This window comes from Pinus tabuliformis, chromosome 9 (genome assembly GCF_031772625.1).
Source record: "Pinus tabuliformis cultivar Carrire ecotype Pingquan chromosome 9, CPIR1, whole genome shotgun sequence".
Taxonomy (NCBI): domain Eukaryota; kingdom Viridiplantae; phylum Streptophyta; class Pinopsida; order Pinales; family Pinaceae; genus Pinus; species Pinus tabuliformis.
In genome coordinates this window covers 195818655-195890743 of record NC_142307.1, presented here as the reverse complement: position 1 = coordinate 195890743, position 72089 = coordinate 195818655, and the positions used below count along the sequence as shown (strand labels likewise).

The following is a 72089-nucleotide window of genomic DNA, read 5'->3' as shown; positions in this document are numbered from 1 at the left end:
CATCCCAGTCTTCTCCCGCAGGCAATGGGAGATCTGGGTCTCCAGTAAAATCGGTGCCCGCATAGGGCCAATCCTCTATAACGATCATCTGGTGACGAAGCCATATGAAGAACTCGGGCCTCCAGGCCATCTGCTGGCCCCCTCCTCCTCTGGGCATGAGTGCTGCCCATCGAGTCATCCTCGGTTCCCGTGGCACTGGATCTGCCACTATACCTCCCTGAATCCGGAAAATCGGCAGTCGCTCCAAGAAGAAGGATACCACAATGGATCCATACCCGAACTGTTTGTTGCCCCCACGCTTACACTTCGTAAGTTGTCTCTTGATGTTAAGGGTCACAGCTGTGGCCCAGTCAAACAGAGTAGGGTTGAGACACTCGGTTGCCAGCAGTAAATGATTCTTGCTGGCCTCATGGGGCGCCTGTACCCCCACCGTCCGTGTAATAGTGAATAGTATCACCCGTAGCACTAGGTCTGGAACTGTGATGATATCTACCTTGGCACTGTTCTGTCCAAACTGTGCCCCCGGACAAACCCGGTCCATCACCTCCCCCATCTTTTCTCCGGAAGGCCTACTTCCAGTCAAAATGGGTCGTGCACCTCTCCGCGATAACCCAGTGATAAAATAGACATCGGAAACATCCAGCTCCAATGTCTGATCTCGCAAGTGGAATACCTGATCCTCTATGTCCCAAGCATCCACGATAAATCGTAGTAGCTCCGGTTGTGCACGCAAATAGGAGGTGAGGAAAAACTTCTTTAAGCCGCAATCCCTCAAGGCATCCATGCAGGCTTCATCCTCTAGTGCCAGAGCATCTATAGCATCATGCTCTCTTTCTCTCCATTCTACAACCATTTTGACGAATCCCTGCAACCATAAAGTCGAAAATACCATCATTAGATCACTGGTGAAACCATAATTCAAAGAAATTTGCGAAATTAACGGTAAAATCCACGGGAAAATTAGGTCGCGCGGGTGGCGCGACTGTTTTCAAAACATTCGCGCCAATGGCGCGCCCCCTTTTGGAAAATAATCCCATTAGCGCGGTCCCGAGTGGGAAACCCGCGCCAATGGCGCAACCCTAAATTTTGCAAATCCCCTTGCAGGGGATCTGTCTGTGGATGGAAAACTGAAAAAACGAAACGAAAATGAAGCTAAGGACAAGACCTCTTACCTGCTCCAGACGGCGGCTCGATTGCTTTCCTGGATTGATCACAATCGACGGTTGAAGTTCGCACCCAAAACCCTCCAATGGTAAACTCACAAGGTGAAAAGTAAAAAGTGAATTTGTTTTTTACCATTTCGCTATTTTATAGCATTTTTTGACCTAAAATGCATTAAAAATATTATTTTTTGGGTATTTTTGAATATATTTATATCAAAATGGGTTTTACGCTGTTTTTGGTATGATGACAGGTGTTGGCGCAACTCAAGCGACGAAACGAGCTCCTTTTTTCTACTTTTTCAAGCTCGGTAAAACACGTGAAAAGGTTACTTTGAGGTCCGCTTCAGCTCTTTTATGACCGTTTAAAGATGAAAAGATTGCCGAGTTACTCCTCTTGACTCGTTAAACGTTAATAAGAGGCGGTCGTTTTAAGTTCTTTTTGTTGACCGTTAAAACATAAAAAAGATTACCGGGTTTTGTCGTTTCAGACTCGTTAATGGTTACGGAACGACGTGGTTTTGATCGCTTTTTTACTTTTTCAGGTCGAAATCACTATTTATGAAAAGTACTCCTCGATCGTAATGGTCGGGCGGTTCTTTCGAGCATTGTTTTATACTTTTTTGGGCTCGAGAGACACAACTTTACGAAAAAGGACACCCTTGGAGTTTCCTTTTCTGCTGTCTTTTCAAACTCTCTAAACATGAAAAGACGTCGAGTTCTTCCTTTGTCAGACTCGTTAAAACCTGATGACATCGGATTCTGTCGAAATGACGCACCACAAGCATATGCTATCCCCATCAAGCTTGTTAAAAATAATTGGGGTACTCGACAGAAATGGCGGGGGAAAATGGAACCATAATTATTGTCGTGTCGGCAGTATGTCGCTCTTGAACATGGCACTTGTCTGCTTTTGTGTCTGGGTGGGGATATCTCATCTCATTTTTCACTTACCTCCGTGGATTTGGATAATCCTGTTTGACCTCTCATCTGCTCATTGCCTCATCACCATGACCTCTGATCCATTGATGTCAAATACTACCAATTCCACTATCGTGCCGCCGATATGTTCAAGAGAAGTTGACCTCTACAGAAAAACAACCTCCCTCTGATAGCTCACATAATCCTGATTCACAACATCATCTTTTTGTCTCGTGTCGATGATGTGGGAAACATCATGGCCCACCTTCGATCAAGGTCACTTCCTGTCGACTTCAGCCCATTATCCAAGAAGCTTATCTAGAGACTCCCTTCCGGTGCCTTGGAGCCTGCATGCCTCAATGGCAGGTTCTTCGTGTTCGACGTGAGGTTTTCATGATTGGCCTCCGATCGAATGATTCTACGGGTGTTCGACGCCAGATCACTAATTCGCACGCCGTACATTGTACCGATAGTACCTTGAGGGCCATTGTCATTATTGGTGGTACCTCTCGTGTCTGTTAACAGTTTTCATTATTGACTGGTAATCAGACGATGTTCATGCATGTTCGACTTCAGCTCATATATTCGCATGCTTGAACTTGTACTTTTGTTCGGGTCGAGATGGAGCGCAAGACCCTGGATTTTGTCTGTTGTAATCCAGGCATGATTCTTGTTACATGACTCATTCACTGGATGGCTGCGACCATACCTGAGTCTATTCATTGATCCTAACCAGATGGCTGCGACCATACCACATATATCATGTACTTGAGCTATCAATTGTATCTCTCGATGCAGATTCTCGGCGGCAGCTACATGTGTTCTTGTAAAGCATTTCACCCCTCTCTCTCTCGGGCCTCATGCTTTAGGGGGCATCTGTTACACAGTAATTTGTCACCATTGGTCACCGTCCCTGTTACCCCTTTCCCGTACTTTGGAGGACTCATTCCGGGACCTGTGAGCAGTGACATAACTTAAAAACACTTGCATTATGTTCCCCTAAGTATGGACTTCATGTGCCCTGAAGACACCTCCTGCAAAATATCCCTAAAAAGTGCCCTTTTTCCATTAGCGCGGGTCCACAGTGTACTACCCGCGCCAATGAGGGAGATCCTCAAAAGAAGGCACGCCCATTGGCGCTCTGTCTTAGAGTAACACCCGCGCCAACCGAGTTTGGAAAATATTTTTAACAAACGCGCGCCGGATGTTTTTTCCCTTCAAGTCATGAAGTCTTTTGAGGATAAGGCTAATCTTCTAGATGTCGAGATTCATCATCTATCCCTTACATCTATCCACAGCGGCTTTTTGGAGATAATGCCAATCCATAATGGGTGTCTTGATGCATTGTATCTTCCTCCCCTTCTCCATCTATAAAAGTATGTCCTCATGCATTTGACAAGCTAGTTTTTGAGTAGTGGTGATAGTGCTAGTAGTGATAACGCTTGTCTTGAGTGATAGTAAGAGTCTTGGAGCATAGGGAGGTTATGTTGTCAGAAGTCTGAGCTGTGTATTCATAATCAAAGAGAGAGAAAGGTCTATTGCAAGACATATGTAGCTGCTCGCCCAGCCAGAGGAGAGATTCAACGTCAGAACTTTGGTTGTATTTTTCTCTGTTGATTATTCATTAATAAACGACTATCGTTATGGTTCCGATCTTATTGTTCATTATGATAATGTTTGATCTATGTCTTTTCTGACCGATATATAGTTGTATTTAGTGGATTTTATGCTTGTATTCGCTTCGTTCTTTGCATGTGCAGGTATCCATTCGCGGAGATCGTGAGGATCGCGACCTGCCGGAGCAAGGGAACGAGAGTATCAACTCGTCTACGACACTAGCGTTGGACTCTAGGTTGGTTCTCATAATCCACTTTCAATTTGCAACTAGGAACTTGCATGGTAGCGTTAATTGATTGTTGCTAGACCCATTTTGGGCTAGTGGGATCGCCTCTGTCCGCAGAGGGGATTTACCTCTCCAACACTATGTATTTGGAAAACAAATCATTCAATAGTTTTTTATTTTGACAAAATGTTAAAATATCATTTTAATGATAAAATTAGAATTTTTTATTGTTTAAAATATTTGAATATATAAATGAATTTAGAATTTTAATTAGTTAAATTATGTAATTTCAATTGGCATAAATGTTCATAATATGTTTTATCAAATTTTAAATCAAATCTGAAATTAAAAAATAAATAAAATGTTTAAAGAATATTAACAAATTTCCTAGTTCTAAACTGCCATATCAATAACCTTCACATTCCATGCAGAATATTTATGTAGATAATTGCTAGCCTCTTTTATTTGTGACCTATTCCTTGTTGGGCAGGATTTTAGGCAATTTTTTTGAGGTATTGTGTAATTATTTTTTTGAAATAATAAAATAATTTAGTGATTTTTTTTAAATATATTTTTGAATATATAAGTGAATTTAAAGTAAAGAAATTCTTTTAAAACAGTTAGATTATAGGCATTTTATATCTATTGATTTTAATAAATATGAGCAAATTTTAATTAAAAAATATGAAAACAAAACTCTAAAATTAAAACAATCAAATTACATATGCTCATTGGAGAAGACTCTTATTTTTACATTTATTTTTCATTTATATGAATGATTAGTGAATTGTATCACTTATTATTATTATTTCAAAATGTAAAACAACCCGATTGAATAGGCTCATCCTCATACACCTCATATCTTTACATTTAATTTTCATTTATATGGACCACTAGTATAGTGTAAATTTTGATCACTAATTATTATTATTATTTTCTTTGTGGTCATGTCATATCTTTAGGCTTAAGATAAATCTATACTGATTTTAACACAATGTTAATAAAATATCAAAATCTAATTACCAATAAAATTATAAACTTTATTAATTAAATATTTTTTTAACATATAAATGAATTTCACATTTTTAATTAATTAAATTTTCTAATATTAATTAACCATTCATATTTATAATATGTTTTAATCAAATTTTAAATCAAACTTAAATTTCCAAAATAAATAACATGTTTAAAGTTGCCTTGTGTAACTGAAAATCAAATTTCACGAATAATTCTGACATAATCAATAATATGGTACAATTTTCAAATTTATTCCACTCGCACTGCGGAATTTGTGAACCATATTTCACATGGCACGTGAAACACGTTTGTTTACTTATAAGTTGTTCCAACTGAATAATACAATTCTAGATAAAGAGAATCAATGCTTTGAATTTAATTTCTTCAACGACTGTGAGTTCGTATTTTTCTATGTGAATGCAGTAGGATTCAGTTTGAACCGAAGATTATATCTAATTCGTTCGTTTGTGTTTTAAATAAGTAAGCAAGCATTATTCTAAATTACTAGTCTAGTTTTGTCTAACCCTGGATTTATCATGCCACGATCCATCGAGGTGAAAAACTTCTTTTTGGAGTGTAGAATTTGAGGAAAGGTTTAGTTAGCAATGTCATATTTTTATACTATCATTATTATGTATATGTTTGAGATAAACTTCGTACTTTGAAATTTACATTATGTTTCCTTTTAATTTAGTCTATATTTCTTTATTTGAACGGTTTGTTTGTCTTTGTTTAGATGTTTTGAGTGGTTTGTGTGTGTCTGTATTTGGATGCTCTGAGTGGTTTGTGTGTTTGGATTTGGATGGTAATGTTTGTCATTGTTACAATTTTTGTGTTATATTTATATATGTGTATATAATTGTCTATTAGTAATTAGTTGGTGATGATGAAGGAAGACAATCTTGTCAATAGCATGCAGGAGGATTGATATTGCACATCCATTTCATTTAATTTTAGGTATCTTAGTTTTTGACAACTAATTAATTCTTAATAGTGTCCCTTCAGGTATTACTAAACATATCTTGAAGAGTAATTTTAATGTTAAATTTGTTGAGTTACCTTAATCTCTTGAGATGATAAATATTGTTAATAATTTTAACTATGAAAAACGATGAAATAAAGTTTTTGAATGCAAAGTGACAATGTAATAGTGTTGAATGACAAAAGATGTGAATAATAAGAATGTACTAAATTAAAAATAGTCTTCATTGTGATCAATCTAAACTATTTTCTTCTACTATTCTTATTTTCATCCCTGTTATTTTTTCCATATTTTCATATCTATTATATGAAAGCCGTAATTGAAATCGTAAACCATTCAAATCTTTAACTCGAGCTATTATAGTAAACATCTTACCTTTTCTCTCTTGCTCTCCAATATTAATAGGTTGAATTACTATAACACAAAAATCAATGCACATTGTCAATAATTTATTTGTGCTTACACTAAAATAAATCACACTATTAATCTAGTCACTTTAAAATTAATGTACCATCATACATCCAGTTACATCAAATCATAAATCAACATCTACACTGAAATCAATGCATCTAGTGCAAGGAATCAAATATGACTAGAAAAAAATGTCTACACTGAAATCAATGCATCTAGTGCAAGTAATCAATTAGGATTAGAAATCAACATCTATAACGAAATCAATGCATCTAGTGTAGGTAATCAAATATAATAAGGAATCAACATCTACACTGAAATCAATACATCTAGTGGAAATAATCAAATATAATTAGAAAACAACATCTACACTCAAGTCAATGCATCTAGTGCAAGCAATAAAATAGAATTAGAAAACATCTACATTGAAATCAATGCATCTAGTGCAAGTAATCAAATAGCATTAGAAATCAACATCTACACTAAAACCAATGCATCTAGTGCAAGCAATCAAATATCGTTAAAAATCAACATCAACACTGAAATTAATGCATCTAGTGCAAGCAATGAAACAGTATTAGAAATCACAATGTATGTTAAAATCAATGTACTTGTGTAAGAAATGTTTTTCCCTCTCTCCCCCTCCATCTATATTTATATCTCCCTCCATCTCACCTTCTTTGTCTCTTTATCTCATCCCAAATATGCACGCACTCTCTACATCTCTCCCTTGTCACTACCTCTCTCTCTCTCTCTCTCTCTCTCTCTCTCTCTCTCTCTCTCTCTCTCTCTTCTCTCTCTCTATGTCTTTCTTCTTCCCTCCCTCTCTCCCCTTCGAACTCCATCTCTTTGTCCCTCCCTCTCTCCTTATCTCTCTCCATCCCTCTCTCCTCCTCTATCTCGTCCTTCCTCTCTATCCCTTTATCTCCCCTAATCTCTCTCTATTAGGTCCCTATAATACTAGTGTATGCCCCCATTATTATCGTCATTGTAGCCCTTATTGTTAATGTTGTGCCCATGTTGTCCCCATATTGTTATGAGTGTGCCCAATAGAATTCTGCTATTGTTATTTTTGTTCCCTTACATTATTGTTGTTATGTCAGCTTTGATTATATTGCGACCCCTTAGACTCCTTTATATAGAAAAGGAGCTTTTGTCATTTTCATCATCCAAGAATTATTAATTTGTGTAATGTAAATGAGGAATCCCCCTCGAAGAGGTTGATTTTGAAGTCGTTGATCTATATTTTCTTCTATTTTGTGAGCTAGTTGAATAACATTTGGTATCAGAGCTTTGGATTATAGGGCTTCACTGCTTCAAACCGGTCATCGTGGAATTTTTGCTATAACTTTTTTCTACAAAGCTCCAGACTAAAAAAAATAACCCATTTGAGAAGAAATCTTGACAAACTTCATGTCTAAATTTAAAATTGTTTATCATTATATTTTCAGATATATGAACCGAGGAAATTAGGGTTTTGGTAGGTTCCTAAATTCCATCTCAAACAGGTGACCTTGGAAAAATATTCGTAACATTTTCTGTGAGCACTAGATTCCAATTTCATAAAAAGAGACAGAAAGAGGATTACAGACTGTAGTGTGTTGGATATCGTGTTCAGGGTCGAAGGGTGTTGGGCATCGAATCCCCCGCGCAATGGTTTTGGGGCTTAAAGCGCGAGTTTTGGCTCAAATTGTATTGTAAAGACTCCACAAAGTGCGGGGAGCATGAAATGAAAAGATGGGTCAAAGGATTATCCACCCTAAAATAATGTAATTTAATGTAAAGTGAGTCGACCTATCCATGGTCCGTGGACCATGGGAGTGTATAAATATAGCGAGGCTCTACAATGTAAAGGAGTAAGTAGTTCAATGAGAAGTTGTAATGGATGATTGAATAATTCAAAGTCTGTAAGTCCGAGTCTTGGTAGGTGTTGAAAATGCAACAAGATGATGGAGCTTAGTGAAAAGAGGTCGCCTTCACTAAGTGAGCCCGCAGGCTATTTTTAGTGCAAAGTCTATTTTTAGACATATGGATCATGGTCTATGAGTTGCAGGATGCTATTTATGGATGATTGGTCATGTTAGTAAAAATAGATGGACCTCTATTTTTAGACATATGGGCAGAGTCTATTTTTAGACTGCCAGTCAAAAAATAGAACAATCGAATATTATTAGCTCTTAATAATATTTGGACTATAAACGTTATCTTATCCTCTTGCAGAACTTCAGTTCGAGCTACGGATGTGGCACATGCAATTGCCAGAAGGAAATATGCTTTTCATATGGGTTAGTTGAGCTATTGCATGATGGACTTCAGTTACAACTCAAGTGATTGAGTTTGGTGGAGTTGATGGAGTTGTGTTCAGTTTGACTTAGTTGAACTAGTTGTATTTAGTCTAACTGACAAATACACTAGTGATGAGTGATGTGAATTAATTATTAATTAATTCCCTTATTATTAACTCATAAATAAACTAAAGAATACATCAGTTAACTCAGTGCATGGACAGTTCAATGGAGACAAGTGTTAGAGGTGGGTGAAAGGGTGAGACTACTATCAGTTGTGACTATAGTTGTGCATGAGATTTTCACAATCAATGATGGAGATTGCCAATGAGGATTGCGCAGTACAAACCAGGGGAATTTGAACTTGGATCTGATTCATTCTCAACTTGGATTTCGCAGTAGAGGTAGGCAAACAGCGGAGGAGATTTGGACCCGTGACTTGTTCAGATCTGAGCTAGTTTTGTGTGTAGCAGGTGGAGATAGTATTGAGTACTTGTGAGGAGTATTGCACTATGTATTGTTACATGTTCTCTATCATTATAAATTTTTTTTATTTTTTTTTTGCATGTGGTTCACGAGCACCCTGGTCAGTGAGTGATCGCTACGTCCACGAAAAATCTGGGCGATAGCTAGGCTAAATCGCCCCTCGGCCTACTGCAAGACCTGACCCCAAGGGCTTCGGGTGGACTCGACCCTGTGACCTCTCGATGACGAGGCACGGTTTTTGACCAACTGAGCTAACCCTTGGGGCTTTCTCTATCATTATAATATATAGATAGTTGGGGGTTTTCAGCTGTATGCTTTCCCCATTACATACTGTGTTGATATGTGTGATTGATGTTTCAATGTGCGCATGCGATTATTTTTGATTCCGCAAATTGATGATCAATAGTAGAGGAGGTTATGTATTATGCATGCATTCTGAAAATAGTGTATAATCAGGATAATATCTGTGAATAAGTGTTATATTATTCAAAATTTCATTGACTAGTTACGGGCCAATATCATTGACTCTGTCAATGATATTTGGCCATCCATCCAAGTAATTTCTGAGCAAAGTGACTTAGTGAAAGAGGCTACAGAATCCATATAGAGAGTTAAAGCAGAACTGGGAGACGTGCCAAAGGAAGCCACTAGAATAATTCATTTCTTCAACTCCAAAAACAAATATGAATTGCAGGAGCTGGAGATACCTGACAGGACTGGCACAATACTAGACGTAAAAAGGTCCTCACCAAGAGGAATTTGATGATGAACCTTGAATATAAATGCCAAACCATGCAGCTGGCTATAGATAGGTTCATGGTTAAGTTTAATGTTTTGAGGCAGAAAGGTCTACCAAATCCCTTGGTGATAAATGAAAAATTGATGCCACACGAAGACTACAATAGAAGAAATTAGAGAAGTAGCCAGGGATCAGGTAAACACTTCCTCTATGAAGGGGATGCCTACTGGCAAGGTCCTATATCAGACCTTTAAGAACTTGTTTTACCTCCAGCATGAGGTAAAACACCTTTTTGTAAATAAACCCACTTTTGCCAAATAGACTGAAGTAGATGAAATATACAAGAAAATGGTAAATATCCAATTACCATATGTAGAAACATGGGAGAAATTGAATGACTTACTGTAAAGATACATAGTCAAAATGTAAAAATGTACATTAAGGGTGAAAATGACATAGTAAAAGGAAAATGACAAGTCAGCTAAGTAAAAGAGTATTAGTTGAAAGGTCAAAGTACAAAGAAGAGTCAGCGTGAAGACAAACAACAAGGCAGAGAATAAAAATCAAAATATCAGATCATAAAGAACAACACACCCTAATAAACAAGGACAGCATACAGCTGTTGAACATCTGCCTCTATCTTCTTGCATGAAGCTAATTCTTTCTCCTAGATTATTTCCCAAGACAATTTGGGATATTTTGTAAACTATTTTTGTATAAATACTTCATAATTCGAAGTATTGAATGTGGATTGCTATACATTTGTAGAGTTTTATTGATCATAAACCTGAGGGTTATTGTACCAATTTTTCAATTCAATAGACTGGACTAAGTAACAAAGAGATTGCATTGCAGGATTCATGTGTTGATCTATTACAATTAAGTATTTTCTTTGTCAAATTTGTTATCTTCTTATGTATTTCACAAACTTACATGTTATCTAAAGTGAATGAATTAACTGGAAATTTATCTTAGAATTTGTTTAAGTACACATTGTTTTGAACAGTTGATCATTTCTATGTTTTCTTCTGATATCCAGATTTGAGAATCCTTAATTGCTCTCCCATCCCGGTTGACCTCTTTCACTTCTTTCATAATCTTACCTAAGGAACCCTTAATTTCTCTTTGGATCCGATTGAAACCAACTTCACCATCCAGGCTTAAGATCTAAAATAGCTTAGCTACCTTGCCCTGTAGACACTATTTTTAGAACTTGATTCAGTCCTGTTTGCTTGACATTTGACCGCATAGCCCAATGGTAAAAAAAATCCCTCTATCCATTTAAGTAAGTGATCCCACCAAATCCAAACCAAAACCCAAGTACAATCATAACTAGCCTAAAACCAATTAACTAAACAAAGTTAAATCATAAAGAAAGAGTCCTCTCTGAGAATTAGGAAGGCTAGATCCTAATATCCAAAGTTGGTTTGTGGTTACCTCTAATCATTTCTTTCTTAACAATTCTAGAGAAATATTGGAGTGATAACAAGACATATATCATATTGTTGTTGTATTATGTGTTTTCAGTGTTTTTCCATGTAAGCATTGAGGGAGGGTGTTGGAAGTAATGCTTCCATGTCATGTGTAGTTGTCATTAGGAGTTACAAGGAGTCAATCTAGAAGTTGTTGTTTCGAATGTATGAGTTGTAGTGATGATCTATATGTGTTGAAGTCAGTAAATTATGTCCTATATATTTCTATATGTAGTGATAAATAAAAGTATCAAGTGTGATTTGTTGTGTGCAATCAATCGCTCTCTGATCTCTCTATTTTCTAATATTAGAGAGAAAAATATGTATTACTCAAACCCTAAGTTGTAGAGTGCTTTTAAACGGACTTCATAAAAATAAGATAACATTACTCATTCTAAATGGAATGAATTTTCAATCATTCATTTTTTATTTTATTTTAAATTAATTTAATGTAACAATAATCTTTTTATATAGCTTAATTTGTTTTTTAAATGCACAAGAATATATATATATATATGGGGGAATTTTATTTTGGTTACTTTTGTTGATTAGAGACATGACATAATTAGTGATTAGATATATGGCATAATTGAAATAATAAGTTTATAAATAGTTAGTATAATCTATTCAATAGGTGTATTATGAAGTCAACTTTACATTTAGAGTTATAAAATTAATAATGATTATATAATAAATAATTATGTTATTTAATTCTATGTGTATATTTGTGTAGTATGGGATTTTTTAATGGGTGGTTTTCAAACTTATAAATAATTTGTATAAATTATTCAAGGAGTAATATGAAGTCCATTTTAAAGTTAGAGTTATAAAATTAATTATAAATATATAAAAAATAACTAAATAATTAAATTATATGTATAGATTTATGTGTTTTTATATATATAGATTTATATAATATGTTTTTTTTATGGTTAATCTTTACAAAAGGTTAAAGAAGAATGGAATCCTTATCAAATATCCAATTGATTTATCATATTGATTTTGTGAATATGTAATCGTAAATAATTTAATTAAAGTTAAAAAAATCCAAGCAATAAAATTTAGGATGATAAATTTTTAATTGTTTCAATTCAATAAAATGCAATGCTATATGCTATAATATAGTAAAAATATTATACACCATGCAATTATTTTTTACTAGCATATCTAAACCACATAAAAATTACATCAACTCAGTGTATTTGATATACAATCTTTTGATCGGATGACATAGCTCAATCAAACAATCTTATATCAAATAAGTTGAAATCAATAGAAATTCTACATGGTGTAAAAATATATTTTTCACTTATAGTATATAATATGATGTAGATAATTGGTGGCATATTCTAATGATCATTTAAACATTCCAAAAACATTACATCTTTCAATCTAAATGAAATTAATTTAATTATTTTCTATTTTATTTTAATTTATTTATTTTAAATTCTAATTATACAAATAATTCTAATTATTTTTTTCCTTACTTTAATTTATTTATTTTAAATTATTATTATACAAATAATTCTAATTTTAAAGTTCAATTATTTTTATATTTAATAAATACTATTTATAAATATTATAAAGTTTTTAAAATAATTTAATTGATAATGATTATAAAAATATAAATAAAATATTATATTTAAAAAAAAAAAAAATTGAGTTGAAATCCCTTAAATTTATTTGTAAATAGTATATTGAAAATCACCTAGTTTACCTAAAAAATTATACTGACCATAGTTGAAATAGATTTAGATTAAGCGAGTACAAAATTAATCTAATTATCAATTCCTTTAGTTACAAAATAAATAATTAAGTAAATAAAATAAAATAAAATTATAAATATTACTTATACAATATTTCAGAGCGCAATAAATTACATAATTGCGTTCCTCATCATCTCAAGTGCACTATACTTAATGTCCTTTGTCCTTTGGTATAGTGGTGTTGTTATTCGTTAAATCATGGAGCTCGTGCACAACATTCTTCAAGTCACTATTGTCTTTATGCAAGCCATGTTAGAAGATTGTGGTGTGTTTCATCAATAATTCCAACAATAACTCCAAGCAAAACGCCAAGCACACTTCATTGCACCTGAAAATGGATGTCACGAGGCTTCATTGCACCTGAAAATGGATTTCACGAGGGTTGAGGATGGGCTACCCCTATTTCCAACCCTATAGCAATATAAATGTTATTTGACATGCGAGCGGAATAGCATCACCCTCTGAGTGAGGGGCGAGCGTGGAGAGGGCACTCCATGGCTATACCCCTCGCATGTCAGATAGCATTTATATTGCTATAGGGTTGGAAATAGGAGTCGCCGTTGAGGATGCCTACCTAACTCGATTAAACACCATGAATTTGATATTATAAAGGCCACTTAAGGCTTAAACGTGGTTGGTATAAAGACACAAGGGCTTGGTTAAACTATTGGGAGATGACCAGAATGTTGCATTGTAAGACATTAATAACATTAAAAATATTGTTACTTCTAAGTTGAAAGGAAAAATATGGTGTGAGAAAGATTTAACAGCTAAAAAAAAATTAAGATATTATAAGGAGGTCATCAACCCCACTATAGAAGATCAAAAGTATTTCTTTGTTTCATCTATCTCAAAGAAGAAAATTAATATAGCCAAGATTAGAACGAACTCTCATGAGGTCCATAGTGAAACGGGTCGTTGGGTAGTTCCTAAAACACCATGGATGGAAAGGTTCTGCCACCTTTGTGAGACATCAAGGATGAAAATCACTTCCTCTTATAGTGCCCGCTTACAACCACATTAGATCTTAGTTTCAAAATCTTTGTTGCAATAGTGACCTTCCTAGCCTTTTACAGTGAGCTCGGGAGGCTTCTCTCCAAGCTTTTTCAAAATAGGAATAAAATCTTAAATCAAACTAAATAATTCGTTTCTTAAAGTTTGTTCTGAATGAACGTTAACTATCATCATCATTATCATATTAATCGATTACATTTGAATTAGTTAATAATTTGGTTCAATAAATATATCCTAAAACTAATTATATTTAAAACTCTAAAAATTAACAATAAAATTTAGATATTATTTTATTTTGTTTAACCTATATAATATTTATTTGTTTTTAAAAATAAAAATTCCATTAAAAAAATTGTTTTATATATTTAATTTTTATATAAGTTAAAACCTTACACTTTGAAAATGAAAAATTACTTTTCTAAAACATTATTCTATACTATAAATAATAAAGGAAGATAATGGATGGGCATATTAATTTGGTATAATGACACTCTAAAGTGTAGTATGTCACTTTCTTTTTTAACCATAACTTATTTTGGTTTTAAGATGTAAATACTTTTAAATTAAGTTGTTTTTGGTGTGATTTTTTTAACTTTACATGGATTCAACACTATTTCTAGGGCACTTCGATTATTCAGGGGTTACCCATCAAGCTTGTTATTTCAATAAATTCTTGCTCGACTTTAGAGAAATTAGACTGAAAAACCCCACAGAAAAAACTTCCAAAAAACTTCAATAAAAAAGAAAAGTCAAATTACTTCTAAGTGTGATTTACGCCGAAAATAGAAGCCTCAATTCAACCATAAAAGTCAAATTCAAAGTATTTATTAGATTTAAATATTCTCAAATTTAAAAAACAAATTAATTAAAATATTCAATATAAAACACTTGAAAAAATTATTTAAATAGAATTAACATTTTATTTTAAAATCACAATTTTTTATAATACTAAAGTTTCTTTCCCATTAAAAAAAAAAAAAAAAAAAAAAAAAAAAAAACATATCTTATAATATTCTTTTATATAAATACTCCCTTATCTCAGATACTATCCTTATATAGAGCTAATACAACAATTATATATCTATAGTTTTAATTAACAAAACAGTTAGTTGCTACTTTTACTTATTAATAGGTGTTAAAAAACGCTAAAAGAAGTGTAGGAGGAAGGAGTATATATTTTTTAACTAAAAAAATTCATTTTAGAATGCAGGAGTTTCAAGGACAATAGACAAAATTATGCAAATATTCTGGCAGTTGTTGGGATAATTTATTTAACGAGGTGTTTGTCAAGAAGCTAGGAGCATTGCCCAAACAGTATCGAGGTAAAAAAATTCAAAATATTTATGATGGAAATAGATTCAGCACCATCAAAAACTTTCAAGACAATTAAAATTATAAATTTTGACAACATTTGTTTACATTTACAAAAATCCCTACTAATTTTTTTTTTATTTTTTTTATTTTTATTACGCGGTAAGGCGTTCCCTCTGAAATCAACTACCCTGGCTGCCACCTTGCATCATTCTGCACCTTCCGATTTCATGTTAGACGATTGAAAAGCATTTGGTGGTTGGATCACAACTTGAACGGTCAGTTATAAGTAGGTTATAAGTAGTTGGATCTGTTCTGGAAATACCGAAACTACCTGTACTTCTGATGCATAGGATACGAGATCTACTACATCTATTCCCTGCACCTCTGTCTATGCCGATGGATAAACTGTGGAAAACGAAGTAAAGCAACTGTTTGGTTCTGGTATCCATTTATACGGGAACTGAGGTTATCGTTTTTGGCGTTATGGTTCTGGTATCCATTTATACGAGAAGTGCCGTTATCGTTTTTGGTGTTAGTTGTTTATTTTCTCCTGCGCGGGACGAGGAATACTGGTGTGGTTCAAAGAGGGTTCTCCGTCAAATTCCAATTTTTTGATTGACTGGTCTGGTTCACAGCGGGTTCTCCATCAAATTCCAAATTTTTGATTGACAGGTTTGCTGCAGTCATTCTGCATTTAGTTGAATAGTGATAAGTTTGTGAAAGAGTTTGAAACTTGGTACAGTGTCACTCGATTGAGAGTGGAATCGACATTAATCCCCAAAATTCATTGTGCTTAGTTTAATTCAATTGTGCGCAAGAGCTGCTCGGATTTTCTCGTGGTAAGTTTGTAACCCATATCTTGAATAGTATCACGCAATGCGTAATTTAGATACGAATTTTCTCAATTTCTTCTAAAAATGCATGCATGATTTAAATTTTAGTAAATTCATGTTATTTATGCTAAAATAAGAAAATAAGTGTTTGTGTTTGTGTTTTTAACCACTTTCGGCCATCCTAAAGCTTCTTCTATGGCTGTCTCAGAGCCCAAATTTCGGCCCCCTTCCTCGGTTTTGCGAAAATAGCTGAGTGGTCTAGGGCTCACTCAAAGAGACTTCGAAATTCTCTCTAATCTGCGGATTCTCCACAGTTGAAAAAGAAGTAAAAAGGTTATAATTGTAGAGTCTCTACTTTACACTTGGTTATCCATCATTTTCCACAGTTTTCCCTCACTCATCTCTCCCTTTTGTTCCATTTTGCTGCATAAACTCACCCAGATCATTACATATGATGGCATTAAGCATGATTTAGGGATTTTGCTAATGTGTGACTGTTTTGTTTAGATTTTGACATACTTACAGGCATTCCGCAGCCATCTGCTGATTCTGCAGCCATCTGATGATCCCGCAGCCTTTTTGTTAAACTAAAGGTTCCACGTGTCATTTTGCCAAATGAGCCACATGGGCACTTAGGAATCAAGGTGCTCGAGGTTCCTGTGCTATCCGTTCAGCCATCCACGTCATCTGTACCTCCGGTCAACGAGGGTCAAGTTACGGTCAATAAAGGTAGCTTAACGGTGATACGTAAGCTGCTAGGTCACGTCAGTCTAAAAGGTGACTTGTCCGTCTTATGCAGGCCGTGGGGGACATAATCCAACTCTGGATTCAATGCCCATATCGACCAGAACCTCCAGCTCATCCACGCAGCATTATGACGTGTTTTGTTCCTTAATTACGCATGACAGTTAGTTAGTTTTCCAGTTTTAGCTGTACGCATTAGGTCGTCTTTCAGATGCCTATAAAACTAAGCGTTTGCATACGCTGAAGGTTACTTTTTAGTTTCTGCACTTTATGAACTTGTTGTTAGTTTAGAGCATTTGAAAACTCTGTTTTTATAGTGCTGTTCTAGCACTCTGAACTGTATGTTTCTGCACATGGAGTAATAGAAACAATGTTGTTTTGAAGTTTCCAATTCCTTGAGTCTCTTTTGGATGATATGAATGGAGGGCCCCTGTTCATGTTAGCCTTGTAAAGTATTTTATATGCAGCATTTCCTTATTTCTTTTCAGCATTTCTTTTAGTTGAAATATGTACAGCGTAATTTCCTTTCTTGTTAGTTCATTTCCAGCCTTTCTTTTGAGCTGATCAGCATTGTTCTTTTGCAGGTTTTTAAGCCCGGGATTGATTTTGTGTTTGTGTATTTGCTTAAATATCTAGTGGTAGTTTTAGTTGACAGATTCAAGTTGCTGCCTTTATTTTATTTTCATAGCTGATTTTTTTAGCTTTATTTCTCAAAGTGGTTTGCTAACATATGAATGATCTCTTTTATCATAAATTGTCTATCTCTTAGAGATCAAAATACTAATAACTTGCAGCTGGCTTTGGGTGCTTTATAGACTAATCTTTAACTACTCTCTAATCGTGTCTTACACAGTACTATGTGTTAGAGGCAGAGAGTTAGAGAGAGCTGAATATCATAATTAAAAATATAAATATAAAAATAAAAATAAAAATAAAAATATTTAAAATAAAAAATTCAAGCCGACTCTTTGTTCTCTCTTATTCTTCCTCCTCATTAGTATTTATTAAAGTCTTTTGCTCTTCTTGTATCATCATTCTTCAACCCTGATGATGGATCCCACTTGGGATTTGAAACGTTGGTATAAAGATGTTAAAACTGTGGATTCTCCGATCACTAATTCAAAATCATAACTAGTCTTTAAAGTAGGTTTTCTCATTTTTTTATCATTTCTTAGACTTATCTTTAGCTACTTCCTAATCGTGTCTTACACAGTACTATGTGTTAGAGGCAGAGAGTTAGGAAGAGATAAACTTTATTATTGGTCTTTTAAGTGATTTTCTTATCTTTTATTTGCAACAGCATGAATGGTGTCTAATACCATTAGAAAGTGGTTCTTTGCTTTCAAGTTATTTCAAGTTGTTGATTTCATTCAAGCTTTTCCTTTTCAGCAAGTAGTTAGAAACCACTTACACACACTCTCACTCATCTAGAATTCACTATACACACACCATCACTCATCTGTTTATAAATCACCACTCCATTTTAGGAAGATAAACCAACCACAAACAACACCCCCAAACGACAAAAACTCTAAGAGGTTGCTTAAGTACATATAGTACACCTTCACTTCATCAGCTTACGAGCCCCGGGTTGACAATTAATGACATCAATTTAGGAACACTAAATTGACTAAACATTTTGGCGCCGTTGCCGGGGAAGTGAAATTAAGTAGCCATATTCTTAAAAAAAAAAACATAAAAAGATTTCAAGAAAAGAAGTTGATAACCTATCAAAGTATGCTCTCCTCTTGCACTGCAAGGTGATCTGGAGGATCAGAAAAGAGAAAGTTATTGATTTGGTAGTTTCTTGAGTATGCTCTCTTCTTGCACCTAGAGTGAACTGGAAGATCAGAAAAAGAACTATTAACTTGAATTGAAGAAAAAATAAAAAATGACATGCATAGAGCTAGAGATTCTAGAGGACGGTTTTTAGCTAGAGCTCGAAGTTCAATTTTTACAAGTCCATCTACTTCAAGGGATAGACAAGAGACACCCCCCTTATCTCCAACCGAAACTCCTAGTCCTAGAATTCCTGGAATTCAAGAGCCAAGAGTTGACTCTCCTACACCTTCTATTGAGTTTGAACCAGGAAGAGACTCTTCTCTTTCTCCTACAGGAAGACCAATTGTAATTGAGGAATTGGAATCATCTGAAGAAGAAGGAGAAATCTCTTCTCATTCACCTTTTGTAGAGGAACCAGAAGATTTTGAAATCCCTAGGAGAATCATCATGGCAGAGGAAGAAGGAGGAGGTAGAGGTAGAGGTAGAGGAGGAGGAGGAAACAACAATAACAATAATGGAGGTAGAGGTCCCATTGGAGGAGGAAATAGAAATGGGGATAATTCATTTGGGTTTCCCATTGTTAATGAGGATTCCCGAGCCACCATGAAAAACATATCACCATCTTTCCTCCCTAATTTCCATGGGTTAAGGACTGAGGACCCTGAAACATTCTTATTTGAGTTTGAAGTGGTGTGTCGAACTTATGACTACCTGGATGACTCTCAGAAACTCAAGTTGTTCCCTTCAACACTGAAGGATCAAGCCTTGAAATGGTTCATGGGGTTACTCACTCAATCCATTAGGACTTGGGATGAGATGAAACAGACATTTTTGGATAGGTATTTAGACTATTGCATGCCTACTAATCACAAGGACGAGGTTTTTAAAATGATACAAAAAGAAGATGAGAGTCTAGAAGATTTACTTGAAAGATTTCAATATAACTTGAAAAGAGCAAAAATGAACACCTTGGATGAAGAGACCTTAAAATCCCTATTATTAAAAGCCATCAGGGATGAATGGATAGACATCTTAAACATGATGGGGAAAGGGGATATTTCTCAACTTTCTCTCAATGACATAGCAGAACTTTGTATCCATCTTTCAAGGGGCAAATCAAAAACGCAAAAAGGGCCTAGAGATCCTTCTCTCCTTAGGGCGAATAAATCTGCAACAGGATCAGTGAGTAGGGTTGAAATCGGCAGTATGCTTGATGAATTTAAAACTGACATCTTAGGGAGTCTTAGTGAACAACTTGATACCCTTAAGATTCACAATAAACAAAAAGCAGAAGCTGAGGCTTTGGCTATCTTTTGCCCGAAATGTAGAAAGAAACATGCTTTAAGGGAATGTCCCTTAGATGCACACGTTGTAGAAACATGTGTAATTTGCTCAGAAACTCATGAGACCAAGGATTGTCCCTCAATTCCTGGCCTCAAAGCAGTCTTTCAAGAGGATCCAGATACACTTGAATCTCTCTGTTTTATTGCAAGGAGACCTTGGCAAGGACAACAGAATCAAGGGTTTAACAACTCTATGAATTCTCAATCCCAACCAAATTGGAATCCTTGGCAACAACCTTGGCCTCAACCTCAAAATGCTTTCCAAGCATGGATGCAAAGCATGCAAAATCCTTATGGGAGATTTGCTCAATTCTATCAATATCCTCCATCATTTCAGAATCAGCAAGCTCCACAACTTCCAAACCAAGGTCAACAACTATCATTGCCATACCCTCAACAACAACAACCTCCTCCACAAAATCAAAATTCTCAACTAGCACTTCAATCCCAGTAGAAATCAAATCAACTTCCCTCTCAGCCATTACCAAATCCAAATAATAGGAACCCTCAAAATGCTTACATGATGGAAGGTCAACCATTCCCTACCTATATGGTTGTTCCTCTTAATGAAGTACAACATAGATCAGGTAGAATCTTAGATCAACCTTCTACAAGTGTTCAACAACCAAGCATTTCTGAGGAGGAATCTCTCAAAGTCAATAAAGGTTCTGAAGTATCACTTCAAAACCAAAATATCCAAAAAGAAAAAGAAAAAGAATCAACCTCTACAACTCCCATAGTTGAGCAACCTACACCTTTAGCTACACCTCCCTTTCCTGAAAGATTGCAAATTGACAAAGGGGTGGAAAAGTAGATATGGGTGCCTGACTATAGCTTCCTAGATGAATTGAAGAATGTATGTATCAAGATCCCCTTGTTACAAGCCATTAAGGAAATTCCTATTCTAGCGAAGACAATAAAGGAGTTGAGTTTGTAGAAAACAGGAAAAAGAACCAGAGATACTAAAAGGATACATCTAGTTGGGAAAATTGCAGACATAATGATGGGTAAGATTACCATGCAAAAATATGTAGATCCCGATAGCCCTATTGTCAAAACTCATATTAATGGGGTTGAAATCCCAAATACTCTGATTGACTTAGGGGCCGCAATCAACATCATGAGTAGACAGACCATGGATCAGTTAAAGCTTCCTAACCTTCTCTTTACACCTACTTTGCTGCAGCTTGCAGATAGATCAATCATTAAACCTGATGGTGTATTGGAAAATATTCCAGTCTCTCTAGATTCTTGGGAATATCCAGTTGATTTTATGATTTTAACTCCCAAGAACAATCTAGGAGGACATCCTCTTATATTAGGAAGACCTTGGCTGGCCACAGCTGATGCCTTCATAAGCTACAGGTCTGGAGACATGTATATATCAGATGGTAATTCCACCAAGAAGTTCAACTTGTATCCCCCAGCAAAAGCTATAACAGAAATAGGAGAAGATGAATGGGTAGAGGATGAAGATACTATTCAACCTGTTCTAACCATCTCTGAGATTAGTGAAGACAGTCAAATTCTAAATACATTAGAAAATTTTGAAGTATCTCTAGAATATGACTCTACACATTTTCAGATAGATGCAGATATTGAATATCTCTCCTCTAGACAGATGTCTCTCTTATCAATGGAAGAGTTTGGTAGTTCTACAGTTGAAATCCTTCCAGGAAAAACATTGAACATTAACAAAAACTTGGGAAGACCACAACAAGAAGAATTAACTAAACTGTTGCAAAAACATTCCACTGCCTTTGCATGGGAATACACTGACATGAAAGGAATCGATCCTAAGACTTGTATTCATCACATCTACATTGAAGAGAATAGCAGACCTATTAGGCAACCACAAAGAAGGATGAATCCAAACCTTAGGGAAATCGTGAAAGAAGAACTCCAGAAATTGCTCAAGGTAAACTTCATTTACCCCATCTCAAACAGCCAATGGGTTTCTCCCTTGGTTATAGTGCCCAAAAAGAATGGTAAATGGAGAGTTTGCATTGATTATCGAGAATTGAACAAGGCAATCTTAAAGGATCATTTTCCTCTACCTTTTATTGATCAGGTACTAGACACTTTAGCAGGTAAAAAGTATTTCTCATTCTTGGATGGTTTTAGTGGGTACAATCAAATTCAGGTAGCACCTGAAGATCAAGACAAAACCACATTTACTTGTCCTTGGGGAACTTTTGCCTACCGAGTACTCCCTTTTGGATTGTGCAATGCACCTGCTACATTTCAAAGGGCTGTATTAGGAATCTTTTCAGATCTGATTCATGATTGTGTAGAGGTATACATGGATGATTTCACAGTTTATGGTAATACATTTGAAGAAGCTTTGGAAAATTTGGAAAAAGTACTGGTCAAATGTAAGGAAACAAATCTTTCTTTAAGTCATGAAAAGTGTTTTATGATGTTTACTGAAGGGATTGTTTTAGGACATCATATTTCAGGAGATGGAATTAAGGTTGATAAATCCAAAGTTGAAGTCATCTCTAAGTTACCTGTTCCAAATTGCCAGAAGGATGTTAGAAGTTTTCTTGGGTTTACTGGGTATTACAGAAGATTTATTGAAAACTTCACTAGGATAGCATCTCCTCTTTTCAAATTTCTTACCAAAGACTGTGAGTTTAAATGGGATCCTGAGTGTCAATCTGCCTTTGAAGCTTTAAAGTCTAGAATATCTGAAGCACCCATCTTAAGGGGACCAAATTGGAAACTCCCTTTCCACATCTCTACTGATGCTTCAGATACAGCTCTAGGAGCTGTTTTGGGACAAAAGGATTTGATCCCTTATGCCATTTATTACACAAGTAAGAATTTGACTCCCACTGAGTTAAATTATACTATTACAGAAAAAGAGTTCTTAGCTGTGGTACATGCGATCAACAAGTTTAGACACTACATAACCGGCTATGAAACCTTTGTCCATACTGATCACTCTGCCATAAGATATTTAATGAACAAACCTGTCACTAATGGTAGAGTTACAAGATGGCTTTTACTCTTACAAGAATTCAACATTACTGTGTTAGATAGACCTGGAAAACAAAACACAGTAGCTGATTTCTTGTCTAGAATCCAAAACACTAATGAGGATTCTCCAGTAGAAGATAAGTTTCCAGATGAATACTTGTTTGCAGTGACTACCAAGACTCCTTGGTATGCAGATATGGCTAATTATCTTGTTACAGGGAAGCTTCCTATACACTTATTTCCTAATGAGAAAAGGAAAATCATTCAGGAGAGTGCACATTATTCTTGGATTTCTAATGAATTGTTCAAAACAGGGCCAGATTGTATAATCAGAAGGTGTGTTCGGGAAGATGAAATGCCTGACATCCTTAAGGCATGTCATGATGAACCATGCGGCGGGCACTTTGCTGACAAGAGAACAGCCTATAAAATCCTTTCTCTAGGATATTATTGGCCTTCTCTCTTTAAAGATGCCAAGCAGTATGTTAGAAGGTGTGACAGCTGCCAAAGAGTTGGGAAACCAACTCCTTCAAATGAAATGCCTCTACAGCCTCAGGTATGCATCGAACCCTTTGAGAAATGGGCTCTAGATTTCGTTGGACCAATTAATCCACCATCAAAGCAAAAGTATTGGTTTGTACTGATTATGTTACTAAGTGGGTAGAAGCAAAATCATTGCCTTCTGCCACTGAAAATGCAGTTGTTCAATTTCTTTTTGAGGATATTTTCACTCGTTTTGGTGTCCCAAGGGAAATTGTGACAGATCAGGGCAACCAGTTTACATCTAAATTGATGGAGAAGCTGATGGAGGAATATAAGATCAAGCACAGAACATCCACTCCCTACCATCCGCAATCCAATGGCCAAGTGGAATCTACCAATAAAGTTCTTGAAGGCATTATCACCAAGACTGTTCATCTTCATAGAAGAGATTGGGCGGAAAGGCTCCCTGAAGTCTTATGGGCCTATAGGACTACATGGAAGAACACAACAGGACATTCTCCCTATGAACTTGTTTATGGGAAGGAAGTCCTGCTCCCCATTGAGTTCCAAATCAAGACCTTCAAGATGGCGGTCCAATTGGGAATGAGCCTCTCAGAAGCTCAAAGACACAGAATGGACCAGCTAAATGAGCTAGATGAAATAAGACAAGATGCAATTCTAAGGACCGATCTAGTTCAGCACCAAAGATCTAAATGGCATGATCGTCATATCAAAGAAAGAAAGTTTCAGAGAGGAGATTGGGCTCTATTGTTTGATTCAAAATTCAAAGACTTCAAAGGAAAGTTTCAAACTCATTGGCTTGGGCCATATGAGATTGATGAAGTCTTTAGCAATGGAGCAGTTCGAGTAAAAACTATTGATGAATTTCATACTCCTCTTATTGTGAATGGCCACCGCTTGAAAATCTACCAGAAGCCATTCTCAAAAGAAGAGTTTGTCAAATTGTTCAAAGAAGATTCTGCAATCAGGTTGGTGGAGAAGGATTCTTCTCCTCCATCAGCCTAATCTTTGGTTTTTGAAAAAAAAAAAAATAAATAAATAAATAAATGTATGAGCCTGAAAACCAATCTCTGATTGGCAGTGTCATATAGAAAACCTGAGGTGAAAATCAGGGTCACCTGACACCTCATGTTTTCCAATAAAAAATATCTCTCTCTTCCATTTCATTTCACCATTTCATCCACCTCATTCACCATCTCATCACTTTCACTTCACCTCATGTCTTTCTATCATCCATCCATTCATTAATCCATTCATTACATTTCACTCCATCAATAAAGTCATTTTTTTTTTGTGACAACTAAAGTTATTTTGTGCAGCCGGAGAGTACTACTGCAGATTCCGCAGCCATCTGAAGATTCTGCAGCCATCTAACGATTCCGCAGCTCTCTGCACCTGCATAAAAAAACACAGTCTGTTTGAAAAAGTTACAGTTCAGAAGTCATCAATAATAAGTGGAAAAGGGTCATGCAACAGCAACAACACAATGAAGGGTTAGTGGAAAATAATCAAAAGCAATTCAAACGCGGACCTAAGGTATGATTTAAAATCCTAAACTTACAGTTATCGCATTTTGCTAAAGTTCCGGGGTTATGTTTCTTGCCATTAAATGTAATGATTATCCGTTTTTATCCATCATACGACCAAAAATCCACGTATCTCCCCACTCATCGGTCATAATTCATCACGATTTTGAAACTGGATTGCGGCTGCTCTTTCATTAAGGGTTTCGTACCTAAATGACGTAGACTGTTGTACTACGTCTCTCCAAGTCATAATCCCGCAGCCAAGTGGAGACCTGTGACCGAAGCCTAAGGACCTAACCGTTTACACCCATCACCTCATAACCCTCATACGCTCATATCACTCCATTTCATTCACGCTGTTTCATTTCCTCATTTCCCTCATTCCGCTGTGCTCACTACGCTGCTACCTCATACTCTGTTTCACGTATTCCTCTCTGCTAATTCAGGTTATCAGTGTTACGGCTGTTACATTAGAGTCGTAATTTTATGGTGTTAAGGCCACTGTTGAAGCCGTGTAGTCTTTTGACTCAGAACAGAGCCGTAAATTCACTGTGTTAAGGCTACTGTTGAAGCCGTGTAACCTCCCTTTTCCAAAAGTTTGAAGAACAGAGCCGTAGAGTCCATGGGTAAACTTTTAAGGGCAGAACCCGAGGGTTCAAAATTTTTGGAGGGATATCCTCAAGTTAAAGAAGCGTTGCAGAAAGCAAACTGGCTCCAATGCATACAGAAGTTTAAAGGTTACCACAGAGAAGTTACAAAGGCCTTTGCACGTTCCTTCAGGGATAAAGATAATCAAGTGGAGATAGGGGACCTGAAGTTTACAATCTCTGAGAGCAGCATAGCACAAGCCACTTCCCTTCCACAAACTGGAGAAAGATGGTTTAAAAACCGATCAGTCCAAGACCAACAGTGGAAGCAAATCTTGAAGAACCCAGGTATGGATACCAGCATCTTTACAAAAGGGATTCCTGTTACTTATGTCAAGGAAGAATGGACAACCTTACTGTTACTAGTGCAAAAATTCTTTACTTGTGAGGGAAGGTTTGGAGTCTTATATGTTTACCATGCTAAAGTCATGATGCATTTCTTAGGAGATGATATCAACCTTCCATATTTTCTACTCTCAAGTCTTAGAAAAATGTGTTCAATGGCCCAAAAGAACCCAACAAACATTGAATCACATCTATGTCATCATGGTCTTGTTAAAATGCTGGTTGAGGAACAGTTGAAAGCAAAAAGAGATACCTGGGAGAAATTTCTTGTAAGAAACCATTTTGAGGAAGCAGGAGAAACCTCTGTGCCTAGAAAGAGTAGGAGAAAACGAAAGGAAGCCACCCCTGAAACTGCTGACCAAGAGGAAACTATTGTCCAAGAGGAAACTATTGTTCAAGAGGAAACTGTTCAAGAGCAGATTGTAGAAGAAACTGATATACATCATTCTGAACCTGATATTGATCCTGAGCCTGCTCAAACAGCTCAAGGAATTATCACAGAAACCCTTTCAGAACTTGCCCAAGAAATTGCTCAAAAGAGAAAAGAGAGTAGAATGAAACAAAAGAAAGATAAAGGCAAAGCTGTAGCTCAAGAAACTTACGCTACTCCTGAGAACTCTAGTGAAGAAGATACTCAGCCCTTAGCACAAAGAATGGCCAAACTCCATAAAACTGCCCTTTCCAAAAAGGAGGAAAAACAAAAGCAAAAAGTACCAAAAGAAAAACAGAGTACCACCTCTGTAAGAAGGAGCAGCAGATTACAAAACAGAAAGGTAGGGGCCACAAAGGGTAAACAGTCATTCTTTATTGACTTGAGTACACCTCAAAAAGGTGCTACAAGTCCTGACTTGGAGAAAAGTCCTTCACACGCTGAGAATGTAGAGAACAGTCCTCCACGTGAGGAAAGTCCATTTGAGCATCAGCCTGAATTTGAACAAGGATCCGAATTTCAGTATGAGCATAGCCCAAGGCATTCACCTGAGGTTGACCCTGATCAACAAAAAGTTTATAATTACCTGGAGACGCTGGAACAAGTAGTGGCTAGGCCAAGCACTGCTCAACCCTTGGAGCAACAAGTCCAATCACTGAAGCAGGAAATATTTGAACTAGAGGTGCTAAATCGCCACATAAAACAAGAAAATGAAAAACTGAAGATACAGGGCAATGTGGACAAGATGGTCCAAGATAACACCATGCTTCATATGGGTCTGTGGCAGAAGGAAAACAAAAAGCTCAAGAAGAGATGCAGAAAATTAAACAGAGCTTTAATCAATCTGAAATTCAGGTGTTTGATGAAAAGGCCAAGGGTTAATGTGGCCACACAGAGAAAGAAGAGAAGGCTGGATGTCCTAGCAGAGGCATCCCAGCAGGTGGACTGAACCATGTTTTTGATTGCATGAGGACATGCAATACCCTCGCAGTGGGGGTATGTAGAGTCTCTACTTTACACTTGGTTATCCATCATTTTCCACAGTTTTCCCTCACTCATCTCTCCCTTTTGTTCCATTTTGCTGCATAAACTCACCCAGATCATTACATATGATGGCATTAAACATGATTTAGGGATTTTGCTAATGTGTGACTGTTTTGTTTAGATTTTGACATACTTACAGGCATTCCGCAGCCATCTGCTGATTCCGCAGCCATCTGATGATCCCGCAGCCTTTTTGTTAAACTAAAGGTTCCACGTGTCATTTTGCCAAATGAGCCACATGGGCACTTAGGAATCAAGGTGCTCGAGGTTCCTGTGCTATCCGTTCAGCCATCCACGTCATCTGTACCTCCGGTCAACGAGGGTCAAGTTACGGTCAATAAAGGTAGCTTAACGGTGATACGTAAGCTGCTAGGTCACGTCAGTCTAAAAGGTGACTTGTCCTTCTTATGCAGGCCGTGGGGGACATAATCCAACTCTGGATTCAATGCCCATATCGACCAGAACCTCCAGCTCATCCACGCAGCATTATGACGTGTTTTGTTCCTTAATTACGCATGACAGTTAGTTAGTTTTCCAGTTTTAGCTGTACGCATTAGGCCGTCTTTCAGATGCCTATAAAACTAAGCGTTTGCATACGCTGAAGGTTACTTTTTAGTTGCTGCACTTTATGAACTTGTTGTTATTTTAGAGCATTTGAAAACTCTGTTTTTATAGTGCTGTTCTAGCACTCTGAACTGTATGTTTCTGCACATGGAGTAATAGAAACAGTGCTGTTTTGAAGTTTCCAATTCCTTGAGTCTCTTTTGGATGATATGAATGGAGGGCCCCTGTTCATGTTAGCCTTGTAAAGTATTTTATATGCAGCATTTCCTTATTTCTTTTCAGCATTTCTTTTAGTTGAAATATGTACAGCGTAATTTCCTTTCTTGTTAGTTCATTTCCAGCCTTTCTTTTGAGCTGATCAGCATTGTTCTTTTGCAGGTTTTAAGCCCGGAATTGATTTTGTGTTTGTGTATTTGCTTAAATATCTAGTGGTAGTTTTAGTTGACAGATTCAAGTTGCTGCCTTTATTTTATTTTCATAGCTGATTTTTTTAGCTTTATTTCTCAAAGTGGTTTGCTAACATATGAATGATCTCTTTTATCATAAATTGTCTATCTCTTAGAGATCAAAATACTAATAACTTGCAGCTGGCTTTGGGTGCTTTATAGACTAATCTTTAACTACTCTCTAATCGTGTCTTACACAGTACTATGTGTTAGAGGCAGAGAGTTAGAGAGAGTTGAATATCATAACTAGTCTTTAAAGTAGGTTTTCTCATTTTTTTATCATTTCTTAGACTTATCTTTAGCTACTTCCTAATCTTGTCTTACACAGTACTATGTGTTAGAGGCAGAGAGTTAGGAAGAGATAAACTTTATTATTGGTCTTTTAAGTGATTTTCTTATCTTTTATTTGCAGCAGCATGAATGGTGTCTAATGCCATTAGAAAGTGGTTCTTTGCTTTCAAGTTATTTCAAGTTGTTGATTTCATTCAAGCTTTTCCTTTTCAGCAAGTAGTTAGAAACCACTTACACACACTCTCACTCATCTAGAATTCACTATACACACACCATCACTCATCTGTTTATAAATCACCACTCCATTTCAGGAAGATAAACCAACCACAAACAACACCCCCAAACGACAAAAACTCTAAGAGGTTGCTTAAGTACATATAGTACACCTTCACTTCATCAGCTTACGAGCCCCGGGTTGACAATTAATGACATCAATTTAGGAACACTAAATTGACTAAACAATAATCAGTTGCCATGTGTAGTTAAATTGACTTAAGGGATTTCGAAAGACATTTCGCGGGCAGTGCGAGTTTTCGAACAAATTATTCGAGAAGGGCCAACAGCATCTCCTGTCTCATTGACTCGTCGCCGTTATCAGAGATTGCCCGCATAGAGATCAATATATGCAACAGAGATATCGCGATCCTTGTTCGGCAGAACCCCAGCAATCCTTCCTTGATCGACAGCGACAAATTAATGGATGCAGCGTGAAGGGATCTAGCGGTTTGAGCTGCGGTTCCTCTTCAGATCTGTAGCGTGGCAGAGCCTTCCTTGCACTTCACTGGACGCAGGGCGAATGAATGGATGCAGCGTGAAGGGATCTAGCGGTTTGAGCTGCGGTTCCTCTTCAGATCTGCGGTTTGAGCTGCGTATCTCTTCAGATCTGCGGTTTGAGCTGCGGTTCGTATCTCTTCAGTATCTGCGGTTGAGTGGGACGTTCGTATCTCTTCAGATCTGCGGCTTGAGCTGCGTATCTCTTCAGATCTGCGGTTTGAGCTGCGGTTCGTATCTCTTCAGTATCTGCGGTTGAGTGGGACGTTCGTATCTCTTCAGATCTGCGGTTTGGCTTTCGATCTGGTGCAGATCTGCGTAAAATATGGCTCCGAGCTTCGCAAAAATAACTGGTGGCTCATCCGCCTCTGAAGGACAATCTCCTGCCCATATCGTGAGTGAAGCCCCAGCTCCCACTATCCAAGTGGTCCAGGACTCACTCGATGAAGCTTTGAAGTTCTCCGAAAGTGCCCTAATTTGTCGGTTCAATGGTTTTTGGCCGCGGCTGATAGCACTCCACAATTGGATCTCGGAGGTATGGAAGCCTATCATTTCTGATGAAATTAATATCTACCCCTGTGCTAGAGGTTTCTTTATAGTAGATTTTGAAAATCCTGAAAGCAGACAATGTATTCTAGATTCCGGCCCTTGGTTTTGGGAAAAATCAGGCCTATTCATGAAGCCATGGAACCCATCATTCGATCCCTCTACAGCAGTGATAACCTCAGCACCAGTTTGGGTGAGATTTCCAAGCCTACCCTTGCATCTCTGGAATCTCTCCTCGCTAAAAGCCATCGGAAATGAAATTGGGAAATTTTACTGCAGGTGCCCAGAAACAGAGGAATATGCCAGAACCACCTATGCACGCATCTGTGTGGAAATGGATTTCAGCGCCGAATTCCCAGCTGAAATAAACCTAACAAGTAAAGACTATGTGTGGAACCAGAAGCTTGATTATGAAAGTGCCCTCTTCAGATGTCGATCGTGCTTTGAGACGGGGCATCTAGCCAAAAATTGCCCAAAAGCCTCTGAGAAAAATTTTTCTAAAAAAAACCACCACAGATCTACATGGTGGGAAGGAGCACAAAAAGAACATTACATTGTCATCAAAGAAGAATATTATAGCAAAAACTCTGAGTCACAAGAAATCAAGGAAGAAGGAAACCACTCTCAAAGCAAGCAAGGAGAAAGCCCGCCCCAACAAATCAACAGTTATGAGGATTTGAATACCGCCGAAAATAAATCTTCATTTAACAGCAAAGCAGATCTCCTAAACCAAACTTCTTCTCCGACTATAGATCGCGAAGCTAAGACACCAATGTCCCAAGAACCAGAAGAGATGAAGGAGATGCAAGACAAAGGAAGTTGGAAGACCGTAGAGAAAAGAAAGAAAGCTACAACACCAATCTCGCCAAGAAAGACGAGGAGCCAGACAAGTAAAAATTAAGAAAATTGTAGGTCTGATAGACCAATTTGGTCTCAGTGGACGTTAACCATCATCATCATCATTATTATCCATATATGTATTAAACCATAAGAATAGTTTGAAATAAAATCCATATATATTTGTGAATGTAGATTAAAAAAGTAAATACATGTTATTTATGTCAAAATAGGAAAATAAGTGTTTTTAAACTTAATAAAATAATAAAACTAGTTAAAATAAAATCCATATATATGTGTGAATATAGATTAAAAAAAGTAAATACATGTTATTTATGCCAAAAGAGGAAAATAAGTGTTTTTAAAGATAATATTACTATGCCAAAAGAGGAAAATAAGTGTTTTTAACTCTGAAAAAAGATAATATTACTATCCATATCCAGTAAATAATAAGAACAGTAATATAAAATCCGTGGTCATATATTGCTATTATGTTTATGATTTTAGATATTCTGAAATAAGTCATGATAATAGATCAAAATAAGTTTATTCATAATCTCGATATTCCTAAAAGGTCATAAGATTAAAATCTGCCAACATTGATACATACTAATATCAAATGAAACTTATGTTCAGTGTAATCGCCAGAGGTATAAAAACCTTCCGGGAACACCTTCGATTTTTTATTTGGGGTCTGTGATTGATGTGTTTTTAGGTATATTTCGTCATCTAGCCTTTTGATAGGGACCCTTCGTTTTGCAGAAAACATCATCATCAAGGCACCTCTGACATCGTTTCTGATAAGCTTCGCGAATCTTAATGATTTGAGTGGAGGACCTTGTGCAAATCACTTCGATTAGAGCACGATCATCTGTGCGCCATCCTTTCGGGGAGGTTCTGGCAATGATAGCGTCCCGTTCAGCTGGCTCGTGCATCCATAACACAATGGCTTTCTCCACGCATCAACAAAAAGGCAAAACAAGATTATACTGCAACAGTACATGTCAGGAGGGATGGATGAGGGAGAGTATTTACCTCGAGTTGTCTTAGTGTGCAGTGAAAAATTACTAGCCAAATTTTAGTAAAATATTTTATTTATTTAAAATATATATTTAAATAAATAGAATAGATCATTTCTGACACATTACAATTTTGTATATTAAAGTTGAAATTTATCATTCTAAATAATTACGTTGTAAGGCGTTTCCATTTGAAATCAATTCCCTAAATTGACACTCTACACAGTTTGACACCGTTGGATCAATTGTTAGACGATTCAAATATTTTCATTCGTTCGATTTCACCGCGGACTCCTACCTAAATTCTCAACTGCCTTCAACTGCCTACCTGTCAACTGCTGAACTGTTAGTCTATTTCTTTATTTCCATCGTCTTCCTTCCTTCTGCTTCTGCTTGAACTGGGAGGTCATAAAACATCCTCATCAAGTGTGGCACGCAGGTGGATGAGACAATCTCCACGCTCTTCGACTACATGAACACTGGTGATTACATTTTCAACAAGGGGTATGGCAGGTTGTTGGGAAGGAGGGAAGGAGTCCCTGGTGCACGATTCCTAAAGATTGATCGTCTCTTACCGTAATGAACCATTTCTTTTATTTTCTCCTCATTTTTATCATTTTCTATGTACCATGGCATGGCAGTGGATGAGTAAGGCTTTTTCTTTGCCATTTCAATTTATTATGCGCTTGAGCTACATGGTAGTACCACGGGAAAGGGGTAGAAACTATTGGATCCAACTCCTAAAAGGTTGATGAAGCCATTGGAAAATGTTACTGTAGAACCCAATCACGGCATACAGACCATATAAAAACCAACGGCCATGATAGTGGGGCAACAACATCTCCAGAAAATTAACTGTCAAATTTTCAGCTTTCAAGCATATTATTCTCGAAAGCATATGCTCGGGTTTTGGGGGCTTTATGCTCTTCATTCTAGCTTTGTCATTCTCCCCTCATTGTCGCGTTTAGATCACCTAATGATCCAGTCAGGTTGTGGACTCGCGACAATGGCTAAGGGACCTGGTTTGTTCTCTAACATTGGCAAGAAAAGCTGAGGTCTCTTTTAGAAGGATTTCCTCGTTGATCAAAAATTTAGTCTGACACCTATACTCCCATCGGATTGGTCTTTACATCAATTGGTACCAAGAAAAGGGAGTTTTTTTTTGTGATCTCATGACAAAATTGAAGAATAAAAATGTTACAAGTGATATTAAAGTGGACACAAGCTCCAATTTATTTGCACTTATGACAATAGATGAACCCACTGGAGGATTGAAAGCTATTCTTAGCCAGATATATGTTGCAGTTTCTTGATATGTCTTAATTCGAAGTCTTGGCTAATGGATTAGAGTAACACTGCAGTGATTAACTATTACCTAAATGAAAATATAAAATTCCACATATTTCATTCGTGATTGCTTATAGCTCATTCGGATATGTTGTTTTACATAATGGAATATATATAAATGTTCTTTTGGTTCGAATATGTTATTACATAACGGACTATATACAAATGTGCTTCTGGAAATATATAAATATAAGAAATATAGTGATTAAATATAAGAAATGTAGTGACTCGTTTATCTTCGTTTTTACAGCATTTTCAACTATCTTCTTTGAACATAATTGTTACTATGATCACAACATACTGATAAAAAAATAATGATGCAAATATTTTCTAGAGTTTGAAAAAAATAATGATGCAAATGTTTTCTAGAGTTTGAATTGGGGGAACAAGGTAAATAGATACGAATGAAACCCAAGAAAGCTATATCAATTGAAAGAAATCTTGAATCCAAATAAAGTTGCATATATAAATAGGGTGTGGATAAATTCCAACCATTCAAGTACGAAAATACTTCAAACACAAGAGTTTCAAGTGCAAATACATATGGATGTCTAAACAAAAGACCAAATTAGGGTCTTCTGGTCAATAATTGCTAAGGATAGAGATATTAGCTATCTCTACAATGCATTCTTTGGAAACTACACTAAATAAGCAAAAGGAGAGAAGCGTATATTGTAGATACTCTTGTCATGTCAACTAGACTCCCCTCTTTAACTAAGATCCAAAATTCTACTTACACCCTTTCACAACATATGGTGACATTTTCAGTGTGTCATCGTGGAAGAGTAACAATTTAATGCTACTCTTTCCTAGCTAAGCTCTTATATTGTGGATACTCTTGTCATTTCAACTATGCAATTCTTGACTCCCCTCTTTAACTAAGATCCAAAATTCTACTTAGACCCTTTCGCAACATATGGTGACATTTTCAGTTTGTCATCGTGGAAGAGTAACAATTTAATGCTACTCTTTCCTAGCTAAGCTACTACCTTACGACGTTTCCATTGCAACATCTGGTGCAATTGCTAGTTAAATATAACTGAAATTTCCATACTTACAAAAAAAACAAAAAAACAAAAAACGTAATGGTTAGGCTACAGCGTTGATTACTTACTTACTATATTCATAAGTTGAGACCGCCACGTGCCCCATCATCGTACATGATTCGATTGTCTCTAAACTGAAAGCTAAACGATCTCTAATCGTGATATAAATATTCAAATTTTCCTAATCTCATGCAGCGCGCGTTCCTCACGACGAACAAGAATAGCAAACAGACCGGCACAGCTCTGCCTGCACGTTCCTGCAAGACTTCCTTGAAGACTTGGGTTTGCGCATCGAGGGTTCGAAAAGCACCAAGGAGAAAGAGAGTCGAATCAAGAAGATGGTGAGGCATACCGCTTCTCTCTCGCCTCTGGTGAAGTACAAGCTTGTTTTCTTGGGAGACCAGTCCGTGGGCAAGACCAGCATTATCACTCGCTTCATGTATGACAAATTTGATGAAGTTTACAAGGTATGTATGTGCGTTTTGATTTTATAAGTGTCTTCACTCCCTTTATTCTGCCACAATAATGCCTTTAGTTTCATGGGACTTAGATTTATGGAATTCTGCGAGAAACTTTGTTATCTGGCAGAAATTCTTGGTGGTCTTGCACATACATCTAAATCTTTTCACTTATGCTGAATTTAATTTTTGTTTCAGTTACCTTGCAAGTTGAATTAAACCTTGTCCTTTGGCAAAATTTTGAATTAACCAAAATCTATTGCTTTAGTTACATTTATAGGGAGGGTATGTTAAAGTATGGTTGTTTAAATTGATTTCATCTTCCAATCCCAGGCTGGTTAGCTGTATTCATGAAATTGTTTGTGTATCTTTGTAATTGGGCCATAAATAATTGGACGCTAAAGGGACTTCAGTTAACCACTATCTTGAAATTTGAGAACCTCCACTGTAAGGATTTATGGCTGCTTGAAGACCATAGATTACAGGTAGATTGTTAGTAAGGTGAAAAATATGGATGCTTCTACGGAGTGGGAGGGGACAGGGGGAATCCATAACTCTCTTTGTTCTTTGTGAGATGGCATCTGGCCTTCTCTTGAAGCTTTGAGACTCTGGAAGGTCAGGGGTCAAATCCATCCGCTTGTTTTATCTGTTTTTTCAGTGTTCTAGGTGGTATTAATTGTGAGACTTCCTGGTTATATCCTACTGCTACTCAGTCCCCGAAATATCTGTCAGCGGGTGATTTATGGCAGGCAAGAAAAGTTAAGCTGAACCTCTTGCTTCTCTTTAGGCTTGGTGAGGGTGTGATATTAGCACAATCCATCTAGATTTTGAACCCAAATTTCCCAACTTCTTGCGGTTTTATCTGTGGCTGCAGAACACCAATGGTTGGCTTACTAGATATTGGAACCTGAGATATGCCACCTCAAGCTTTGCTAGCCTTACATGGCATCGGTGCATATCTAGATTCAGATTGGTTTTTGATAGTTCTAATAGATCGGATGAAAGTAAGATACAAATTATCAAAAAGGGGAGGTACAGGGACTATTACATTTCGCTGCCCAGATGGGTAAATAACAAGTCATGATAGCCCATTGATTAGGAAACTAAGACATTTTCGCTCAATATCAACATCTTGAAGGGCATGTTAACAATAGTGTTTTAATTGAATTTAAGCTTCCGTGTCTCTATTATGAAAAGTAAGAACAATTTCAGTAAAAATCATGTCATCTGAATTTTATGTTTCATAGTTTTTTCCTGCCACCTAGGATCTGAACATTACCTATTTCTGGAACAGATTTCTTTCAATCTTATAACTAGTTGGGCCTCAACATTAATGAGAGCCAAACTTTCCCCGTCCTTGAAAGAGATTATAAACATGTTGAGGGGCATCTTTCATAGTTTTTTCCTGCAACCTAGGATCTGAACATTCCCTATTTCTGAAACAGATTTTTTTGAATCTTATAACTAGTTGGGCCACAACAGTAATGATAGACAGAACGACGTAGAAAGAAACCTGGACTGATTTACGTCCCTGTTTAAGTTTCACAATTTTTTCCATTTGAGTATTTATTTAGAACAATTATAACTTGTGTTACCAATCTTGTGGAAAATTTGATTCGGGGTTCCTCTTTCATTGAACTAGGATTTATCTCTTTTTTCTTGCCACCTAAGATCTGAACTTTCCCTATTCATGAGAGAGAATTTTTTGAACCTTATAACTAGTTGGGCCATAACACTCATGATATCTGAACTTTCCCTATTCCTGAGAGAAATTTTTATAACTAGTTGGGCCACAACACTTATGATAGACAAAAAGAAGCAGAAAGAAATGTCAACTGATTTGTCAGCCCCCTTTTAAGTTGCACTATGTTTTCCATTTGAGGCTCTCTTTGAAACAATTACAACTTGGGTTACAAATCTTGTGGGAAATTTGTTTTGGTGTTCCTCTCCCACTGAACTAGCATTGATCTATTCAATGATTTTGGCTTTCCCCAGTGCCTTGTTAGATTGTTGAATCCTTCCTCTTGAGTGAGAAATGCGTGAACCACTTCTGATTTGCCTAGCCCCCTTTTAGTTTCACTAGTTTTCCCATTCCAGTGGCGGTTTAGAATGGTTACAACTTGGGTTGCAAATCTTGTTGAAAAATGTTTGGGTGTTCCTCTTCCTGACAACCCCTGCAAATTGTCCACCTCCAGGGATGCTTTGTTCCCGCTGGGTCATTTTAGCCCTTTTGCTCGCTTCCCCCATGATTTGATTATCTTGCCCCTTTACCAAAGACCCAGAACTTACAAGTTTTTAAGAGAAAGAAATGGTTACAAAATCTCTGCTTTGAAAAATATCATAGAGCCGAGAGGCTCATTTAAACAATGTTTGCTTATAAAAAAAATTGCATGTGAAGAAATTGGATCTCTTAGCTCATGTTAAATCCCTATTTAAGATGGATCTATGCTGATCTACCTCCAACGAGCTCACCTCTATGGTGATTGTGACTTTAATCTCCTTATTTTTTTAGTACTTCGTATATCCTCACTCAACTCTCAGCTGCCTATGCCATGTCGCCCGAACACATCCCCCAAATCAGGTCTTTAATGCCCTTATTTTTTATTACTACCTAGATCTTCACTCAACTCTTAGCAGCATATGCCATGCCGCCCCAAACAAAACCCCCTGCATAGATCCATCTTAAATAGGGATCTAACATGAGTCAAGAGGGATCCAATTTCTTCACATGCAAATATTTTTAATATTGTTTAAATGTTTTCTATAATATTTTTTTTTAGAATTTTTTTTAAGGGGGCATGAGCATATTTTCAACTTTGATGACTGGGGTACAGTGTTATACGTCATACTGGTCTGTAGAATTGACCTCTAGACTCATGCTATATCCTTATTTAAAATGAATCTATGCTAACATACCTCTAACTAACTCATCATAATACCTCTACCATATTCTGGTGTTTAATCTCCTTATATCTTTTTAGTACTTTCTAAATCCTCACTCAAGTCTCAGTGGCGTATGCCATGTCGCCCCGAACACATCCCCCAAATCGGGTCTTTAATGCCCTTATTTTTTTTATTACTACCTAGATCTTCACTCAACTCTCAGCTGCATATGCCGTGTCACCCCAAACACAATCCCCCCAAGCCAAAAAAAACCATGTCTGAGAGGCTCTCTAGTGCTGCAATGGGGAAGAGAAGAGCGAGAGGGCTGCTTTATAATAAATGGTAGCCATTTTATCCTAGAGACCTTCCCTGTCGTGTTACCTTTAGGCCTTAACTCTCGTGTCAGTTTCTTCACTGTTTGTGCGTACTATTTGACATCAGTAACTCCTATACTCTGAAGGCCCACAAAACAACTGAATATCAGTTGAACAGTTGCTTGAAACATGTAATGATATCAGTATCATAGGATATACTTTTGATGCCCGACACAAGATTATTGTTACTCAAAACTGGGTTGAAAGAACTAACAATTTTATCAGTATACTTTCCACAAAACAGCTGAACATCAGTTGACCAGTTCCTTGAAACATGTAATTATATCAGTATCATATGATATACTTTTGATGTCCGACACAAGATTATTGTTACTCAAAACTGGGTTGAAAGAACTAACAATTTTCATTTGACTTTCCCTTTTTGAAAGAACTAACAATTTTCATTTGACTTTCCCATGTTTAACTATTTCCCACAATATGTGTAATTCTGTATACACCTTATGCTTATTTGCAAAATTAGCCCTTAATATTTCTCAATCTTTGTGGAGAAATATTAAAAGAATTTATCACTCACATATTTTAAAGTTAAGCTTAGAGGTTTTGAATGTTAAATCCGGAAATTCAATCTTTTTGATGAAAAATGCCATTCATAAATAATTGATAAATAATAAAATGTTGTATGCAACTGAAAATGCCTGCATTTCCCGTGACTTCATAATTTCTTGATCTATTATTTTTCTTATAATAAGAAAAACAAAGAAAAGGATTAAAGTAGTAACCAGTAAACACTAGGAGAATCTGGCATTACATATAATCTTTTGATTGCATTACTGGACCCTTTGGGGAAATATATAGCCCCATTATGGACCCTTCCACGATGACTTATCATTGATACAGGGTTGCCTATCTTTTTGATGGTTCTACGAAGTGAATTTTTTCTACAACCAGGTTACTTATTTTCTATTATTATTATTATTATTCAAATTCATTATACTTATTCCGAGTCATGGTTAGTTAGGTTTTTTTTTGCCTTTTGCTGAAAACAATATTAAAAATTTTCAATTAAAATATGAAAATGATAGAGGATTAGATCTAGTTTATTTTTCTCTTATTTTGTGAGTGAACAACCAGGATTGAGATTCACTATCCACTTTACATTTTCTAAGAAAAAAAAATCTATATCCATCTTAATATTGAGCTAATGTATTACTAGCTCAATGCATTATTTGCTAGTGTCTATTTAGATATAATTGTATTTACAATTATTAATGTTTATGTAATATATAATAAAATTAATTTTAGTGTTTTTTTAAAGTTTGGTAGGACTACATCTCTATCATGCTAATGCATTACTTGCTAATCTCTATTTAGATATAATTGTACCCACAATTATTAATGTCTATGTAATATATAATAAAATTAACTTTAGTGCTTTATTTCTTTTTTTTAAGCTTGGTAGGACTACATCTTCATCATGTCGAACGAGATTAACATTCTTATTCTACACAGAAATCAAGACCATAATGTTATCAATCATCATTGATCTCTTTTTTTAACTTTCCAATTTTATATAAAAGCTAAAAAAGACCATAAAAATTCATTGACTTCCATAAGCCGAATTCCTTTACCAACCACCATTGCTTCTCATACCACCTTATTGATATATCTATTAGACCTCATATGTTTTATACATTTATTCAATATTTAGCATTTTTAGATATTGTTTTTAAGAAAATTAAATGTAAAAGTTGCATAACGTTTTTTATTTAAGTGGATTTTGTAAGAGCAAAAAACTCACAGCGGAAACTAAATAAGCATACACAGCATAAACCAACATGAAGACACAGATATTTTAACGTGGTTCACCCAACCAATCTGGGCTACGTCCACCAAACAGAGGCATCGACAATCTTATTACTCAACAGGAGATTACAATAACATAATTCCTCACACCCTCTCATAACCCATATCCTCTACGGGCTTACATTTTTATAGCTGGGAGTAGAAAACTGAATCATAATTTCACTCACAACAAATATAGGATGCCATAACTCCCCATCAGGAAAATGGAGTTAATTTAGCAACAAATTCTATTGTTGTCACATTCATGAGATTTTTTCCAAATTTAATTAACAGAAAATCTCAGCAATCTCCACCTTGACAACAATTAGCCTGATGCCCTGTTCTATTATTATTTTATCTTTTCTGCAAGCCAAGAGAAGCAAATACCAACGTAGCTTCTCTAACAAAACTGGTTTCGTGAACATTTCTGCAGAGTTTTCCTTTGTATGCACATTTTCAAGAGAGACGCCCCTTTCAGTGATAACCTGTCTTACAGAATGGTACTTGATAGGTATATGCTTTGATTTACTATGATAGGTCGGATTCTTAGCCAAATGAATTGCACTTTGACTATCACAAAATAACTTGATATTGTCCTGTAACCTACCAAACTCACCAAACAAACCTTTCAATCAAATCGCTTCTTTGCAAGCATGTGAAGCAGCTATGTATTCTGCTTCAGTAGTGGATAAAGCAGCAATGTTCTGTAGCTTTGACATCCAGCTAATAGTGCCACCTGCAAGAGTAAAGACATACCCTGATGTTGACCTTCTCTTATCCAAATCACCTGCAAAATCGGAATCAACATATCTGCAAACAAATTCACTACTCCTGTTATAAGTGATACAATAATCACTGGTGCCTCTCAGATACCGAAGCACCCATTTTACTGCTGACTAGTGTTCTTTTCCTGTATTTTCCATATACCTGCTAACAACCCCAACTGCATGTGAAATATCTGGTCGAGTACAAACCAACGCATACATCAAACAACCTACTACATTTGCATATGGAATTCGAGACATATATTCTTTTTCTTCATTTGTATTAGGACATAAACTTGAAGAAAGCTTAAAATGGGAAGCTAAAGGGACTAAAACAGGCTTCACATTGTTCATACCAAACCTCAAGAGTATTTTCTCAATATACTTCCGTTGTGATAGCCACAGCTTACCATTGCTCCTATCTCTGAAAATCTCCATGCCCAAAATCTATCTTGCTGCTCCTAGATCTTTCATATCAAATGTCCTAGCCATCTGAGCCTTTAACCTGTTGATCTCTATTATGCTTTTGCTTGCTAAAAGCACATCGTCAACATACAACACTAAGATAATGAACTTTCCATTACTTAATTTATTAAAGTAAACAGAGTGATCATATTCACTTCTTATATAATTTTGACTCATCATGAAAGAATCAAATTTCTTGTACCATTGTCGAGGCGACTGCTTCAGACCATATAATGATTTCTTGAGCCTGCAGACAAATTTCTTGTTGTGATTTTGAACAAACCCTTCCGGTTGTTCCATGTAAATATCCTCATCTAAATTTCCATGTAAAAATGCAGTTTTAACATCTAGTTGTTGTAATTCTAAATCAAGTAAAACAACTAATGCTAATACAATTCGAATTGAAACAATTTTTACAATTGGTGAAAATATCTCATGAAAATCAATGCCTGCTTTCTGAGAAAAACCTTTTGCGACCAGCCTTGCTTTGTACCCATCCTCTGTATCATCAACACCCCTTTTCAATTTGTAAACCCATTTACATCCCAGAGTTTTTCTATTTTTAGGAAGTTCTACCAGATCCCATGTGGCATTCTTGAATAATGCCATAATCTCGTCCTTCATAGCTTCTTTCCACTTTTCACTTTTAGAACCTTTTACACCTTCCGATAGCACAAAGGTTCATCATCATTAGCGGTTAAAGCAACTGAAGTAACATAATCATCATACCTTTTAGGAGGACGTTTCATTCTTGTGGACCTCCTTAAAGATGTTTCTGGTACTTCCACAATTTGATTATTATTATCTGTAGGAACTTCATGATCCGCATATGAAACATGTTCATGATACGCATCTGAAACTTGTTCATGATCTGCATCTGAAACGTGTTCATCTTGACTATCATCGGTATTTGAATTGGTTTCAAACTGAATGTGTTGAAGCTTAGATACATTATCCTATTTCAATTTATCATCTACATCTGGATTTTCAAGTGAAGATTCATTAAATTTAACATCTATGTTAATGATGATCTTGTGAGTAGTAGGATCCCACAATCTGTATCCCTTAGTCCCATCACCATATCCAACAAAGATATATTGATTTGATTTAGGATCTAATTTAGAACGCTGATGTTTCAGAACTAGAGCATATGCATCACAACAAAAAACTTTCAGTTTATAATAATCACAAGGATGACCTTTCCATACCTCTTGAGGAATTTTGCATCCTATTGCAGTTGATGGTGATCGATTTATCAAATAACAAGCTGTAGAAACCGCTTTGTCCACAATTCCTTTTGCAAATTGGCGTTACTAAGCATACTTCTTTCTCTCTCTAAAAGAGTCATGTTCATGCGTTCAACAACTCCATTTTGCTGAGGAGTATATATAGTGGTTTTATGTCTTTCGATCCCAGCATCTTTGCAATAATTATCAAATTCCTTTGAAGTAAACTCACCACCATTGTCAGTTCTTAAGCATTTAATGGTTCTTCCAATGATGTTTGCAACTAATGCTCTAAACTATTTGAAAACTGTGAATACATCAGACTTCTTCTTTAACATGTAGACCCACACTTTTCTAGAGAAATCATCAATAAAAGATACAAAATATGACGATCCTCCATATGAGGTTGTAGGAGATGGACCCCAAACATCAGAATGGATATAATAAAGGATTCCCTTACTAGTATGTTTTCCAGTTTTAAACTTGTGCTTGCTTTTTTTTCCCATATATACAATGTTTGCAGAAATCTAACTTAACAGACTTTAAACTAGGAAGTAACTTACGATCAGATAAAATCTTTAAACCTCTTTCACTCATATGGCCCAACCTTTGATGCCATAAATGAATAGAATTACTGTCGTTTTCAGATACTATAAGAGCATGAACTGATTCTGTTCTTCCTTCTAACTGAAAAAGATTTCCAACCTTCTTTGCTTTCATTACTAGTAAAATTCCTTTATAAACTTTCATTACTCCACCTTAAATAAAGGTTTTATATCCATTAGTGTCTAGTACTCCTAGTGAAATGAGGTTTTTTCTTAGTTCAGGTACATGTCTTACATCAGTTAGAATTTTATTTGTCCCATCAAACATTTTAAGCTGGATGCTTCCAATTCCCACAATGTTACATGTGACATCATTTCCCATGTAAACTACTCCATCATTCATTGATTTATAAGTTTTAAACCATTCTCTATGAATGCACATGTGATTTGATGCACCAGAATCTAACAGACAATGTTGATCATGATTAGACAAACTAAGTGATAACACTTCATCACTCATACCTGAAATGGATGTCGAACCTGTATTTGTCGTGTTTGCTTCCTTCTTCTCTGTCGAAGAATCTTCTTTGGATGTTTGCTGTCTCTTCCAACAGTCCTTCTTCAAATGTCTCGATTTGCCACAAAACCAACACTTTACATTACTCTTCTTACCTTTCGATTTTGAACACGAGTTGTTGTGCTTACTGAAGCGTCTTTCTTTAGAACGACCTCTGACCATCATTGCTTATGATGTAGAGGTTTCTGAATTTGACCTCTTCCTTGTTTCTTCGGACAACAAAGCTCCAACAACATCATCAAATTCAAGGGTTTTTGATGAACTAAGACTTATAGAAGTAAAAAAATGATCCCATGACTCGGGCAACGAGCATAATAAAGTTATAGCTTTATCTTCTGATTCAAATTTTACTTCTATACTTTCTAACTGCACCAGGAGAGTATTAAAGGTATTCAAATGATCAGTAATGGATGTACCTTCCTTCATGAACAAACTGTACAATTGTCGCTTCAGAAGAATCCTATTGGTTAAGGATTTGGTCATGTACATCTTTTGAAGCTTTGTCCACAAACCAGCAGCAGTTTTCTCTGACACGATGTTAAACAAAACATCACCCGCCAAACACAGACGAATGCCACTCAGTGCTCTTTCATCCAAGTCACTCCATTCATCATCTGTCATGGTGTAAGGTTGTTTAGCTTTTCCCAACAGTGCCTTCGCCACGCCTTGTTGCACGAGTAGATCATACATCTTTACTTTCCAGATCTCGAAGTTGTTTTTGCCATTGAACTTCTTGATCTCAAATCGAGCACTTTGAGTTTTTGCCATGTTGTGTCAAACAAAATCTCCAATTGCAACTTTTAATAAATGAAGTTTTTATTTAAAAACTGCCCTTCATCAATAAAATGCCTTTGCCTTATAATGTCATGGCATATTACAATTTAAAAAACAAAATATGATATAAATATAATATCATATATGATACAACCCATACAAATCGTTTCTTTTGTTTTGTAAAAATAAAAGGCATTTCATAAAAACTTTATAAAAACTTCAAATCAACCTTTTGATTTCATGTATAAAGGCGACCATTTGAAAAACGATTTTCTCCTTTTTAAAGACCAATTTCAAAAACCACGTTCCAAAACATTTCAACAGTTCAAGGGCGTTTTAATAATTGGTGTCAACCGTTCAACGACATTCAACAGTTCAACGCCATGTTAATAATCGATGTCAAAAAACAAAAAACTTGAAAAAGTCGTTAAACACTTGCAAACCAAATTTTGTTTTAATGGCAGTTCACCATCGTTCAATGCTGCCAGGCTCGCAGTCCATCGCACTCGCTGCCAGGTTTGCAGTCCACCGCACTCGCTGCCAGGTTTGCAGTCCACCGCACTCGCTGCCAGGCTCGCTGTCCAACGCTGCCAGGCTCGCAGTCCACCGATCCGCGATCTGACAGTCCACGACCGCTAGTATTTGCGCTGATCTAGAGTCACCGCCGGCGTCTCTGTCACACGTAGCAGACTTGGCTTCTCAGCCGCTCAGGCACAGGAAACAGACGCCATGCATTTACGAGCTCAACAACATTTCTCTAATACCAATTGTAGGAGAAAAAAACTAACAGCGGAAACTAAATAAGCATACACAGCATAAACCAACATGAAGACACAGAGATTTTAACGTGGTTCACCCAACCAATCTGGGCTACGTCCACCAAACAAAGGCATCGGCAATCTTATTACTCAATAGGAGATTACAACAACATAATTCCTCACACCCTCTCATAACCCATATCCTCTACGGGCTTACATTTTAATAGCTAGGAGTAGAAAACTGAATCATAAATTCACTCACAACAAATATAGGATGCCATAAATCCTCATCAGGAAAAATGGAGTTAATTTAGCAACAAATCCTATTGTTGTCACATTGATGAGATTTTTTCCAAATTTAATTAACAGAAAATCTCAACACTAGAATTAAAGGTTTGTACTATATTCCACAAAAATTTGTCAGCAATGTTGGAAGTGTCATTATATTGTAAATTCCATGTTATAGTAATATTACTATTTGGTTTTTGTTTTGAATTATATATATATAACTTCAATTTTTTTCTTACATTTTTTGTTTTTTAACATATAATTTTTTTCCATAACATTTTTTCCTAATAAACTAGTATCTTTTTATTGAAAAATATTTCATATGATTTCATTGTAAACCTCGCATCAATCATGGAACAAAGCAAATTCACATTTCAAATGATTTCAATATAAACCTTTCATCAATGATGGAATAATTTTTATTTATTTATAATTAATTTTATTGTAACAATTTTAATTTTTTTTATTTATAGTTACTTTTATAGTAACAATTTTATTAAAGCTTATATTAAATTGGTTAATGCTAGTTTATCTTTTTCATTCATAATGATCATATTATATGTAGAGTTTCTTGAGGATCAATAATATATAGTTTTTTTGGTGGAGGCTTTTCGAACTACTTATTATGGTTCATCTTCAAGACATAGATGGATAGATAGAATAAAATAAAAATAAAATTGGTAAATACAAACAAAAATAATAATGTAAAAACTTTGGATAAAGAAAAATAAAAAATATAAATTAATACTAATTAATTTATAATTTACTAATTTATATTGTAATAAATCCAAGAAAAAACTAGAAAAAATAATTTTTAATCCATGAAATAAGAATAAAAAGAAATCAACATTAATAAATTTATAATTTAATAATTATAATGTAATAAACTGAGAAAAAAAGTAACGAAAAATTATTTTATTTAAAATATATATATATATATAAAATAAAAATAAAAAATAATTATCATAATTTTAAGAGAATAAAAAATTATGAAATGGGTGTTCACTAATAGAGAGCCTATTCATGTATAAATTTAAATATAATCATTATAAAATGGTCATCACTGAAAAATATAGAAATGGGTGTTCACTATAAATGCCCAATAAATGGTGTTGGCAGTTTATTTAATTCTCAAAACATCTTTAAAAACATAAACATTGATTTTTTTTTAAGAAATTGGTAGCATTTTTATATTTCAAAACCGGAAATGGTTCAGGTCCTTTACATTCAAAATCTGCTTTGATTCAAAGATTTCTAGAGTTAATTCATAAGAGTATTTGTTGTTACCCTGATTATTTTCTACTCTTCTACTTACATCATTTAAACTATAGCATCTCCAAAAAACCCAACAGAGTTTGACAAAATGACATAACATATGATCTATATATGAAAATAAACTATCTACCCATTGCCTTCCAGCTTCTCTGGTGGACTATCCTCCTGAGCCGCATCTTGCCTTTGTCCAAGAACCATATTCATTCCGGACTCATAGTGCTCATGTTCTTCCTCCCCAACTACCTGAGATCTGGCTGAGGTCATTTCTCCAAGCTTGAAGACCTTCGTTAACACACCAACTTGTGTTGATTCCACCTTAACCTCCATGTTATCAACCTTGATGTTTAAATTGAGCATTTTCGTGTTCAAATGATCCACAGTATTCTACAGCAACTTCAAATCCTTCCCGATGCCAATGAGATGAGTCATCACCACTGTGAATTGATCACGAACCTCTTGTGCTACCTATTTCCCCATTTTTTCTAACATGGCCACAATGTCTGATGTGGATGAAGTTCTTTGTTCCTTTGCACTGTCGCCACTTCCATTGAGTTTGGTCGAGGCCATTTTGAGCGCAATCCTTCCTTATACTCGTATAGCTCTTACATTCAACTACTTCGTCCAAATCCTTAATATGGAATGTTGTGCACATCCCCTCACATTCAATGCTATTCCTGTTGGAAATTAATGCTTACATTCCATATTTGAGAAATTGGTTTGTGATGGTTGAGAAATTCTCTCAACCACTCTCTCTAAATTAGGAATAAGTTGGATCTCAAAAACTCTATTTAATAGAGTGATCTGAATGTAATCTGTGTGTGAGTGTGATTTCACAAACACCATTTGTGCATAATATATGATTGAGTTTATGTGATTGTGTGATTTTAGCTGTTTCTATCATGGTATCAGAGCACAGGATCAGAGGCCTGTGTATTGTGAGTCCAAATCCATTTTTTTTGTGTTTGTCCATCATAATCGACATTGTTTTTATTTCTGTCTTTTAATGCCCGGTGCTGAACGCAAACGCGAGACAGGTATGCTGGACCTACCAGAGAGCTGTATATCTGCCATTTTCTCCTTTACTATGCCGCGCGACATTAGCAGACTGTCAGTTGTCTCCAAGCTCTTCAAATCTGTGTCCTATTCGGACGATCTCTGGAACAAATTCCTTATGCCTGGCTTTATCCAAATTGCTTATTATTACTATTTTTCAAACGGTTCGATGCCCAAAACTTCTTTAAACAGTACAAGTGATATAGCATCTGTGAATTTTTTTAGAGAAAATGGAACGAAAGGGGTGTCACCAATATGGTCGGATCTGAAGATAATGGTTGCAGAAGCGAAGAAAGTGATGGGAATTCGGAGCTTTCAGATATTTGTAGCTCAAGGGGTCATGGGATCATTTCCATGGTCGGCTCTATCGTTTGTACCCATGTGGCTGGAGCTCATTGGCTTCTCTCATGAAGAGACTGCATTTCTGATGACTCTGTTTACCGTGGGGTGTTCCCTGGGTGGATTGTTTGGAGGGCGAATGAGGGACGTTATTGCCAGACGCCTTCCAAATGCTGGAAGGATTATTCTTTCGCAAATAAGTGCAGGTCTGGCTATTCCTTTGAGTGCAGTTCTGCTGCTAGTTATGCCTCGTGATCCTTCTACTGGGTTGGCACATGGCCTAATGTTTTTCATCATGGGAATCTTCATATCATGGAACGGAGCTGCCACCAACAATCCCATATTTGCAGAAATTGTACCTGAAAAGGAAAGAACAACTATCTATGCCTTGGACCGATCATTTGAAACAATCCTCTCATCCTTTGCTCCGCCAGTGGTTGGCATTCTGGCCCAACATGTACACGACTCCAGATTCGAGGTACTTGCGGAATTAACAGTGGTTTCGTGGTTGGAGGTCCGTGGTCAAATCGACTGCAGGCTTTTGTCTCCGGATACCAACTACAGAGTGGTGTTTGTCCTTAAATTCAGAGAACGTCAGTTTGGGTGGACAATGCCAATTACTTTTTCAATTACAACGCCGGAGAGAGAACAGATGGAAAATACATTGTGATTATATTAGTTTAATTTCCATTATTATAAAATGTTTTGAAGAAATCAAGAAGTAGTAGTAAGGCTCAATATGGATGGTTGTCCAGATAGTATGGCAGTTGCAGATCTAGGGAAGGATCCCTCATTAGTGGTAGACGTGGAAGTGGTTTCCTAATGAGGTTATGCGACAGATTAGGATGCTCTTGAGTAATTGACTTCGGGAGGTCCTTGATTCGGGAGTTGAGGAAGGGAACTCGGGAATCCAACTTGCCAACTACACCTTTCCGAGGGTTATGAGGCAACTTGATGGAGCATCTACTAATAAGCTTGATTATTTTGTTATTTTCATGTAATGTAATCATTAAGGGGGGATGTTGGAAATTAATGCTTACATTCCATATTTGAGAAATTGGTTTGTGATGGTTGAGAAATTCTCTCAACCACTCTCTCTAAATTAGGAATAAGTTGGATCTCAAAAACTCTATTTAATAGAGTGATCTGAATGTAATCTGTGTGTGAGTGTGATTGCACACACACCATTTGTGCATAATATATGATTGAGTTTCTGTGATTGTGTGATTTTAGTTGTTTCTATCAATTCCTAAACTGTTTTTCAGACTTGGCACAAGCCACCAACCCTGCAACCGCCAATTTATGTTCGGATTGAAATGCTACCACTTGATGCAGTGGAAGTGATGTACTAATCCCGCATTCCCTGATCTTGGCATTTACTATTAATTCATTTGTTTTCCACTTGGCCATCATCATGACACTTCATCCTTTGTGCCTCCATCTGGAGTCGAGATATCACATCTGCCTTTACCCATCAAAACATGTGATTTCAATGAATTGTTGTCAGATTTTAGAGAAATTAGACCGGAAAAATCCACTGGAAAAACTTCCAAAAAATCACACTTAAAAAAACTCCCTAAATTAACTTGAAAACGACAGGGTTGATAAAAATTGATATAGATTAAACAAACCAACTCTTATCATTGACACTATCATGAAAATTAGATTAGGAAAAAAAATTATATATATATATATATTACAAAATCCAAAATTCAAATATAAAAATGTAAATCCAAAATTAAAAATAGATCTACGCCGTTATTGTACAGTCGATTAGCTCCAAAACGGCACGGTGGTTGAAGATTGCTAGGGATCAAACAAGCGGACTCTTGTGAATATGGTGGGCCCATTCCAACGGTCGTCTCAGGGGAATCGTGGGCGCTCTTCTGGTTGCACATCACGGCATGTTAGTAGTTGGTTCCAGCGCAACAATCCTGACAAGTCTGAGAGGCTCTCTAGTGCTGCAATGGGCTGCTTCCTCTGATTCACAAACCGACGCGTCTGCGCCTAATTTTGAACCATATGCATCTTAATTAATGACGTGTGTAAGGTGAACACATTTCTGCATATACGGTGGTGCTCAATCTGTTCATTATTTCGACGGGCATTGTGAGTCAAATTTCCATTAACAGTAAGGCTAGCAAATGTAGGAATCCTCGGACCTTTCTATGAGCCTCGAGTTGCTGCTCTGCAGTCCATCCCAGGGATTCCACCGTTGCAAGGGGTGTGCAGTGTAAGTGGTCGTCCCTCTTTATGGCTAGCTAATGCAGGAGCATCCAGCTCAGAAGAGGCAGAGAGTGGTTAACTGTCTGGGTGATTGACATGTGGTTATGAACAGGTGTTGGAACCTGTGTTTTCTTTTTATTATTTAAGTTATTTTCATTTACTGTTAAGTTACACAAGGACAATCAGATTAGGAGCATAAACTTTTTCTGTAGTTAATTAATTAGCTAGCTGTTTACTTTTTGTTTACAAGAAAAAAGAACTGACAAAATAAGTTAGGTACATTCGGTTGACAGTTTCAACTGAATCTTGGAAACTGAATCTCAATTGTAATATTTAAACAACCATGCAAACAGGTGAGGGGTTCGATTTCTTCCCTCAAGATAACAGAGAAAAATAGATAATCTGGAAAACAAGAATAGAAACCAGAAATTATCTGTCTGCCAAGACCTGTAGACTATCTTAGTCATTTTTTCTTTATACTGAGAAATTACGTGTGAAATTTTCAGTTCGAATGATATGTAACAGCCATGTGTGCATGATGATTAAAAATGATACATATGAGAATTGGAATCTATTGAATGTGTGACAGTGTGTGGAAAAGAAACAGAAATTTGTTTTTTTTCTCCTTGTGTTACTTATTGACAGGAACAGAGTAACGGAGCGAGGTCTACAACCATATAACATACGGAATAATTTGCTATTCGACACAGTCAGGAAAACCAGAAGGAGCATTCTACTAATTACCAGGTGAGTCCATGTCGCGCTGAAGCAAATATAATTTTCTTTCACAAATCTACGAAAAGCATTCTTGCTTATTTTATAAAAGAACAGAGTTCATCCAGAGTAACAAACAGGAAGGACGAATATATTACATAACCCGAGTCAGGGTTCGAAAAACTAGTGAAACCACCTAGTTGAACAAAGAAACCTATGAACATCTAAAACATAGCGACTTTCCATTCCTGTGAAAGACTTGCAGCCTACAGGCGCAACGAAACAATAGAATCGATAGACAGGAACTTTGAGCATAGGACCAGACACGGGACTGAAGGGGAAAGCAACCCTACCGTAGGGTTTGAAATTCAACAAGAACGAGCCGGGGTTCCAACTGACAGAGGGAACCTGCACAGAAACAAACAACAACAAATCAGCACGGATTAACAGGAATCGATAGCAAAGGAAGAACGAATAAACTGTGAAACAGTTAGAGTTAAATATTTGGAGTGAAACTCACCAAGAAGCTGGGAAAAACAAGAAAAGCCAGGGTTTCGAGAAGCCATGATTCCTGCTCACAAAGGGGCAGCGAAGGTTAGAATGGCGGAGTAAAGCGGCGAGGTTTGAAACTGGAGGAGGAGAATACCTGTTCGTCTCCATAGACTGCCCCGTCGATAAGCAAAGCTCGGATTGGGCGTGCCTGTAAAAGGAATCGACAGTTGGTCGAAGTTAGCCACAAGAAACCTCACCAAAGAACAGAAAGCATAGCTAGAGGCGTTTGAAACGAGAAGAAACCTGAAGGTTGTCACCGGAAGCAATTGAATACACAGGAGGAAGCTTACCATTGCTGGAGGAAATGCGCGGGTTTGCACAGACCATCTCGCCCGATTCAGAAAACCAGTGACAAGTTCCAAAACCCTCCCAACACATTGTCGGTCGGCATAACAAAGCAAAGAACGCCAGAGCAGAAGTTACAAACAGGGAAAGAGCACATAACCCGGAGCGCATTGAATACCCAGACCTCGAATGGAGAAACGTTTAATGTGAAGTCAGTTGCCGCGAAAACCAAAGGTCGGATGTACATCCACTTTATTAATTGTTGTTGACGTGTAATAAACCACGAGCCAATCACAGTTGGAGTCCACACAGCGGAGTTGGCAGCCCCGTGGACAAAGGTTTAATTTATGATTGTTTTAAATTGAATTATATTGTGTGGTGTCAAGTTATCCGAAGGTCTTTTTAAGGGCTTTCGTCAAATTGGTATCAGAGCCGGTTGCAGGGAACAGAAATAAAATGGAGGTTGGCAGGAGAGGAAGAGGGAGAGGAAGAGCCATTCGCAGAGCAGCGGAAGACGGACTGAGGGAAGAAATTCGGGTCTTACATGAAAGATTAGCAGCGGTAGAAGCCGGGGAAAGAAGGAACCCCGCAGATGACAGTGATGAAGATGTGGCAGAACCGGAAGATGAGTTCGAAGGGGTGACACCTGAGCTCCGGTTGTTGAAATCGGTTTTGCTGTCCAGTCATAAGCCAAAACATGAACTGTCCACTTATGATGGGAGTCTGTCGGCGGACGTGTTGCTGGACTGGTTGAGTGAAGTAAAGAAATACTTTGAATTTGAGGAAACCAGTGAGGACAAGCAGGTGAAGTTCGTTGCCACGAAGCTGAAAGGACACGCATCCTTGTGGTGGGACAGCATTCAGGCAGAAAGAAAAAGGTTACATAAACAGCCTATAAAGAAGTGGGCCAGAATGGAGGCAAAACTGAAAGAGAAATTTCTACCAAAAGACTACCAGATTATGCTGTACAGACAGGTACAGAATTTGAGGCAGAGAGGAATGACGATTAAAGAGTATACTGAAGAGTTTTACAAATTGAATCTGAGAGCAGGGTATGTGGAGGATACCCCCGAGAAGACAGCAAGGTTTGTGAATGGACTGAGAGGGGAGATATTGGATGAAATTGGTGTTCTCTCCCCCAGAACTTTGGACGAAGCATATCAGTTTGCTTTGAAGGCAGAAGAAAAAATAAACAGGAAGCAGAATGCCAGAAGAGGAGGTGGATCTGGCAGAGGAAAGGGAAAGACCTTTGGGCGGGGCAGAGGTACAGGTTCCAGTGAAGAAGGTAGTGGTTCCAAGTCTGCAGGAACAACAGAAAAGGACAACAGCACTAGAGGGGGACGACCAGCCCAGCGAGGGCGAGGAAATGGTCGGGGCAGAGGGACTGTCCAGTGCTATCGGTGCCACAAGTGGGGGCACAAATCGTATGAATGTCTTGAAGGTGAACCAACAGGTGGAAGAGGAGCCTATGTTGCCCAGCCAGAGGAGGCAGAGACACCGCCACAGGAAGTAGAGAATGCACCGGAAACCGGTGAAGCATTGGTGCTAAATAAAGTGTTGTTGAAACCAGCAAAGGAGGTGGTGGACCCGGATCAACGCAAAGCTTTGTTCCGGACAGTATGCAAGTCACATGGGAAGTGTTGCAAGCTGATTGTTGACAGCGGGAGTACGGATAATCTGGTGGCCACAGAAATGGTAGAGAAGCTGGGATTGAAAAAGCTGAAACATCCCACACCTTACAAAGTGTCGTGGCTGCAAAAGGGACATCAACTATTGGTTGATGAACAGTGCGAGGTGGAGTTCCAGATTAGCAGGTATAAGGACAAGATTGTTTGTGATGTTATGCCAATGGATGTCTGCCATATCCTACTAGGAAGGCCTTGGCAGTTTGACAGGAAGGTAATTCATGATGGAAAAACTAACTGTTATAAGTTTGTTAAAGATGGAATCAAGCATACACTTGTACCCATCAAAGAGGAAGGTACAGCGGAAGCCAGTGGGGTAAAAGCACTACTGCTGGGAGGAAAAGAGTTCTTAAAACAGATAGAGGACAGTGATGTGAATTTTGCTGTGGTAAGGAGACCAAGGACAGTGGTACTGCACACTCAGATTTCGGATTTACCAGAGGAGATACAACAGATGTTACAGGAATTTGGAGATATTGTAGTGGATGATCTTCCGGACGAATTACCTCCCAAGAGAGGCATCAGTCACTGTATTGATTTTATACCTGGGGCGAGTTTACCAAATAAAGCAGCTTATCGTATGAGCCCGAAGGATCATGAGGAAATCCGGAAACAGGTGCAGGAATTGCTTGACAAAGGGCTGATCAGAGAGAGCATGAGCCCTTGTGCAGTCCCAACGGTGTTAGCCCCAAAAAAAGGTGGTGAATGGCGGATGTGTACAGATTCGAGAGCCATCAACAAGATTACGATTAGGTACAGGTTTCCATTACCGAGAATGGATGACATGATGGACTGTTTGAGTGGGGCAGCCTATTTTTCGAAGATTGATTTGAAGAGTGGTTATCACCAGATTCGAATCCGGGAGGGGGATGAGTGGAAGACAGCTTTCAAGACAAATGAAGGGCTGTATGAATGGTTGGTGATGCCATTCGGGTTAAGCAACGCACCCAGTACGTTCATGCGACTGATGAATGAAGTACTTAAGGAGTTTATAGGGAAATTTGTGATTGTCTATTTAGACGATATATTGATTTTTAGTAAAACGGAGGAGGAACATTTCCGACATGTGCAGAGTGTCTTGAGAAGTTTACAGCAGAACAAGCTGCTGATAAACCTGAAAAAGTGTACTTTCTTTCAGAAAGAACTAGTTTATTTGGGGTTTGTAATTGCAGAAAATGAATTGAAGATGGATCCGGAAAAGATTGCAGCAATCGTAAGCTGGCCATCTCCGAAGAACTTGTTCGAAGTTCGAAGTTTTCATGGTTTAGCAAGCTTCTACAGGAAGTTTATCAGGAATTTTAGCGGGATCTGTGCACCTATGTTGGACACAATTAAGAAGGCAAATCAGCCTTTTTGCTGGACTGAAGCAGCAGAAAGCAGTTTTCAAACTTTGAAGAAAAAGATCACTGAGAGGCCGGTTTTGAGGTTGCCGGATTTCAACAAACTTTTCCAAGTTCGCTGTGATGCCAGCGGTACAGCCATTGGAGCAGTACTTAGTCAGGAGGACAGACCGGTAGCTTATTTTAGTGAGAAGTTGAATGACAGCAGGCAGAAGTATTCGTCTTACGACAAGGAATTTTATGCGGTTGTTCAAGCCTTGAAGCATTGGAGGCACTATTTGTTAGGAAATGAATTTGTATTGTTTTCTGACAATTCTGCTTTGCAGTATGTTATGCAGCAGCACAAGTTGAACCACAAACATGCATAGTGGGTGGAATATATGCAGAGTTTCACCTTTGTGTTGAAACATATCAGCGGACAGTCTAACAAGGTAGCAGATGCATTGAGCAGAAGAGTTTTACTCTTGCAGGAGAGCATGGTGCAGGTGCTGGGTTTTGAGCACTTGAGAGATCTATATCAATCAGATGCAGAATTTAAGGAGGCCTATGAGGCTTGTCAAAATCCCCTGTTAAGGAATAGTAGTCCGTGGTTGGATTACAATCTACAGGAGGGATTACTGTTTAAGGGAGGACAGTTGTGTATTCCCGATTGTTCAATGCGGGAAAACATTGTCAGGGAGAAGCATAGTGGGGGTCTAGCCGGACATTTCGGTATAGACAAAACAATTTCACAGGTTGAGCATTTTTATTTTTGGCCGAAATTGCGACGTGACGTGCAGAGATACGTGAGCAGGTGCAAAACGTGTCAATTAGCGAAGGGCCACAGCCAGAATGCAAGCCTTTATATGCCACTGCCCATCCCAAGCAGACCATGGGATTCGGTCAGCCTGGACTTTGTCTTGGGATTACCAAAAACTCAGCGAGGCTTCGATTCAGTGATGGTGGTGGTAGACCGGTTTTCGAAAATGGCACATTTTATACCTTGCAGGAAAACCAGTGACGCTACTCACGTAGCACACTTGTTTTTCACGGAGATTGTTAGATTACATGGTCTACCGAAGTCCGTCGTTTCCGACAGGGATGTAAGGTTCACCGGACATTTTTGGCGAACCCTGTGGAAGAAGTTGGACACGCAGTTGCAGTTCAGCTCCGCTTACCACCCACAGACTGATGGACAAACTGAAGTGGTGAACAGGAGCTTGGGAAACCTGCTGCGGAGTTTAATTGGCGAAAATTCACGGATGTGGGACCGCGTGCTTGCTCAGGCAGAGTTCGCGTACAACGATTCTCCGAATCGCAGCACGGGTTACAGTCCCTTCCAGATTTTGTATGGCATGCATCCTCGCGGAGTGCATGAGTTACGAGATCTGGGAAAACTCGAAAAACGTAGTGCTGACGGGGAAGACTTTGCCCAAGCAATGAGCGACTTACAGGAACAAGTGAAGTTGAAGCTACAGGACAGCAGTCAAAAATACAAGCAGCGAGCTGATTCAAGAAGACGGGAAGTTCAATTTAATGTTGGGGATGAAGTCCTCGCACATTTGCGCAAGGAACGTTTTCCAAAACGGGAATATAATAAGCTGAAATATAAAAAGATTGGACCCTGTAAAATCATTCGCAAATTTTCTGCAAATGCATATGAACTGCAGTTGCCACCAGGCATAGGAATCTCGCCTATCTTTAACGTGGCGGATCTATTTCCTTATGTGGCTGATCCTACAGATAACACAACAGTGAGTCCAACACGGGACACGGAATACGATGGAAGTTCTTGGATGAGACAGATGCCCTTGGCACAGCCCCTTAAGATCGAGAGTATTCTCGACACAGAGGTAGCCAAACGCACACGTAGGAAGGAATATCTGCGATATTTAGTCAAGTGGAAGAACCGTCCAATTGAGGATAGTTCGTGGCTTGACGCGACACAGATTCGGAAGGCAGGTTTTTCAGTCGAGGATCTCATGGAGCGGAGCCATGACTTTTTGCCACCCCGGGAGCCTGATGCAGGAGCATCCAGCTCAGAAGAGGCAGAGAGTGGTTAACTGTCTGGGTGATTGACATGTGGTTATGAACAGGTGTTGGACCCTGTGTTTTCTTTTTATTATTTAAGTTATTTTCATTTACTGTTAAGTTACACAAGGACAATCAGATTAGGAGCATAAACTTTTTCTGTAGTTAATTAATTAGCTAGCTGTTTACTTTTTGTTTATAAGAAAAAAGAACTGACAAAATAAGTTAGGTACATTCGGTTGACAGTTTCAACTGAATCTTGGAAACTGAATTTCAATTGTAATATTTAAACAACCATGCAAACAGGTGAGGGGTTCGATTTTCTTCCCTCAAGATAACAGAGAAAAATAGATAATCTGGAAAACAAGAATAGAAACCAGAAATTATCTGTCTGCCAAGACCTGTAGACTATCTTAGTCATTTTTTTCTTTATACTGAGAAATTACGTGTGAAATTTTCAGTTCGAATGATATGTAATAGCCATGTGTGCATGATGATTAAAAATGATACATATGAGAATTGGAATCTATTGAATGTGTGACAGTGTGTGGAAAAGAAACAGAAATTTGTTTTTTCTCCTTGTGTTACTTATTGACAGGAACAGAGTAACGGAGCGAAGTCTACAACCATATAACATACGGAATAATTTGCTATTCGACACAGTCAGGAAAACCAGAAGGAGCATTCTACTAATTACCAGGTGAGTCCATGTCGCGCTGAAGCAAATATAATTTTCTTTCACAAATCTACGAAAAGCATTCTTGCTTATTTTATAAAAGAACAGAGTTCATCCAGAGTAACAAACAGGAAGGACGAATATATTACATAACCCGAGTCAGGGTTCGAAAAACTAGTGAAACCACCTAGTTGAACAAAGAAACCTATGAACATCTAAAACATAGCGACTTTCCATTCATGTGAAAGACTTGCAGCCTACAGGCGCAACGAAACAATAGAATCGATAGACAGGAACTCTGAGCATAGGACCAGACACGGGACTGAAGGGGAAAGCAACCCTACCGTAGGGTTTGAAGTTCAGCAAGAACGAGCTGGGGTTCCAACTGACAGAGGGAACCTGCACAGAAACAAACAACAACAAATCAGCACGGATTAACAGGAATCGATAGCAAAGGAAGAACGAATAAACTGTGAAACAGTTAGAGTTAAATATTTGGAGTGAAACTCACCAAGAAGCTGGGAAAAACAAGAAAAGCCAGGGTTTCGAGAAGCCATGATTCCTGCTCACAAAGGGGCAGTGAAGGTTAGAATGGCGGAGTAAAGCGGCGAGGTTTGAAACTGGAGGAGGAGAATACCTGTTCGTCTCCGTAGACTGCCCCGTCGATAAGCAAAGCTCGAATTGGGCGTGCCTGTAAAAGGAATCGACAGTTGGTCGAAGTTAGCCATAAGAAACCTCACCAAAGAACAGAAAGCATAGCTAGAGGCGTTTGAAACGAGAAGAAACCTGAAGGTTGTCACCGGAAGCAATTGAATACACAGGAGGAAGCTTACCATTGCTGGAGGAAATGCGCAGGTTTGCACAGACCATCTCGCCCGATTCAGAAAACCAGTGACAAGTTCCAAAACCCTCCCAACACATTGTCGGTCGGCATAACAAAGCAAAGAACGCCAGAGCAGAAGTTACAAACAGGGAAAGAGCACATAACCCGGAGCGCATTGAATACCCAGACCTCGAATGGAGAAACGTTTAATGTGAAGTCAGTTGTCGCGAAAACCAAAGGTCGGATGTACATCCACTTTATTAATTGTTGTTGACGTGTAATAAACCACGAGCCAAGCACAGTTGGAGTCCACACAGCGGAGTTGGCAGCCCCGTGGACAAAGGTTTAATTTATGATTGTTTTAAATTGAATTATATTGTGTGGTGTCAAGTTATCCGAAGGTCTTTTTAAGGGCTTTCGTCACTAGCTCTGAATGTTGCTCGCACCAGTGGGCTTGTTTGATTCAATTGATTCAACGGCCGACCTTTAGGTGTCCTTATCATGTCTCCACGGTTCCCCTAATCTGCCTGCTGTGCGCATAGGTTTAATAGCTGATTCTTTCTCTGGTCCGATGTTGATTACTGCTCAGTGTGGAGATTCTACTTTGCATTTTCTCACTCAAACGATGAGTGGCTATTTGCAATTCCAAAGTAAATAAATCTAGCAACAATGGTTGGCTTATCTGACGGGGCAAACTCTTTAGACATTGTATTATAAACATATACATGTCATTTACTAATGAAAATAGTAAATGACAATATAGAGACACTAATGACACAAACGTAAAAATGTTTGTTATTAATGAAAATGATAATTTAGGGAGTTGCACAGAAGCAAGATCGTTTTTCTGAACGAAAATGACAATATAGATACACTAATGACAAACAAACTAATTAAAATGACAATTTAGGGATTTGCATATAAGCCAGTTTTTGGTTGTTGATTTGCATAGAAACCAGTTTTTTTTCAAATAAGAGATCCAATTTAGTGAGTTGCACTGTAAAGTTGGTTTTTCCCTTTTTCCAGATAAGAGATCCTTAGAAAGATGTAAAGCGCTAGAAACGTGACCACCAAAAGAAGTAACAAGATGACCACCAAAAGCACAACTTATTCTAAAACCAAGATTGCTAGGTAGATAAATCTCAACAAGGGCATCTTTATGGTTTTTACTACCAAAGGAAATTATCTTTGTTAATGCCATATGATATGATGACCTCAAATGCAAGAAATATTGTCGTCAACCCTACGATGAGAATGAATGCATAAACAGATTTGTTCATCCACGGATAGAAGGGAAGATAATTGGATTAATAATTAGTATTTAAGTTTTTAAAGGTGTTTAGAAAATTAAATAATTAGTGAATAGAATTGGATTAATAATTAGTGTTTATGTTGGGAAAGGGAAGAGCGACAGGGTTGCTTTATAACCCCAATGAAATAATAGAAATAAGGTTCACATGGGGACTTGGGAATGTTACGAATAATCAAGCTAAAGCCTTGTCATTCTAGCAAGGACTTAATATCGTTATATCCAAAAGTCTATGGTAACTAAATATAGTTGAAGATTCATTGATTGTTATCCAAAGGTGTTCCAAGCTCAGGCATCTAAAAGACTCTAAACTTCTTTCTATGTTCCTAAAGATAGGGATCCTTTTAAGCAATTTAGAAGATTATACTTTTTTCCATGTAAAATGAGAGAACAATACAGAGGCAGATAGCCAAGCCAATAGAGGCAGTGCCTTAGATTAACCAATTTAATATAAGCTTTAATAAAATTGTTACTATAAAATTAACTATAAATAAAAAAAATTAAAATTGTTACAATAAAATTAATTATAAATAAATAAAATTATTCCATCATTGATGAAAGGTTTATATTGAAATCATTTGAAATGTGAATTTGCTTTGTTCCATCATTGATGCGAGGTTTACTATGAAATATTTTTCAATAAAAAGATACTAGTTTATCAAGGAAAAATGTTATGGAAAAAAATTATATGTTAAAAAACAAAAAATGTAAGAAAAAAATTGAAATTATATATATATATATATATATATATATATAATTCAAAACAAAAACCAAATAGTAATATTACTATAACATGGAATTTACAATATAATGATATTTTCAATATTGCTCACAAATTTTTGTGGAATATAGTACAAACCTTTAATTCTAGTGTTGAGATTTTCTGTTAATTAAATTTGGAAAAAAATCTCATGAATGTGACAACAATAGGATTTGTTGCTAAATTAACTCCATTTTTCCTGATGAGGATTTATGGCATCCTATATTTGTTGTGAGTGAATTTATGACTCAGTTTTCTACTCCTAGCTATTAAAATGTAAGCCCGTAGAGGATATGGGTTATGAGAGGGTGTGAGGAATTATGTTGTTGTAATCTCCTGTTGAGTAATAAGATTGTCGATGCCTCTGTTTGGTGGATGTAGCCTAGATTGGTTGGGTGAACCACGTTAAAGTCTCTGTGTCTTCATGTTAGTTTATGTTGTGTATGCTTATTTAGTTTCCACTGTGAGTTTTTTGCTCTTACAATTGGTATCAGAGCAATGTTGTTGAGCTCGTACATGCATGGCGTCTGTTGCCTGTGCCTGAGCGGCTGAGAAGCCAAGTCTGCTACGTGTGACAGAGACGCCGTCGGTGACTCTAGATCAAGCAAATACTAGTGGTCGTGGACTGTCAGACCGCGGAACGGTGGACTACGAGCCTGGCAACGGTGGACTGCGAGCCTCGCAGCGTTGGACTGCGAGCCTGGCAGCGAGTGCGGTGGACTACGAACCTGGCAGCGAGTGCGATGGACTGCGAGCCTGGCAGCATTGAACGATGGTGAACTGCCATTAAAACAAAATTCGGTTTGCAAGTGTTTAACGGCTTTTTCAAGTTTTTTGTTTTTTGACATCGATTATTAACATGGCGTTGAACTGTTGAATGTCGTTGAACGGTTGACACCAATTATTAAAATGCCCTTGAACTGTTGAAATGTTTTGGAACGTGGTTTTTGAAATTGGTCTTTAAAAAGGACAAAATCGTTTTTCAAATGGTTGCCTTTGTACATGAAATCAAAAGGTCGATTTGAAGTTTTTATGAAATGCCTTTTGTTTTTACAAAACAAAAGATACGATTTGTATGGGTTGTATCATATATGATATTATATTTATATCATATTTTGTTTTTTAAATTGTAATATGCCATGACATTAAAAGGCAAAGGCATTTTATTGATGAAGGGCAGTTTTTAAATAAAAACTTCATTTATTAAAAGTTGCAATTGGAGATTTTGTGTGACACAACATGGCAAAAACTCAAAGTGCTCGATTTGAGATCAAGAAGTTCAATGGCAAAAACAATTTCGAGATCTAGAAAGTAAAGATGTATGATCTACTCGTGCAACAAGGCGTGGCGAAGGCACTGTTGGGAAAAGCTAAACAACCTTACACCATGACAGATGATGAATGGAGTGACTTGGATGAAAGAGCACTGAGCGGCATTCGACTGTGTTTGGCGGGTGATGTTTTGTTTAACATCGTGTCAGAGAAAAGTGCTGCTGGTTTGTGGACAAAGCTTCAAAAGCTGTACATGACCAAATCCTTAACCAATAGGATTCTTCTGAAGCGACAATTGTACAGGTTGCGCATGAAGGAAGGTACATCCATTACTGATCATTTGAATACCTTTAATACTCTCCTGGTGCAGTTAGAAAGTATAGAAGTAACATTTGAATAAGAAGATAAAGCTATAACTTTATTATGCTCATTGCCTAAGTCATGGGATCATTTTTTTACTTCTATAAGTCTTAGTTCATCAAAAACCCTTGAATTTGATGATGTTTTTGGAGCTTTGTTGTCCGAAAAAACAAGGAAGAGATCAAATTCAGAAACCTCTACATCAGAAGCAATGATGGTCAGAGGTCGTTCTGAAGAAAGACGCTTCAGTAAGCACAACAACTCGTGTTCAAAATCGAAAGGGAAGAAGAGTAAGGTAAAGTGTTGGTTTTGTGGCAAATCGGGACATTTGAAGAAGGACTGTTGGAAGAGACAACAAACATCCAAAGAAGATTCTTCGACAGAGAAGAAGGAAGCAAACACGACAGATACAGGTTCGACATCCATTTCAGGTATGAGTGATGAAGTGTTATCAGTTAGTTTGTCTAATCATGATCAACATTGTCTGTTAGATTCTGGTGCATCAAATCACATGTGCATTCATAGAGAATGGTTTAAAACTTATAAATCAATCAATGATGGAGTAATTTACATGGGAAATGATATCACATGTAACATTGTGGGAATTGGAAGCATCCAGCTTAAAATGTTTGATGGGACAAATAAAATTCTAACTGATGTAAGACATGTACCTGAACTAAAAAAAAACCTCATTTCACTAGGATTACTAGACACTAATGGATATAAAACCTTTATTCAAGGTGGAGTAATGAAAGTTTATAAAGGAATTTTACTAGTAATGAAAGCAAAGAAGGTTGGAAATCTTTTTGAGTTAGAAGGAAGAATAGAATCAGTTCATGCTCTTACAGTATTTGAAAATGACAGTAATTCTATTCATTTATGGCATCAAAGGTTGGGCCATATGAGTGAAAGAGATTTAAAGATTTTATCTGATCGTAAATTACTTCCTAGTTTAAAGTCTGTTAAGTTAGATTTCTGCAAACATTGTATATATGGGAAACAAAGCAAGCAGAAGTTTAAAACTGGAAAACATACTAGTAAGGGAATCCTTGATTATATCCATTCTGATGTTTGGGGTCCATCTCCTACAACCTCATATGGAGGATCGTCATATTTTGTATCTTTTATTGATGATTTCTCTAGAAAAGTGTGGGTCTACATGTTAAAGAAGAAGTCTGATGTATTCACAGTTTTCAAACAGTTTAGAGCATTAGTTGCAAACATCACTGGAAGAACCATTAAATTCTTAAGAACTGACAATGGTGGTGAGTTTACTTCAAAAGAATTTGATAATTATTGCAAAGACGCTGGGATCGAAAGACATAAAACCACTGTATATACTCCTCAGCAAAATGGAGTTGTTGAACGCATGAACATGACTCTTTTAGAGAGAGAAAGAAGTATGCTTAGTAACGCAAATTTGCAGAAGGAATTGTGGACAGAAGTGGTTTCTACAGCTTGTTATTTGATAAATCGATCACCATCAACTGCAATAGGATGCAAAATTCCTCAAGAGGTATGGAAAGGTCATCCTTGTGATTATTCTAAACTGAAAGTTTTTGGTTGTGATGCATATGCTCTAGTTCCGAAACATCAGCGTTTTAAATTAGATCCTAAATCAAATCAATATATCTTTGTTGGATATGGTGATGGGACTAAGGGATACAGATTGTGGGATCCTACTACTCACAAGATCATCATTAACAGAGATGTTAAATTTAATGAATCTTCACTTGAAAATCCAAATGTAGATGATAAATTGAAACAGGATAATGTATCTAAGCTTCAACACATTCAGTTTGAAACCAGTTCAAATACTGATGATAGTCAAGATGAACACGTTTCAGATGCAGATCATGAACAAGTTTCAGATGCGTACCATGAACATGTTTCAGATGCGGATCATGAAGAAGTTCCTACAGATAATAATAAGCAAATTGTGGAAGTACTAGAAACATCTTTAAGGAGGTCCACAAGAATGAAACGTCCTCCTAAAAGGTATGATGATTATGTTACTTCAATTGCTTTAACCGCTAATGATGATGAACCTTTGTGCTATCAGGAAGGTGTAGAAGGTTCTAAAAGTGAAAAGTGGAAAGAAGCTATGAAGGACGAGATTATGGCATTAGTCAAGAATGCCACATGGGATCTGGTAGAACTTCCTAAAGATAGAAAAACTGTGGGATGTAAATGGGTTTACAAATTGAAAAGGGGTGTTGATGATACAGAGGACGGGTACAAAGCAAGGCTGGTCGCAAAAGGTTTTTCTCAGAAAGCAGGCATTGATTTTCATGAGATATTTTCACCAGTTGTAAAAATTGTTTCAATTCGAATTGTATTTGCATTAGTTGTTTTACTTGATTTAGAATTACAGCAACTAGATGTTAAAACTTCATTTTTACATGGAAATTTAGATGAGGAGATTTACATGGAACAACCGGAAGGGTTTGTTCAAAATCACAACAAGAAATTTGTTTGCAGGCTCAAGAAATCATTGTATGGTCTGAAGCAGTTGCCTCGACAATGGTACAAGAAATTTGATTCTTTCATGATGAGTCAAAATTATATAAGAAGTGAATATGATCACTCTATTTACTTTAATAAATTAAGTAATGGAATGTTCATTATCTTAGTGTTATATGTTGACTATATGCTTTTAGCAAGCAAAAGCATAATAGAGATCAATAGGTTAAAGGCTCAGATGGCTAGGACATTTGATATGAAAGATCTAGGAGCAGCAAGATAGATTTTGGGCATGGAGATTTTCAGAGACAGGAGCAATGGTAAGTTGTGGCTATCACAACAGAAGTATATTGAGAAAATACTCTTGAGGTTTGGTATGAACAATGTGAAGCCTGTTTCAGTCCCTTTAGCTTCCCATTTTAAGCTTTCTTCAAGTTTATGTCCTAATACAAATGAAGAAAAAGAATATATATCTCGAATTCCATATGCAAATGTAGTAGGTTGTTTGATGTATGCGATGGTTTGTACTCGACCAGATATTTCACATGCACTTGGGGTTGTTAGCAGGTATATGGAAAATCCATGAAAAGAACACTAGTCAGCAGTAAAATGGGTGCTTCGGTATCTGAGAGGCACCAGTGATTACTGTATCACTTATAACAGGAGTAGTGAATTTGTTTGCGGATATGTTGATTCTGATTTTGCAGGTGATTTGGATAAGAGAAGGTCAACATCAGGGTATATCTTTACTCTTGCAGGTGGCGCTATTAGCTGGATGTCAAAGCTACAGAACATTGTTGCTTTATCCACTACTGAAGCAGAATACATAGCTGCTTCACATGCTTGCAAAGAAGCGATTTGGTTGAAAGGTTTGTTTGGTGAGTTTGGTAGGTTAGAGGACAACATTAAGTTATTTTTTGATAGTCAAAGTGCAATTCATTTGGCTAAGAATCCGGCCTATCATAGTAAATCAAAGCATATACCTATCAAGTACCATTCTGTAAGACAGGTTGTCACTGAAAGAGGCGTCTCTCTTGAAAAAGTGCATACAAAGGAATACTCTGCAGACATGTTCACAAAACCAGTTTTGTTAGAGAAGCTACGTTGGTATCTGCTTCTCTTGGCTTGCAGAAAAGATAAAATAATAATAGAACAGGGTATCAGGATAATTGTTGTCAAGGTGGAGATTGTTGAGATTTTCTGTTAATTAAATTTGGAAAAAATCTCATGAATGTGACAACAATAGAATTTGTTGCTAAATTAACTCCATTTTTCCTGATGGGGAGTTATGGCATCCTATATTTGTTATGAGTGAAATTATGATTCAGTTTTCTACTCCCAGCGATAAAAAAATAAGCCCGTAGAGGATATGGGTTATGAGAGGGTGTGAGGAATTATGTTATTGTAATCTCTTGTTGAGTAACAAGATTGTCGATGCCTCTGTTTGGCGGACGTAGCCCAGATTGGTTGGGTGAACCATGTTAAATATCTGTGTCTTCATGTTGGTTTATGCTGTGTATGCTTATTTAGTTTCCGCTGTGAGTTTTTTTCTCTTACAAAATCCACTTAAATAAAAAACGTTATGGAACTTTTACATTTAATTTTCTTAAAAACAATATCTAAAAATGCTAAATAGTGAATAAATGTATAAAACATATGAGGTCTAATAGATATATCAATAAGGTGGTATGAGAAGCAATGGTGGTTGGTAAAGGAATTCGGCTTATGGAAGTCAATGAATTTTTATGGTCTTTTTTAGCTTTTATATAAAATTGGAAAGTTAAAAAAAGAGATCAATGATGATTGATAACATTATGGTCTAAATTTCTGTGTAGAATAAGAAAGTTAATCTCGTTCAACATGATGAAGATGTAGTCCTACCAAGCTTAAAAAAAAAAGAAATAAAGCACTAAAGTTAATTTTATTATATATTACATAGACATTAATAATTGTGGGTACAATTATATCTAAATAGAGATTAGCAAGTAATGCATTAGCATGATAGAGATGTAGTCCTACCAAACTTTAAAAAAACACTAAAATTAATTTTATTATATATTACATAAACATTAATAATTGTAAATACAATTATATATAAATAGGCACTAGCAAATAATGCATTGAGCTAGTAATACATTAGCTCAATGTTAAGATGGATATAGATTTTTTTTTCTTAGAAAATGTAAAGTGGATAGTGAATCTCAATCCTGGTTGTTCACTCACAAAATAAGAGAAAAATAAACTAGATCTAATCCTCTATCATTTTCATATTTTAATTGAAAATTTTTAATCTATTTAATAATTGTTTTCAGCAAAAGGCAAAAAAAAACCTAACTAACCATGACTCGGAATAAGTGTAATGAAATTGAATAATAATAAAAATAATAGAAAATAAGTAAACTGGTTGTAGAAAAAATTCACTTCGTAGAACCATCAAAAAAGATAGGCAACCCTGTATCAATGATAAGTCATCGTGGAAGGGTCCATAATGGGGTTATATATTTCCCCAAAGGGTCCAGTAATGCAATCAAAAGATTATATGTAATGCCAGATTCTCCTAGTGTTTACTGGTTACTACTTTAATCCTTTTCTTTGTTTTTCTTATTATAAGACAAATAATAGATCAAGAAATTATGAAATCATGGGAAATGTAGGCATTTTCGGTTGCATACAACATTTTATTATTTATCAATTATTTATAAATGACATTTTTCATTAAAAAGATTGAATTTCCGGATTTAACATTCAAAACCTCTAAGCTGAACTTTAAAATATGTGAGTGATAAATTCTTTTAATATTTCTCCACAAAGATTGAGAAATATTAAGGGCTGATTTTGCAAATAAGCATAAGATGTATACAGAATTACACATATTGTGGGCAATAGTTAAACATGGGAAAGTCAAATGAAAATTGTTAGTTCTTTCAAAAGGGGAAAGTCAAATGAAAATTGTTAGTTCTTTCAACCCAGTTTTGAGTAACAATAATCTTGTGTCGGACATCAAAAGTATATCACATGATACTGATATAATTACATGTTTCAAGGAACTAGTCAACTGATATTCAGCTGTTTTGTGGAAAGTATACTGATAAAATTGTTAGTTCTTTCAACCCAGTTTTGAGTAACAATAATCTTGTGTCGGGCATCAAAAGTATATCCTATGATACTGATATCATTACATGTTTCAAGCAACTGTTCAACTAATATTCAGCTGTTTTGTGGACCTTCAGAGTATAGGAGTTACTGATGTCAAATAGTACGCACAAACAGTGAAGAAACTGACACGAGAGTTAAGGCCTAAAGGTAACACGACAGGCAAGGTCTCTAGGATAAAATGGCTACCATTTATTATAAAGCAGCCCTCTCGCTCTTCTCTTCCCCATTGCAGCACTAGAGAGCCTCTCAGACAGGGTTTTTTTTTGGCTTGGGGGGGTTGTGTTTGGGGTGACACGGCATATGCAGCTGAGAGTTGAGTGAAGATCTAGGTAGTAATAAAAAAAAATAAGGGCATTAAAGACCCGATTTGGGGGATGTGTTCGGGGCGACATGGCATACGCAGCTGAGACTTGAGTGAGGATTTAGAAAGTACTAAAAAGATATAAGGAGATTAAACACCAGAATATGGTAGAGGTATTATGATGAGTTAGTTAGAGGTATGTTAGCATAGATTCATTTTAAATAAGGATATAGCATGAGTCCAGAGGTTAATTCTACAGACCAGTATGACGTATAACACTGTACGCCAGTCATCAAAGTTGAAAATATGCTCATGCCCCCTTAAAAAAAATTCTAAAAAAAAAGATTATAGAAAACATTTAAACAATATTAAAAATATTTGCATGTGAAGAAATTGGATCCCTCTTGACTCATGTTAGATCCCTATTTAAGATGGATCTATGCAGGGGGTTTTGTTTGGGGCGGCATGGCATATGCTGCTGAGAGTTGAGTGAAGATCTAGGTAGTAATAAAAAATAAGGGCATTAAAGACCTGATTTGGGGGATGCGTTCGGGCGACATGGCATAGGCAGCTGAGAGTTGAGTGAGGATCTACGAAGTACTAAAAAAAATAAGGAGATTAAAGACCCAATCGCCATAGAGGTGAGCTCATTGGAGGTAGATCAGCATAGATCCATCTTAAATAGGGATTTAACATGAGCTAAGAGATCCAATTTCTTCACATGCAATTTTTTTTATAAGCAAACATTGTTTAAATGAGCCGAGATTTCAAAGCAGAGATTTTGTAACCATTTCTTTCTCTTAAAAACTTTTAAGTTCTGGGTCTTTGGTAAAGGGGCAAGATAATCAAATCATGGAAGAAGCAAGCAAAAGGGCTAAAATGACCCAGCGGGAACAAAGCATCCCTGGAGGTGGACAATTTGCAGGGGGTTGTCAGGAAGAGGAACACCCAAACATATTTCGACAAGATTTGCAACCCAAGCTGTAACCATTCTAAACCACCACTGGAATGGGAAAACTAGTGAAACTAAAAGGGGGCCAGGCATATCAGAAGTGGTTCACGCATTTCTCACTCAAGAGAAGAAGGATTCAACAACCTAACAAGGCACTGGGGAAAGCCAAAATCATTGAATAGATCAATGCTAGTTCAGTGGGAGAGGAACAAAACAAATTTCCCACAAGATTTGTAACCCAAGTTGTAATTGTTTCAAAGAGAGCCTCAAATGGAAAACATAGTGCAACTTAAAAGGGGGCAGACAAATCAGTTGACATTTCTTTCTGCTTCTTTTTGTCTATCATATGTGTTGTGGCCCAACTCGTTATAAGATTCAAAAAAATTTCTCTCAGGAATAGGGAAAGTTTAGATATCATGAGTGTTATGGCCCAACTAGTTATAAGGTTCAAAAAAATTCTCTCTCATGAATAGGGAAAGTTTAGATCTTAGGTGCCAAGAAAAAAGCGATCAATCCTAGTTCAGTGAAAGAGGAACACCGAATCAAATTTTCCACAAGATTGGTAACACAAGTTATAATTGTTCTAAACAAATACTCAAATGGAAAAAATTGTGAAACTTAAACAGGGACGTAAATCAGTCCAGATTTCTTTCTGCTTCGTTCTGTCTATCATTACTGTTGTGGCCCAACTAGTTATAAGATTCAAAGAAATCTGTTTCAGAAATAGGGAATGTTCAGATCCTAGGTTGCAGGAAAAGATTATGAAACATGCCCCTCAACATGTTTATAATCTCTTTCAAGGACGGGGAAAGTTTGGCTCTCATTACTGTTGAGGCCCAACTAGTTATAAGATTGAAAGAAATCTGTTTCAGAAATAGGTAATGTTCAGATCCTAGGTGGCAGGAAAAAACTATGAAACATGCCCCTCAGCATGTTTATAATCTCTTTCAAGGACGGGAAAGTTTGGCTCTGAATTGATAACAAGAACAGGGAAAGTTCGGCTCTGAAGTGACCAGAAAAATATTAGATGGTTCGAAACATAAAATTCAGATGACATGATTTTTACTGAAATTTTTCTTACTTTTCATAATAGAGACATGGAAGCTTAAATTCAATTAAAACACTATTGTTAACATGCCCTTCAAGATGTTGATATTGAGCGAAAATGTCTTAGTTTCCTAATCAATGGGCTATCATGACTTGTTATTTACCCATCTGGGCAGCGAAATGTAATAGTCCCTGTACCTCCCCTTTTTGATAATTTGTATCTTACTTTCATCCGATCTATTAGAACTATCAAAAACCAATCTGAATCTAGATATGCACCGATGCCATGTAAGGCTAGCAAAGCTTGAGGTGGCATATCTCAGGTTCCAATATCTAGTAAGCCAACCATTGGTGTTCTGCAGCCACAGATAAAACCGCAAGAAGTTGGGAAATTTGGGTTCAGAATCCAGATGGATTGTGCTAATATCACACCCTCACCAAGCCTAAAGAGAAGCAAGAGGTTCAGCTTAACTTTTCTTGCCTGCCATTAACCACTCGCTGACAGATATTTCGGGGACTGAGTAGCAGTAGGATATAACCAGGAAGTCTCACAATTAATACCACCTAGAAGACTGAAACAATAGATAAAACAAGCGGATGGATTTGACCCCTGACCTTCCAGAGTCTCAAAGCTTCAAGAGAAGGCCAATTGCCATCTCACAAAGAACAAGATCCATAGTTTCATAATGAGTAGAAGCATTCTTAGAGTTTCATAATGAGTAGAAGCATTCTGAAACTTCATGAAATACAATAAACCACTGCAAGTTATTTTAAGAACCCATTGTGCTTGTCGTTTAGTGGAAGCTCAGACTGATTGTCGTGAAGATGATCCAAGTTCGAATTCAGGCTAGCAGGCTGCCGGTAAAACTGTCAGAAAGCCCTGGAATTCTCACAAAGCAGAAAGAAAACGCTGGAAATACCACAAAGAAGCAAGCAGCTGCATTTGCCAGGCTGAGGAGAGTTAACACTGACGAATTTGCAGAGCATGAGTGTAAGTCTTAAGATGCAGGTACAGAGAACTTACCAGTGGATTAGGAACGAAACCCAACTCCTCTAAAGCAACTCGCGCTGCAGCATGCTCAGCAGCCTTGTGGTTCCTGAAATCTGAGGGAGGAGAAACATAGCTGATCCCATTGACAATAACAGTTGATGTGAATTTCGGCCAATGGGCAGGCCCTTCTTGTGTAGTCTTGTAAGAAGGCTTGGGCAGGGATGCTTTCTGCACATATTACTGCAACTGGTTCTTGAACATTATAATGCCCGACATATCTGAAAAGAGGGAAAGAAAACCCTGTAAGAGAACAGAGAAAAATTTACACAGAAAAAGGAATCATGTAGAAAAGATAATTCAAGACATCATGCTAAAGTTATCTACCTGTAATCTATGGTCTTCAAGCAGCCATAAATCCTTACAGTGGAGGTTCTCAAATTTCAAGATAGTGGTTAACTGAAGTCCCTTTAGCGTCCAGTTATTTATGGCCCAATTACAAAGATACACAAACAATTTCATGAATACAGCTAACCAGCCTGGGATTGGAAGATGAAATCAATTTAAACAACGATACTTTAACATACCCTCCCTATAAATGTAACTAAAGCAATAGATTTTGGTTAATTCAAAATTTTGCCAAAGGACAAGGTTTAATTCAACTTGCAAGGTAACTGAAACAAAAATTAAATTCAGCATAAGTGAAAAGATTTAGATGTATGTGCAAGACCACCAAGAATTTCTGCCAGATAACAAAGTTTCTCGCAGAATTCCATAAATCTAAGTCCCATGAAACTAAAGGCATTATTGTGGCAGAATAAAGGGAGTGAAGACACTTATAAAATCAAAACGCACATACATACCTTGTAAACTTCATCGAATTTGTCATACATGAAGCGAGTGATGATGCTGGTCTTGCCCACGGACTGGTCTCCCAAGAAAAGCGGTATGCCTCACCATCTTCCTGATTCGACTTTCTTTCTCCTTGGTGCTTTTCGAACCCTCGATGCGCAAACCCAAGTCTTCAAGGAAGTCTTGCAGAAAGGTGCAGGCAGAGTTGCTATTCTTGTTTGTCGTGAGGAATGCGCGCTGCATTAGATTAGGAAAATTTGAATATTTACATTAGATTAGG

At 36.9% G+C, this 72089-nt stretch overlaps 1 protein-coding gene and 1 long non-coding RNA gene across 2 annotated transcripts; one reads left to right on the top strand and one right to left on the bottom strand.

The window, feature by feature from the left end:
• The first annotated feature begins 47650 nt into the window (after window positions 1–47650).
• LOC149147814 (uncharacterized) lies at window positions 47651–48709 on the top strand. Its single transcript, XM_089441957.1, has one exon. It carries the CDS (start codon window positions 47651–47653, stop codon window positions 48707–48709), a length of 1059 nt encoding a protein of 352 aa, XP_089298083.1.
• A 2676-nt stretch (window positions 48710–51385) lies between these two features.
• LOC149147813 (uncharacterized) lies at window positions 51386–52083 on the bottom strand. The gene is made up of 2 exons (XR_016262269.1): window positions 51822–52083; window positions 51386–51679 (listed from the first exon to the last, which is right to left on the bottom strand). It is a non-coding gene; the product is annotated as an uncharacterized LOC149147813 (long non-coding RNA).
• Window positions 52084–72089: the final 20006 nt, after the last annotated feature.

Excerpts from the sequence above, each read along its gene's own strand:
- LOC149147814 (XM_089441957.1), top strand. The coding sequence starts at position 47,651 with ATGCCCGGTGCTGAACGCAAACGCGAGACAGGTATGCTGGACCTACCA.